Source organism: Tamandua tetradactyla, chromosome 15, assembly GCF_023851605.1.
Source record: "Tamandua tetradactyla isolate mTamTet1 chromosome 15, mTamTet1.pri, whole genome shotgun sequence".
Classification (NCBI taxonomy): domain Eukaryota; kingdom Metazoa; phylum Chordata; class Mammalia; order Pilosa; family Myrmecophagidae; genus Tamandua; species Tamandua tetradactyla.
The window spans coordinates 40,392,331-40,452,963 of NC_135341.1; the positions used below are offsets into that span (position 1 = coordinate 40,392,331).

A 60,633-nucleotide genomic window follows, 5' to 3' on the forward strand; every position below is an offset into this window, starting at 1 on the left:
GGCTCACGAGGCCCCTCGTGGCACTTCCAGGACGATCAAAGGCCTATGTGGGGAAGAGAATAGACTACGCTTGGTCCTCAGAAGGGGTTCAGTACTTGCTGGTTTTCTTTCTCTCTGAAAGTCACAAGAGCAGAGTAATTCTTCAGCCTCCATCTCTACGTTGTAAACTCTCAGAGAGTTCCCAGATATTGTGGGAGAGGGAGTACCCATGGGACTAATGGGAGACTTGGGGTTAAGAGGGTGGCCTCTGCATCTCACTCATGTGGGACAACATGCAATCCTTAGCTTACCTGGTTTTAGAATGGGAACAGTGACTTTAACTCACAGACCTGTTAGAGATGCATGAAACAAGGTGACAGCTCTGTTTGGAGTTAAAAGTGCCAAAGGATGCTTATCTTCTCCTAGGGATGGCATAGCCTCCCCCCACCCCAAGACACCCACATTAATGCAGGCACTCCATGCCATCAAACAATGATAAACACAAGTGGGGGTGTGTTGGTAGACCAGCTCTCTGGGGAGAGGGGGAGCCTGATTATAGGTTTGCTGATTTCCATGGTGTAAATACTTCCAACATGACCGAATTCAAGGTGTAAATGGTTTAATAACCTAGCCTAGCAAAACACCTAAACATTTAACAACTAGCTCATTACCATGCCAGGAGCCTCACACCACTGACATGGTAAGAAGCAAGGCCTGGGGTCTCCTGTCAACTAGGCGAGAGCAAGAGCATCCAAATGTGAGTGAATGTCGTAAAAAAGCCTTTCCCCCTTTATCTCGTCTGAGTTGTCTCTGCCTAGATCTATAAGTTAATAAACCACTTCCATCCCAAGACTCCTCTTGGAGTTCGAAATGAGGGCTCCACAGAGGGCAGGGTATGGGGTTTACTGGTCTGTAGGGAGGGCTCAGCTTGGTCAGAGGCTATTATTCGGAGGAGGGGAGTTGGGCCAGGCCAGCCTACTGCTCTGCAAAGGCTCATTGAGTGAGGTTTTCTTGGGAAGGGAAGTGGGATTGGGGAAGAAAGGGGTCAGCTTTCCATATTTGCCTGTTAAACACCACCTCTTGCAAGGTACAGTGGTTTGCACAGCTGCCAACCTCTTTGTGCTCCTTATGTTCATGCTACTGTCTCAGCATTTGGAAACCTGCATCCTCCTCCCGGCAGGCTCTATGGGGTCTGGTCCAGTTCCTGACACATTGGAGATATGCCATACATAGGTGTTGAATTAATGGATAAATTATGAGTACAAGCATACGGGCTCTGGACAGCCCAGCCCAGCCAGCCCAGCCTTGCCCCACACTGTCCCTCTGACTTGACTCATTGCAAGCAGGATTCTTTGTCTTCCACTTAGCCTATCCCTCCTCCTCATTCATATTTTAGATGTGATGAGTTTAGGTGCCTATAGGATCTGCAAGAGGAGCTGTCCAGAGGCAGATGGGCCCATGGTGTGCAGTTCAGAATAGAGGAGGTGACTGTGTTAATCTTTCTTCTATCAAGAGTTCCTGGCTAGAAAGACAGGGTGACCTTTAGTTCAGGTAATTGGTCACTGGGCCCATGCTCCCAAACCTTTACTTGGCTGTTTCCTCTGTCTATAGAAATCCTATCCTTCTGTCAGGTGGCCAGGTCAAATGCATTTCCTCAAACCCTTCTGGAACACTCGTGATGGGAACTGGTAATTCCACCTCTGGGAGTCAGCCCCCCACCCTCACTTTTTTTACTGCCTTGCCTCTCCCTGGTGGCCTGGGATACAGTGTGTTAAGTGTGTGCCTCAGCTTGCCCTTTCTTCATTGCGTTGTGGGCTCCTGAGGGCAGGGATGAGACCCTCTTCTCCATGTCCCTGGAAACATAGGTACATGTTTCGTGTGTGGCATCCTAATGAATGAATGTTTGTAACAGATCAGTTATACCTGATTTGTCTTTCTGGGCAGAGCAATCCCTTATATCAGCTTCTTCTGCAGGTGCCTTGGAGGGCACTCGGCATGGATTCAGATGAGCAGTCCCTAGCCTGGGACTGGGTTGCTTCCAGCAAACAGTATGAAAACCATCTTGTCCTGTTACATGCACCACCCCAATCTGCCCTCAGGGCACTGCTTAACCTAAGCCTTTTGATTGTGGTCCCAGGTTCTTTGTGTTCCTGCCAACACCACAATAGACATAAAGGGGTCTAGGGACACCTGGCCTCCCAACCCATTCTTTTTCTAATTCGTCTAGCAGGGATAGTGACACGGGTTGTGATGTTTCTTAATTCTTCTTTAACCACGAAAATGCAAAGCGTAGTTGCTAATTTAGGTACAAAGATGCTTCAACACTCCTGACAATTAGTCAATTTTGTATTTCTTCATTATTTTTGAAATAGCTGATTGCAATTATTGTTGAAAACACCTTTTAATGTTGCAATATTGTGTTTCCAAACAATGAGAGACCCTGAATCTGTCACCTGAAAACCCAGCTGTTACAGCACTGAACCCCAGACCCTGGTCTTGTGCCAGGGAAGCAGATTCATGGTCAGCTGCTGCAGTTAGGGGGTGATAGGCAGTGCCAGGTGTGGAGGGAGGGGTTCCTCAGCCTCCTTGAGGGCCTCTTGGACAGGGCCCAGGTGTGTTTCTTCATGGCTGACTGCCCACTGCATGCCCTGGGTATAGTACCAACTGCTCCAAGAAATGCTTTGTAGTACCAAGTGATCCAAGCAAAGCCAAGTTTGGGTTTTCAGACCAATCTGATTTCAGAGGTCACCTGTCAGGAGGGGAGGTTGAGGTGACCTGTACTTTCTTTCACCTTTCACCTATTGAGCACCTCACTTCTTGAGTATCTTTGGGGGGCTAAGTTCACTCCAGTGCATACAGGGCTGCCTTTTTTTGGGGGGGTGGAGGGTGACTCCAGTCTGTCTCACTACATACACAGCACCATGCTTGATGCGACACCCCTTGGGATGGACATTTCGCTTGCTTCCAATCTGTCAATGACAGAAAGCCTTACCTCAGAGAACACTGCGCATAAGCTATTGAGCACTGTGGGAGTGTATTTATATTCCTTGAAGCAGAACTCCAGCTTTCAAGTTTAAAAATAGCTTCCCCAAATAGGGTCAACTTATGTGTTAATGACAAAATATGACAGTTATCCAAATGGGGTCCCCATCTCTCATCTTTTATGGCCCACATATAACAAGCACTGGAACATCTTTCTCATTGGCAAAGGAGGGGACATGGAACCAGCACTGGACACTGCTTGGTGGCCATTCCCCTCCAGGCTCCTCGGCTCTGTTTTGGGGAGCTGCGCTTGTGGTCTCAACAGGTCTGGGAGGGCTGACGTTGTAGGTAGCTGGGGTCAGACTCTGGGCAGCCTCTGTTATCCCTGCCAGGCGTCCTGCGCTGTTGCTGACCTCCAGCTGGGGTGGCTGGGTCTTCAGAACTGGCCGGCTCACTGCCAAGTTAAGGTGGAGGTGGATCCCCCTGGCCCTCCCTGGGCTGGCAGGCGCTGTTAGACACTGTTAAAGGAAAGGTCAGCCTCCTGGACCAAGGTGATCCGCAAATATTTACCCTAAAACTTTCTTCCCTTCCTTGCCCTCTGTGTCCTACGTGATTTTCCTAGGAATTTACAGACTAGATGGTGAGAAAGAACTTCTTCAAGTAACAAGGGCAGGACGACTTGCATGATCGGCGGGGTGGGGTGGGGCTGGGTTTCCTCTCCTGGCACCCGGCCCTGCTCAGGCATCGTCTTCCCAGGAGCCCCGGGCCTCAAGGAACAAGTTGACCTGACTGCGGCGGGTGGGGAGGGAAGGGGAAGCCTATTGGGCAACAGGGCGGGGCAAGCCCTGGATAAAGGGGCGCAGGGCTGCCGCAGGCAGTAGATCCCTCCTTCGCTGGAGTCCCTTCGCTGGAACGATGAGGGTCGTCTTCCCCTCTCTGCTGTGCCTGGGGGCCCTTGGTGAGTGCTGGGCGGGGGGAGCGCGATTCATCCGCAGGGCGCCGCGGTCCCTGCGCCCCGCCAGGTGCGCGCACTTGTCCCCGCGCCCTGCTGATTGGGCATCTCCGCATCTGTAGCCAGAAAGGTGGCCGGGTTGTGGGGCTGGGCAGGTGCCTGCAGGAAGAATTCTGCTGGGTCCGCCTGCCGGCTTGGGGAGGTGCGGGAGGAGAAGCCCCTCTTGCTGCGTCCGGATATACCTAGCGTTGCCCAATTTCCCAAAGGGGCTCAGGAGATATTGACCCGTTTTGTCCTATTTGGACCTTTGACATTCATTAGACTGTTATATGCATCTTACTTGTGAGGTGAGTAAGGTTCAGAGTGGGTGAGCAACTCGCCCAGTTTAGAATCCAGCTCCTGCAAGAACTGTGTGACTCGGGAAAGACAGAGCCTCTCTGGAAGCCTCAGTTTGTTCCTTTTAAGAATGGCTTGACCAATAGTTCCACTGGATGTTGTTCCTGCTCAATGCTCATGCACTTCCCGCGACAGACTGGGGGCTCAGAGTTGGGGTGCAGACTGTCCTGACAGGGCCCCTTTCTCAGAGGGTGTAAATGGAGAATAATTGGTTTCACATTTGAAATGTGCCCAAAACATGCCGGATAGAAGGAACTAAAGAACGGTTAGTTCAAGGGTCTGAAATAGGGCAGAGGGAGAAATTAAAATCAAAGCCCATGCCTCACACCCAGGGGTAGGAATGAGCACAGGTAGGAATAGGGAACCATTAACCTCCACTTCAGTCTTTATCATTTTCTTCTTTCTGTTCAGTTCGGTGTTAGTTTGCTCTTCTTTTTCTAGTTCTTCTAGGTGTGAGGTTTGATTACTTATTTGAGATCTTCCTTTTTAAACATTTACCACTATAAATTTCCCTCGGAGCACTGCCTTGCAGCGTCCTATAAATTTTGGTACTTTGTGTTGCTCAACATAAAAAAAAGATTTTTTTTTCTTCTTTGACTCATTGATTGTTTAAGAGTGTACTGTTTAATTTCACACATTTGTGAATTTTCCAGTTCTCCCTCTCTTATTGATTTCTAGTTTCATTCCTCTGTGGTCAGAGAAGATACTTTCCATGATTTCAATCTTTTTAAATTTAATGAGGCTTTGATTTCCGACTTAGCTTGTTTCATAAGAATAATACAGGTGCATCTACGAAGAACGTATATTCTACTGGTATTTTGTGAAGTGATCTATGTAGGTCTGTTAGGTCTAGTTGGTCTTTAGTATTGTTGAAGAACTTTATTTCTTTATTGACCTTATGTCTAAATGTTATTACCTTTATTGAAAGTGGTGTACTGAAGTATCCTCCTATTAATGTAGAACTGTCTATTTCTCCCCTCAAATCTGTCAATGCTTGCTTCGTATATTTTGGAGCTCTCTTTTTAGGTACCTATATTTATAATTGTTATATCTTCTTGATTGTGACCCTTTTATCACTATATAGTGCCTTTCTTTGTCCCTTGTAAGAGTTTTTGACTTAGTCTATTTTGTCGGATGATAGTATACCCACCCACACTCTCTTTTGGTTGCTATTTGGAATGTGTTTTTCCCCCCATCATTTTGCTTTCAACCTACTTGTGTCTCTGAATATAAGGCGAGTCTTTCGTAAAGTGCATAATGAGTTGGGTCATGCTTTTTAAATCCACTCTGCCAATCCCTGCCATTTGATTGGAGAGTCTACTCCATTTATATTTATGGTAACTATTGACAAGACAGAACTTTCTTCTGCCATTTTGCTATTTGCTTTTGAAAGTTTTATACTTTTTCATCCCTCTCCCTCATTTCTTTCACTTCTGTCTACTTTTGTATTAATTAATTAATTTTGTAGGGAGCCATTTAGAATCTTTTCTCATTTCCTTCTGTGCATATTTTTCCAATATTTTCTTTTTGGTTATGATTGTCTTTAATTTAGCATTCTAAACCTATACAATCTCATTTGATTTAATACCCACATAACTTCAATAGCATACACACTTGCTGTTCCTATACTTCTCTGTGTGTCTCAGTGTGGATCAATCTCTTTAGTTTATCTGGAATTTGTTGAGCTTCTTGGGGGTGTAGTCCCACCTTTCATTACATTTGGAAAGTTTTCAGCCATTAATTTTCAAATATTCTTTCAGTCCCTTTCTCTTTTTCTTCTCCTTCTGGGATTCCCAGAATGTGTAAATTGTTACACGTGAAAGTTTCCCACTGGTCTCTTAGGCTCTGTTTATTTTTCTTCATTCTTTTTCCTTTCTGCTCCTTAGAGTGTGTAATTTCAATACTCTTATTTTCAAGTTTACTTATTCTGCCAGCTCCAATCTGCTGTTGAACTCCTCTAGGGATTTTTTTTTCTCCATTATTGTGTTCTTCAGTTGTAGTATTTCTGTTTGGCTCCTTTCTATGGTTTTTGTATCTTTTTAAAATTATCATTTTGTTTATATATTATTTTCTTCATTTCTTTTAGTTTTGTTGTCTGTGTCTTCCTTGAGCTCTTTCAGCATATTTAAGACAGGTTTTTAAAGTCTTTGTTTATTGTATCTGAAGTCTGGGCTTCCTTGTTGATGCTTTTGAATGCGTTATTGTTTGCCTTTGAACAAGTGATTGTTTCCTATTTTATTGTATGTCTTGTATTTTTTGTTGCACACTAGACTTTTTAATATTTTATTGTGTTAATTCTGGAGTTTAGCCACTGAACTGACTGTTCTTTGAGCTTGTATTCAGCTAGTGTTATGACAGAGATTTCCTTAAATTCCAGTAGCTAACATCAAAAAAAAAAAAAAAAGTAAAAGAAGCAGAAAAATAGAAACACAAACGACAACCACAAAAGTAAAAGAAACCACCTCTCCCGGTATTTGCAGATTGGCTCTGACTGGTATGTGTCTTCAGAACTTAACCAGCCTTACAATGAGCATAAAGAAAAGCCTAAGGTGAAAGCATAGGGGTCCTCTCCAGTTTTTCTGTACATGCTTCTTGTCTTGAGCCTGTCTGACCAGCCTTATTAATTTTCCCATTTACGTGCATACTTTCCAACTGCTCCCTCTTTCCTCAGGAAATTCTCAGTCTTTTCTCCTTGTCTTGAGTACTCTATGTTATATCTTAAAGTAGTCATCCTTTTCCCCAGCTGCAATTTGATTGTTTTTACATTTTAGCTGCCTATGTTGAGGTTTCTACATCCAAGTAAGTTCTTGGACATTCCAGAAAAAAGGGTCCTGGTTCAGACTTTCAGGCTGCCACCAAATGGATAGGTTCAGGCATTCATTCACACTATTATCATATAAGTGTTACTTTCCTCCCTTTACAACTGCATCTAGGGACCTGCAGCATGAGGTTCAACCAAGGTGGCTGATGGGGAGGGCCAACAAATGTGCCACAAGGGTTTCCTACTATTTTTATTTATTTATTTGAGTAAGCAGGTAGCAAGTTTATTAGGAGCTCATGTGAGAGGACATGCAGGCACTCTCACAAGAAAAGAGAAGTGAGAGGTGAGCGGCCCTGACACTGGGACAATCTACGTTTATACATTTTTGTCCCTCTTGTGATTTTTATTAACTATTTTACTACCCTCCCCTATCCCTCATCTTTGGACGCTTGATGGTAGATGACTCACTCAGGTGGGGGCCGTCTGGCTCCCAAGTGCTGCTTATTGCTGTTCTCGGAGGTATCTTTCTCCTTGAGGCCTGACCACTTCTGCAAATTTGCCATTTGCCCTTTGCTCATCCAGCCAGCACCCTAATTCTAAACCTGCCTCATTTCCCCCTCAGAGCTTTCTAGCTCCTTTAATCTGAAAGGAATTTGGACTGAGGGACTATTTTCTGTAGCTGCTTGAAGCTGTCAGTGGGTTTGCAGACCTACTTGGGGGAGCATAGAAGTGTCTGGTTATGCTATTGAGTGTGACTGATGGAGTGTAGGAACAGGAACGTAGAGTCTAGTGAGGAACGGTTTGCTGTGAAAGGCTTTTAATCTGGAAGAAACAAACTGGGTGAGAAATTGTACACATAGTTTGAACAGAAGGAGGAGCAAGAGGGAGCTCAGGGTATTCTTTAGAGTGTTTTTTGGGGACTACTGTTAGTTGGGCTTGGCACAGTGTGGCCGTTTGCAATATCTGGCTGAAATTTGCATTAAAAACTTTTAGAATGACTTCTTGACTTTATTTGAAATTTCTTAGCCACCAAAATTTCATTTTCCTTTTTTTTTTAACCAATTTTACAATTCAAGGGCCAGGCTCATCCTTGGGAGTCATTTCTCACGTTGTCAGGGAGACTTACACCTTTGGAAGTCATGTCCCATGTAGGGGAGAAGATATTAATTATAAGTTGGCTTAGCTTTGCCATTACCAAGATATTTCATAAAGGCAAGCCTCAAGACTGAGGCGTTGACTTGTGAAATTGAGAGCCCCTATTGCTTAAGAGAATAGCAAGAAATCTCCAGGTGGAGAAGTTTAACAGCTACGTGGTTTTTCTAGTTCTTTAAGAGACTTTGCAAATATTTTCATTCTCTGATTAAGATTTTATTCTTCATTCCAGGTTCCATGTCAAATAAAGTTGAATTAGGTTGTCTAAATATGCTGACTAGACAGATTAAGTTTCATAGTGTGCTACAGAAAATTGAAATTTTGGAAGCTTTAGAGCCAAAATTAATTATATTGATAAAAATTATATAGATAAATTAATTAGCTGTAATTTTTCTAAGAATAACTAAAACCATGACTAACAATATCTGACCTTATACAGAATAGTATTAGGATGTAACATTGACAGCGAGAATATTGTCAAGATTTTAAGAATTTTATATAATTTCTAAATATATGAATAACATTTCATATATTGTTCAGTAAAGTTTCACGCATTCAAATTTAACTAATAGAAGGATAGAAAATCTCTTGTAAATATTGTAATACCTCTTAAGCACTTCTTATGTAATATGTTAAATATTTTAGCATCTCACTTTTACCAGGTGAAAGAATAAATCTTTTCTAACAGTTTTCCTTTAAGAGTGAGAAGACTTGTCTTTTGAAATAAAGGGTGATCAGGTCAGCATAAACATCAACAGCAATATTATTCTGATATGATATAACATTTTTATCTTTTAGGCAGAGTACTCAGATGGTTAAAAAAAAAAACTTCTTATAATCTTTCACTAAGAACAGACTAACAATCCATATTATTTTAGCAAAATTCACTTTCTCAAACTTTCCACAACTTTCTATATTCAAGTAGGGCTGCAGTCAGCAATGACAACGAACAAGAATCACTTTCATCCTGGGAATATGTTCACAAAATTAACTTATTGCAAGATGGTGCTCTGAGACAGCTGGATCAGGAAGGTCTGCTGCTAAGGTATTCTTAAAGATATGGGGACTATCTGGAAACCTTTGGGACAGCACTGTCTCAGTGAGCCAGGCGGAAATGTTATCGTTAAGTCCCTGCCATTTTAAAGCAAATGGGTATTGAGAGTGAGGGTGGAGATGCATACAAAGATGCCTTTTTAAGATCTGGGACTGAGAACTTGAATGCAGTCAGGAGCTACTTGGCTAGCCCTTGGATGCCTTCATCCCTTACAGATGGGTTTACTTGCTCAAGGATCTCCTTTGAGATACGTAGAGGCCTCAATTTAGTAGGGGCTTCAGGGCAAACAAGGGGTGAACACTAGCCAGGTCTCTTAGTCTTAAGGTGGCTTCCAGGGAGTGAAGAAGGTCCCTCCCTAGAAGAGGGCTGGGGCATACAGGGACAGTGAAAAATGATGGGACACTAGAATGTCTCCAAGCTCATAAGGGAGAGGGGTAGTAAAATTCTAGTTTCGGATTTACCATCAACTCCCATAACCAGTCAAGTCTGAGTAAGTCCAGAGTGGCAGTACAAAACAGAGTAAGTAGCTCTATTATTTAATTAAGAAATCAATACTCTTACCTGCCATGTTGAATGTCATCTGAGGCTCCTCTAGGTTGATGGGTCAGACGTGAAGTCAGTGGAAACTTACACAGCCTTGGGCCCCCTGGGTCTTCACATGCTGTGAGCAGGGCTCCAGGAGCTGTCCTGCCCTCCCACCCCCCTTGGAAAACAATGCATTCCCTGGGCCCAGTGCCCATGATGGTGGCACCTGGGGCAAGGTTCTGGCAGGTTCTGAGGTCAAAGGTTTTCTTGAGGTTTCTGGCACTTTCTTTGCCAGTGACTCTCTAGTCCACAATTGAAGTAAGGCCCTCGAGGCTTGAAGCCACAATTTGGGTGATCTCAAGAGGACAGGGTGTTTTTAACAGTGACTGCCATAAGCTGAGCCTGTTCTCTATTTTTTGCTTACCACTGTTTGCCTTCTCTTCCTCCTTGACCTCATAGCAATTGTTAAAGACAGAAAAGGCAGTTTCTAATAGCTCATTACTTAGAGTTTCTGAACCCATAGAGAGCTTTTGCAGCTTTCTCTGAATATCAGGGGGAGACTGGCTGATGAAATGAGTGCTCAGCAAAATCTGATCTTCCTGAGAATCTGGGCTTATATTAATATACTTTTTTGGGATTCCACTAACCTCTCCTGGAACAGGGCCATATTTTTCTCTTTCTCCTGAGTGATCCCTTTTAGCTTATTACAATTAACCAGCTTAATGGTACATTTTGTCATGCCTTTTAGCAAACAAGTTTTAAAAGAGGATCATTAAAAAGATCACCTCTTGTGGAAGATGAATCTGGCCCTAGCACTGTGGGATCAACAATTCTATCCTGACCTAAAGGGGGTAAAAGAAGTATAACTAATAAAGTTTCAGTGGCAGAGAGAGTTCAAATAAAGTCGAGAGGCTACTCTGGAGGTTGCTCTTATGCAAGCTTCAGTTAGACATTGCTATCTATCATAACTTGTCAACCCCCAACCAGGACCATTCCAACAATCCTAAAGAACACCTAGGGCAAAATAATAAGATTCCACAAGGATTCCATGCACTAGGGCAACTTTCTAGAAACCTCCAACCTCCAAATAGGTCCCTGGACCAGATATGTTCTGAAACCTAGAGGGTCCAGCCTCTCCAGAACATCAGCTAGTTCCATCTCCCTACCGCACAATAGTGACAGCCCCTTCCAACATGAAAAAGTTAGAATGGCCATAGCCCAAATGCCCCTAAAGAGAGGAATGGAAAGATCAAAGGTGATGGTAGAATTATAAGGAGAAGATAGGATTTAACAAATGAAAATGAATGCTGAATCATTAAATTGATATTTCTTTTAGTCTCCAGTATCTTAGAGCAGCTAGAAGTAAACACCTAAAACTGTGGAGTTGTAACCCATGTCAAACTCTGAAATATGTTCTACAAGTAATTGTGGTGGTGTGCTTTGAAATTTATTGCTTCTTTGTATATATGTTATTTTTTATAAGAAAAGAAAGATAAAAGGTCGATTTTGGTGATAAAAAACATTAAAGTCTTCCTATATTCTGGAGCAGCTAGAAGAAAAGATGTGAGAGGATCATACGGTAGCCCATGAGAAGCTCTGTGATCTGTCCTGTAACTACTTGTTGAAGAGGCTTTGAAAACTATTGCTTTTTTATTTCTTTGCTTTGTGTGTGTGTGTATATATATATATATCTATGATCTCCTCTAATGGAAATTGAGACATGGGCATAGCACAAGCATTAAGTCCTTCTCAGGCCCTTCCTTGTCTTGATAGAGAGCCATAAACATCTGGGCATAAGGAATTTTCTGACTATTTCCCCTTCCTTTACAGATTGGAGGATTGAATTGTAATTGAGAGTCCCACTGGAGGACTATGCTTCCCATCTTTTAGCTTATATTGACTGGTGGCGTTTACCAGTTTCTCTGGAAAAGGAAATAGAGGAGCCTCATAAGTGTCTGTGTGACTGTGTGGTGTCCTAATGAGCTCCAGAGCTAGGTGTTTCCCTCTCTGTTTGCCCAATCTCTTGGGGCCACCAGGAGAACAGTCACCAGGTATCCCAAGGTGACTTTCCTGAGAGACGTTTGGACTTATGCTTCTAGGGGTTTCCCTGGCCTTGCCCAGAAGAATTCCAGAACAGCATTCTTTAGGAGTCCTTCCTCTATGCTGGCCCAAATTCTTCGGGCCATGGGGAATAAACCTGTTGGGTGTCCCCAGGACAACTTTGCTGGGTGTCTCTGGGACGTTCTTCCCTGGGTTATACATAGTCAAATGCTCCTGAGGTGGGGTTGCTCACCCCACCCAAGAGAAGTCTAGGAAAATGTTCTCAGGAATACTTTTGCCCTCTAGTTTCTTCTACCCCTCTAGAAGAAGGGTAGCTTTATATTTGGATACAGTGGCTCTCAATAGAGACTAAATTATCAAGGCCTGCAGGAGAGACACTCTTATTGGAAAGTACTAAGTTCCCATGAGCCTAAACCAGAGGTGATTCCCCAGAATGTTAAAGAGAGCACTGTTTGGTACAAGAATCCTTAGCCCAGAATCCTGTGTTACAAAAGATGGAAGGTCTCAGGAGGCATTGAAAGCCAGACAGAGGAGAGAAGGAGACTCTCATGGAAGCAGGGGAGAGGATCTCTGCCAAAGAGACAAAAAGAGGAACAGATCCAGTGGGAAGAAGGGTCTGAGGGGCAATGAAATCTTCTTAGGTAGGTGAGGATCAAGAGATGCAAAAGGTGTTCCCTAGTGGAGAGGAAAGGAGAGAATGTGGGGAAGTTTCAGAGAATCGAGGAGTGGGGGTTGGGGTGGGGGCGGAAATGGGGGTACTTGAATTGGCTCTCCTTCGACTCCTGCTTAATGTGGGAAGAAGCCCCCAATCAGGTCACAAGGGCAGAATCACCCATTGCTCTGAGCCTGAATGTGGAGCTGGGCTCTTGCCACTCTGAAGAGGGGGACAGATACTTGGAGTAGACCAAGTTTATGTCCTGGGGAAGCAAGATTCCTAGAGACACAGAGTTGCATGAGGACATAAGAGAAGATAACAATGAGCCAAGTGAGAAGAAAAAGTGAAGCATGCTGCCAAGCCACCTGTCAATAGCGATGATTTAACAGTCCAAATGGTTAGAATGAAGTGTCTCCTGACTGGCTTGCCAAAATATGTTGCTGAATTGGGTTTCCTAGGTTCTTGGTTGTGCCTCAGGAAAGGATTCAAGGGCACAATACGGCATAGAGGAAGCAGGTAGAAAGTTTATTAGGAGCACATGTGAGAGGACATGCAGGCACTCTTCCAAGGAAAGAGAGCTGAGAGTGAGAGGCTTTCCTATTGTTTTTTTTTTTTTCTTTTTTGCATGGGCAGGCACTGGGAATTGAACCCGGATCTCCAGCATGGTAGGCAAAAATTCTGCTTGCTAAGCCACCGTCGCACCCTCTCTGCCCTATTGTTTTTAAGCAGCACTATTCTTGAGTTGGTGATCACCCAGTTGCCTTGCAATCCTGTAACTGTTTTCTAGAACTCTGAGAAAGGTGATTTTGCTTGTTGTTATAAAATTCTGTGAGGGGACAGAACCTAGAGTGTCTCACTCCATGATATTAGTGACATCCCACCTCTGATTCTTTTTTTTTTTAATTTTTTATTAATTAAAAAAAAATTGCAAGAAACACAGACATTCCCAACACATCCACTCAGCAATTCACAATATCATCACATAGTTGCAATTCATCATCATGATCATTTCCCAGAACATTAGCATCAATTCAGAAAAAGAAATAAAAAGACAACAGAAAAATATAACAAAGAAAAAAAATTTTACATGCCATACCCCTTACTGATCCCTTTCATTGATCACTAGCATTTCAAACTAAATCTATCTTAACATTTGTTCCCCCTACTATTTATTTTTTTTTTATTTTTTTTTTTATTTTTTTTTTTTTAAAGAGAGAGGAAGGGAAGGAAAGACAGAGAGAAGGAAGGAAGGAAGGGAGGAAGAAAGGGAAACATCTTTAAACATTTTCTTGTTTTATTGTATTTTGTTTGTTTGTTTGTTTTTTACATGGGCTGGGGCCGGGAATCGAACCGAGGTCCTCCGGCATGGCAGGCAAGCACTTTGCCCGCTGAGCCACCGCGGCCCGCCCATGTTCCCCCTACTATTTATTTTTATTCCATATGTTCTACTCATCTGTTGAGAAGGTAGATAAAAGGAGCATCAGACACAAGGTTTTTGCAATCACACAGTCACATTGTGAAAGCTATATCATTATACAATCATCATCAAGAAACATGGCTACTGGAACACAGCTCTACATCTTCAGGCAGTTCCCTCCAGCCTCTCCATTACATTTTGGATAACAAGGTGATATCTACTTAATGCATAAGAATAACCTCCAGGATAACCTCTCAGCCATTGACACTTTGTCTCATTTCACTCTTCCTCCTTTTGGTTGAGAAGGTTTTCTCAATCCCTTGATGCTGGGTCTCAGCTCATTCTAGAGTTTTTCTCAATCCCTTGATGCTGAATCTCAGCTCATTCTGGGATTTCTGTCCCATGCTGCCAGGAAGATCCACACCCCTGGTAGTCATGTCCCGCATAGACAGGGGGAGGGTGGTGAGTCTGCTTACTGTGTTGGCTGGAGAGAGAGGCCACATCTGAGCAACAAAAGAGGTTCTTGGGGTGACTCTTAGGCTTAATTTTAAGTAGGCTTGACCTATCCCCTGTGGGGTTAAGTTTCATATAAACAAACCCCAAGACTGGGGGCTCAGCCTATAGCTTTGGTTGTCCATACTGCTTGTGAGAATATCAAGAATTCAACTTGGGGAAGTTGAGTTTTCCCCCGTTCTCACCATTCCCTGAAGGGGACTTTGCAAATACTTTTCCACTCACTGATCAAATCACTCTGGGATTCATCAGGGCATCACCTGGACAAACCAACAAAATCTCTTGTCCTGTACAAAGATCCATGTACTTAAGGTGTTCAGTCAACTATCTACATAAATTATATTAGAAGATGCACTAGTCAAAGTATAGATTTGTACCAAATAAACATTTTTTGCTTTAGTCTCACACATTAGTTGAAATTTTAAACTATTAAGTACCATCTATTTTCAGCACATTGCAGTAATGACATTCTTTTGTTCTTCCTCATGCAAAAACACTTTTTAAATTTGTACATTTAGTCATTATCATTATACACTCTAGGCATTCCTAGATTACACCATCTCAATCTTTATCGTCTATTTTTCTTTGTGATTTCATTTGTGCCTCCAGCCCTCCTCCCTCTATCATTCTCATATGCAGCTTCATTCAGTGTTTTAACATAATTGTATTACAGTTAGGTAATATTGTGCTGTCCATTTCTGAGTTTTTATATTCAGTCCTGTTGCACAATCTGTATCCCTTCAGCTCCAATTACCCAATATCTTACCCTATTTCTATTTCCTGATGGTCTCTGTTACTAAGGAAATATTCCAAGTTTATTCACTAATGTCAGTTCATATCAGTGAGACCATACAGTATTTGTCCTTTCGTTTCTGGCTAATCACACTCAGCATAATGTCCTTAAGGTCCATTCATGTTGTTACATACATCATAACTTTATTCTGTCTTACAGCTGCATAATATTCCATCTTATGTAAATGTCACAGTTTGTTTAGCCAATTGTCTGTTGATGGCCATTTTGGCTGTTTCCATCTCTTGGTAATTGTTAATAATGCTGCTATAAACATTGGTGTGTAAATGTCCATTTATGTCCTTGGCCTTGTGTCCTTTGAGTAGAGACAGCATATAGATGGGTCCTGCTTTTTAATCCATTCTGCCAGACTATGTCTTTTGATTGGAGAGTTTAATCCATTAACATTCAGTGTTATTACTGCATGGGTAGTACTTTCTTCTACTATTTTGCCTTCTGGATTTTATATGTCATATCTAATTTTCCTTCTTTTTACCTTTACTCATAGTCTTCCTTTCTACACTCTTCTCCACACCTCTCTCTTCTGTCTTCGTACCTGTCTCTAGTGTTCCCTTTAGTATTTCTTGCAGAGCTGGTCTCTTGGTCACAAATTCACTCAGTGATTTTTTTTGTCTGAAAATGTTTCAATTTCTCCCTCATTTTTGAAGAACAATTTTGCTGGATATAGAATTCTTGCAGTTTTTCTCTTTTAATAATTTAAATATATTATCCCACTGTCTTCTCGCCTCCATGGTTTCTGCTGAGAGATCTGCGCATAGTCTTATTGGGCTTCCCTTGTATGTGATGGATTGCTTTTTCTCTTGCTGCTTTCAAGATCCTCTCTTTCTCTTTGACCTCTGACATTCTGATTATTAAATGTCTTGGAGTATGTCTATTTGGATCTATTCTCTTTAGGGTACGCTGCACTTCTTGGATCTGTAATTTTAAGTCTTTCATAAGAGTTGGGAAATTTTCAGTGATAATTTCCTCCATTAGTTTTTCTCCTCTTTGTCCCTTCTCTTCTCCTTCTGGGACACCCACAACATGTGTATTCGTGCACTTCATATTGTCTTTCAGTTCCCTGAGTCCCTGCTCATATTTTTCCATTTTTTTTCCTATAGCTTCTGTTTCTTGTCGGATTTCAGATGTTCCATCCTCCAGTTTAGAAATCCTATGTTCTGTCTCTCGAAATCTACCATTGTAGGTTTCCATTGCTTTTTTCATCTCTTCTACTGTGTCTTTCATTCCCATAAGTTCTGTGATTTGTGTTTTCAGACTTTCAGTTTCTTCTTTTCATTCTTTCCTTGCCTTCTTTATATCCTCCCTCAATTCATTGATTTGGTTTTTGATGAGGTTTTCCATGTCTGTTTGTATATTCTGAATTAATTGTTTCAGCTCCTGTATGTCATTTGAATTGTTGGTTTGTTCCTTTGACTGGGCCATATCTTCAATTTTCTTAGTGTGATTTGTTATTTTTTTGCTGGTGTCTAGGCATTTAATTACCTTAATTAGTTTATTCTGGAGATTGCTTTCACTTCTTTTATCTAGGGTTTTCTTGCTGGATGAATTTGTTGTCTATCTGTTCTTTGATATTCCGTTCAGCTTTATCTGGACCTTTAGCTTAAGTTTTGTTTAACAGAGGAGAATTTTTCAGTTCTTGTTTTCTTGTTTCTTGCCCTGGTTGGGTGGTGCCTTCCCCCCACACACACTTAGGAGGGTCTACTTAGATATTATAGACCCCAGCCAGATTTTCCCAGACCAAACTGGCCTCCTATCAGGAAGAAAGAGTCACCTGCATCGGTTTTCCCTGAGGGTGAGACCCAGTAGGTTGAAAGACTTTCCTGTGAAGTCTCTGGACTCTGTTTTTCTTATCCTGCCCAGTATATGACACTTGTCTGACTGCAGGTCCCACCAGCATAAGATGATGTGGTGCCTTTAACTTTGGCAGACTCTCCCTGCTGGGGGCATGGTGGAAACAGAGGAGAGGTTATAGGCTGGTTTTAATGGCTTCAAATTACCAAGCCCTGGTGTGTGAATTCCTTGAGGGAGGGATTCCACCTGGGTGGGGCTTCACCCCTCCCCTGGGGAAGGCACAAGCTCCAGATAAGCCCCCAAAAGAGCTCACTTCTACCTATGCCTGGGGCAGCTGCAGCCTGAAAAGTCCTGCCGCTGTATCCAGAGGCAGTCAAGCCTTTGTAGATACACAGCCACAAAAACCTCTGTTTCCTTCTTTTTTTTCCCCCCTTTTTCTGTCAGTCCTGCCCCCTTGGCGCTGGGGCAAAAATGAGCAACCTCTGCTTTGATCAGGTTCACCTAAGCTGGGGGCCTATTTCTAGTAGTCAGAATTTGTTAATTAGTTCCACAATTGGCGTTTGATTGTGCCCAGTCCCTGCTGCTGGTAAAGTCCTTTCCTTCCCCTCTGGGAAGCGGCCTGTGGGGGAGTGGCGCTGGCTGCCACAGCTTTGGGAACTCACGGTTCTGGGGGGTGCTCGCAGCCGGTCCAGCTGGTCCAGACTGGGGTATGCTGTGTGTCTGGTCACTGACATGGCCCCAGGAGCTGTTTTGTACTGTTTCTGGTTATTTAGTAGTTGTTCTGGAGGACAAGCTAAAATGCGCACGTTGTTAAGCCGCCATCTTGACCTGGAAGTCTCATCCCACCTCTGATTCTTAATGGTATCTTTTGAAATACAAACGTTTTACATTTTGCTGCAGTCCAAATTATGCAGTTTTTCATTCATGGGCTGTGTTCTGGGTGTCATCACAGCAAACTAATATTCATCTAATCCAAGGTCTCAAAGATTCTATCTTGTTTTCTATGATCCATTTTGAGTTAATTTTTGTATATGATGTGAGGTAGGGGTCTAAGTTTATCTTTTCGTATGTGAATACCCAATTATTCCAGCACCATTTGTTGAACAGATTATCCTTTCCTCCAGTGAATTGTCTTGGCATCTTCATCAAAAATCAATTGACTATAAATATAAGGACTTAATTTGGGCTTTCAATTCTGTGTCATTTTGATCTATTTGTCTATCCTTAAGGTAATTGCACATTATCTTGATAACTGTAGCTTTATAGTAAGTTTTGAATTTGGGAAATGAAAATACTCAAACTTTGTTCTTCTTTCAAAATTGTTTTGGCTCTTTTAGGTGTACTGTATTTACATATACCTTTTAGGGTTTGCATGTCAATTTCTATAAAAAAGCCTGCTGGAATTTTGGTAGTGATTGTGTTGAATTTATACATCAATTTGGGGAGAATTTTCATCTTAACAATATCGAGTCCTACAATCCATGAACATTTATTTAGATCTTCTTTAATTTCTTTCTGTAAAGTTTTATAATTTTCAGTGTACAAATCTTGCACTTCTTTTGTTAAATATATTCCTGAGCATTTTGTTCTTTTTAAGCTATTGTGAATGGAATTGTTTCTTAATTTCATTTTTAGATTGTTCAGTGCTTGTATGCAAAAACGCAATTCACTTTTGTACATTCATATTGTATCCTGTAACCTTGCTGTATTTGTTTTTTAGTTCTAATAGTATTTTTTTGGATTTTTTAGTATTTTATACATAGAAGATTATGTCATCGCAAATAAAGACAGTTTTACTTCTTTCTTTCCAATATTTCTTTGTCTTGCCTTATTGATATGGCTAGAAACTCCAATACAATGTTGAATAGAAGCTGTGAAAGTGGACATCCTTACCTTTTTCCTGATCTTAGGGGAAAAGCATCCAGTCTTTCATCATTAGGTGATGTTAGGTATGGGTTTTATATAAATGCCCTTTATCAGGCAACTGTGTGGTTTTTAAGAGCTATGAGTACATATGATTCAGGCTTCTCCTTAATTGCAAGATGCATAGATTTTAGCAACAAAGAAACTCAGCTGAAGCATAAGCAGTGGCCAGTCTTTCGAACCCAGAGTCAAGAGGTGTTGAATCAGGCATGCCGACCCATTTGGCACCACCATTGGCCCCGGTCATCTACTGTAGCTACTGACAAGGAGTCAGGTGTATTTTTCTTTTTCCCTTTGCGTCTTTGGGGAGATGTTTATAGACACAACAATCTAGAGAAACCTGGATTCTAGATTGGACTCTGTTACTCCTGAGCAACACATCACTCATTTTCCTCAAGAGCCACTTTTCACATCAGTGAAACAGGAGCAATAATCTCTTTCCTGTCAGTCCTCCTGGGATCAGATCAAGTGGGACAACACAGATAGAAAAACTCCATGAATTCGTGTAAGGGATAATCATCATTCTTTTTTTTCTTTCTTTCTTTCTTTCTTTTTAGGGTAGGAAAAGCATCAAAGTCATAGTAAAGAAAGGAATCCAGAGGCTGTGACTGTTTCCTCTAATTTATTTTGAATGAACTGAAATCACAGTGCTCTGGCCAGCGCAGATCCCCTTTCAGTCAGCAGGATGTTCTCCAGTTGAGAGAAGTGTCCTGAATTTGAGGGAGGGAAACAGAGAGGGAGTGGAGCAGAGTAGGGGGCCCTGGAAAATGCCATTGGAGGGCGAGGCTATCTCTCCCACCAGCAGTGAGTGAATCTTTATTCCTTGATCTTTCTTCCAGGGCTATGTCTGGCTGCCCCTAGGAAAACTGTTAGGTGGTGCACCATATCAGAAGATGAAGCAGCAAAATGCTCTGAATTCAGAAAGAATATGAAAAAAGTGCGTGCCCCCCCTCTCATGTGCATAAAGAGAACCTCTTACTCTGAATGTATCCAGGCCATTGCGGTAAGTCAATGCCATCTGCTGGGTGGGACCAAACTGGAATGTAACGAAAAGGAAGGGAAAGGAAAGGAATAAAATAAAAAACACAATCTCCCCTATTCTCCATGCTTCAAAGTAAGTAGGAAGCAATCCTCTCTCCAGAAAATGGGGATCCTTTGAAAACAGAAAGGAACAAACTAAAGAACTGGAAGTGGAGGGGCCATGTGTGGGGAACTGGGATCTCAACATAAAGTGTTAGTAAAAACTTTCCAAAACTGAAACAAAAGCACTCACATTTGATGAGTATTTAACGTTGGCAGAAGTCAACATTCCTCTGCAAGGCGAAATCTATAGAGGAATTATTTCTCTAAACCCAGAGAGAAATAAACCCTGCTAGCTTATGGTGGGTGGGGCTGGGAAGTGCCTGCTGGTGCCATGGGCACTGGAGAGAAATTTATCCAAGGTATTTTCAGAGAGAGAGAAAAGGACCCCATGACTTGTAGAGGATTTCTCATTCTTTTTGTCTAGATCTAAAGATCAACTGAAATAATTTTTGCTCACTTATTCAACAAATAAGCTGCGTGCTTACTGTGTGTGATATTCATGCATGCTGACTCTAGCAGACAGTAATATATGTTACGTTTCCATGACAACCTAGTAAGATTGTTTCATAGTTATATAATTGCATGATCAGAATAGTACTTAGAGGGAAAAAATCTAGTTTGATCAGTCTTTCAGATTACTATTTCACAAGTTTAGTCTGGAAAAGCTGCACCAGAATCTTGTTTGTTTGGAATTCAGATCTTTGCTCCCCATTCTAAATCTATGGAATCCAAATATTTGTGGATGAAGCCACAGAATCTGTATTCTAAATAAGGGTCCCATTTGCGATTAGTACCACATACTTTATATGAAAATAAAGTTGGGATAGATTAAATGGTTAAAAATATAACATTATTAAACAGCTAGGAAACAAGTTAACTAGCTGAACCGTGAAGGAAAGAGAAATTTCTTAGCTTCTAAGTGATGGGCTAAATAATGAAATGAGCTGGCAGATTTTTAAATAATATTTTTATTAGAGAAGTTATGGGTTTACAGAACAATCGTGCATAAAATACAGGATACCTCTATAACACCTCACCACCACACTTTGCATTGGTGGTATGAGAATTTGTTACAATTGATGATAGCACACCTTTCTAATTGTACCGTTAATAAGTTCATAGTTTAACTTCGGGTTCCCTGTTTGTGTAGTATAGTTCCGTGGATTTAAAAAAAAAAACACTTTTATTCTATTACCATATATACAGTCTAATATTTCCCCCTTTAATCATATTAGGTATATATTTCAATGCTGTTAATTGGGTTCACAGTGTTGTGCTACCATCTATTACCTAAACTTTTTCATCATTCCAAATAGGAACTCTGTGCATTAATTTCCTGTCCCTATTCCCTATCCCCACCCCATCCCCTGGTAACCTATATTCTAGATTCTGACTCAATGAGTTGATTTTTTCTAATCATTTCAAATCAGTGAGATAATACAATATCTGTCCTTTTCTGTCTGGCTTATTTCACTCAGCATAATGTCTTCAAGGCTCATCCATGTTGTCCCATGCATCTGAGGACTTCATTCCTTTTTATGGCTGAATAATCATCCGTTGTGTGTATACATCACATTTTGTTTATCCTTCATCGGTTGATGGACACTTGGGCTATTTCCATATTTTGGCGATTGCAAATTATGCTTATGTGAACTTCAGTGTGCAAATGTCCGTTCAAGTCCCTGCTTTCAATTTCTTCTACATATATATCTAGAAGAGAGATTGCTGGCTCATACATTCTACACTTAACTTTATGAGGAACCACCACACTGTCTTTCACAGTGGCTGTACCATTTTACATTGGCACGAGCAACGAATCAGCGTTCTTATTTCTACAAATCCTAACACTTGTTTTTTTCCATTTTTTAAAATAGCAGCACCACTGAAGCAAGCACTAGCTGACAGATTTTAAATATAAAAAACTGAATTCATAGCAATTAAAAACATTGAAACAAAAATTTTTAAAAGAATATGTGCAAGCTTTGGCAAAAGACAAATGCTTATTATTTGCACTTTATAAAGAACTAATTCAAATTAGTAAGAAATGCAGGGTCTTTTAAGAAGAATGATATGAACAGAGTATTAGTAAAAGGCAAATCATAATAAAAGGAGACTAAAATAATTTTCCTTTGTAATCAGAGGAATACAAATCTAAGCAATGTATTACCGTTTGCATTTTCTAAATAGTAATGCTTGATAAAACGACTGTCTATCCTGCTGGTGATTCTATAGTGAGACTTATCTTCATCACCAGTGTCATTCTAAGTTAGCATTAGGAATCTTCTGGAAAGCAGAATGGCAACCCACAGCTAGGGCCATAAAGATAAACACTCCCATCGTCGTGTTGATTCCACTCCCAGATGCCTATTTCAAGGAATCAGAAGGATAAAAGAAATAAACTATGAGGACAAAGATACTCATGAAAGCATAATTTTAATAATAAAAACTTAGAAATATCTTAACTGCTGAACAATTGGGGATTTATTTAATAAATTGTGGGAACTCCACACCATAATAAAATATTGTGCATTCAATAACGTCAATAAAGAAGTGAGAAAATGTACGAGATTTTAGATGAATAAACCAGTGAGCAAAATATGATGTATACCATGTTGTAAATATAAGAAATCTGTGAGCATGGGGAAATGGGATGAAGATGGTTTATTACCATAATTTTAAGATCTCGTAATAGCTATATTTTTCTATATATAAAAAATTAAAAAACATATACAGAGCAAAAAATAAGGGACAAAACAACTTGAAATATAAATGACCATGAAAGGTATGGACAGGGGAGCTGTATAGGCAAAAGGGCATGTGAGAAAAGGGAAGGTGCTGACCTCAGGAGTTAAGGCAGTCGGGCTGGTGCTCACTGCCCAAAATGTGGGACTCTTGGCTTGTGCCGTGTGTCATCAGCCTGGAGGTGACGTGATCGAAAGCTGGGGTATGGACAAAATGACCATTGTAGACGATCCTTCTGGCTCCGGAGTCTTAGGGATGTCCTGAAATCCCGCTTCCCCGGGTTTGGACAGGGTTTCTCCTGAAGCTGGTCTGGTCTCTTTTCTTTCAGGCCAAAAAGGCAGATGCCGTGACCCTGGACAGTGTCTTCGTGTTTGAAGCAGGCCTGGACCCCTACAAGCTGAAGCCTATTGTGGCAGAGGTCTATGGATCCGAAGCACGTGAGTTCTCTCTGGGGACCTGGAAGCTGGCGGAGGCCCCCACCCTGGCCCTGAACTCTGTGGGGTCTGGGTGGATGAGCCCCGCAGGCGCAGTCTCGTCAGCACCACTCCAACAGGGGTCCGAGTCGCTGTGCTCTTTGGGCCAGAAGGTCGTCACTCCTGACACTGAGCAGGGACAGAAGGAGCTGTGGGGCCTCCCTGGGGAAACAGAACAGGCCCTGGGCTACTCTGCACCTGAAAAACTGCAGAACTGGGTCCCCTTCCCGCCAGGGGCTTGGTCAGGGTGAGCTGCTTTTCGTCCCCTGGCACAAGCGAAGACCCTCCTGCTCTCTCCTGCTGTTTGCAGAGCCGCAGACCCACTATTACACCGTGGCCTTGGTGAAGAAGGGCAGCAACTTCCAGCTGAACCAACTACAGGGCAGGAAGTCCTGCCACGCGGGCCTCGGCAGGGTCGGCGGGTGGATCATCCCTATGGGGACGCTTCGTCCGTTCTTGGATTGGACGGGACCACCTGAGTCCCTTGAGAAAGGTAGGCTGCCTGGGGCCTGGTGGGTGGCCCCTGCTCCGGGCGCACACACAGGCCGCTCTGGGGATGCAGGTTAGCCGGCCTTAAACACGCACCGGCTGGGCCCACTGCCCCAGAAGACTGTGGGAGGTGGCCGCTGAGTCATCTGTCAGCAGAGGTGCATCTCTCTGAGCCCCTTAGCACCACCACACAGGCTGTCCTGCAGGGCCAGAGCAGGGACTCTCTGCCCACACGGGGGCCCGGGCTGGGACACACACTGGCTGTGGCTGGGGTTGGCTCACTCTGTGGCCCATTTCTCTGTGTCCGACAGCTGCGGCCAACTTCTTCTCGGGCAGCTGTGTTCCCGGCGCGGATCGAAACCAGTTCCCCGAGCTGTGTCAGTTGTGTGCGGGGATTGGGGCAAATAAATGTGCTGCCTCCTCTCAGGAACCGTACTTTGGCTACTGTGGCGCCTTCAGGTGAGTGAGGAGGTCCATTTCTCCACAGCAGCCCAAGTGTCAATTGTCCTCAGGCCAAGTGGCCCTTTTCAAATCGAGGACAGCCTCCTAGCAGGGACTGCAGAGGAGGCTCCGAATAGAGAAACTGAGTCCGAGAAGGCACTGACTTAGTTCACTGCGTCTCCCCTCTAGGCTTCTCACCTCCCACCTGTGGCCCCACCCACCTCCACCCCAGCCTGAGAAGCTTCACTTGGCTGTGGCCCCTGTGTTGTCCTTTCTGCCCCCTCCCTAACCACAGAGGGTCTGAAGACGTCTTGTCCTGAGACGACCAGTCCTGGGCTCCCAGCTGAGCAGGGAGCCGAAACGTCCAGGTGGATGTCATTTCGCAGCCCCAGGCTCTCCCCAGAGCCAGAGGACAGTGAGTTCCACCGGCTCCACCTCCTCCACTCTTCTCTGCCCCCGAGCAGAGGCTGACGCACCTGCTCCCTCTCGCCCATTCTGCCTCTTGGGATCAGGCATTTTGCAGAGAAGGAGGTCTTCTACTCCCTCACTTGCCTTAACACATTTGCACATTTCTGGGAGAAAGAGGCACATGTCCTTAAACCAGAGCCACATAGCCAGGGATTCCAAGCCTTCACCCTCCGAGGCTTTTTCTTCTCCTTTTTTTTTTTTTTTTTTTTTTTTACTTCTTAGCTCTTAAAGGGGAAGGTGGTGGAGACTTCTAGCCAGCCCTTGAGTCCCTCTTCTTCAGAATCCCCCTGGAGGTTGGCGCCGGCTCCCTTCCCTTTTGGGGGTGCACCAAAGCCTCCAGCCCTGTCCTCCAAGGGAGCAAAATACCACAGGAGATGGGCCTCAGGGTCACCACTCCCAGGGGCCTGAGAAGGAAGTTGAGGAGGGGCTGCTCTGTGCTGATCCTTCTGGTGCTTTCTCATTTCACAGGTGTCTGAAAAATGGAGCTGGAGATGTGGCTTTTACCAGGCAGAGTATAGTGCTTGGTAAGAGCTGGGAGAAGAGTCATGAATACTGCCCCCTTTTATTTTATCCATAATCCTGAATGTTGAACCTCAGTTCTAGGGCTAGAACAAGGGTTTGCAAAGAGATTGGCATAAATTACAAATGGAAGTTGATTTGCTTAAGAAAGCTTAAATTCCTGAACAAGGAGACGTTTTAGCACTGAAGATAACGGAAGTGGGGCAATGCAAATGTAATTCTCCTGATCAAAAGATGGGGAGGGTGGAAGCTGGACAGTTAAGTAGAGCCTCTTCAGGCACTCATTATATCCTCATATGTTTAGCTGCCTTAGTAAAATATAAAAATTGTCTGTACAAGTGTCACAGAACATAACAGATTCACTTCATTGAAAAAAATCCCCAGGAAGATAATGACAATTAGCTGCAAATAGTGCTCATTTCTGGGACATGTCTGGCTTACTTTCTGTACTTTTTTTCTGTTTTCCAAATAACCCCTGGCTCTGGGCTCATTCTCCCAGCCAATTAGCACAATGCTAATTCCTTTAGCCCATTTGGTTTCCAAGTGTGTCCTTGCATAACCTTGCTCTTTTTAATTAAACCTCCAAAAATCTTCTCTCCCAGATAAGTTTATGCCTTCTATTTCTCTTAGTTTTTAAGGTTTCAGCTGGATGACGACTACATCTCTTCAGCTTATGAGACTATGTATGTGTTTACTTTAAAACAACATACGTAAGACACTATGCACTTTAAAACAGTGTGAACAACATGTCCATAGAGAATTATATTGATTATCCTACATTGTCTCTGAAAAACATAGGGGCACACAGTTCTTATTTTATGTTATTTCATTTTTTAGATTATTAGTTTTCTTAATCTTCCATGCCCACTGTCCTTCTCTTCCCCTCAATGACACCCAGGCCAAGGGGCTTGACATGAGTCCTCTGAGGGTCACATTGTCTTGCAAGATGCGTAGTGCTCTTTTGCATTTCTGGGTTTTAAGTTCACAAAAGTTTTACTGAGCATTAGAAATGCTCCTATTTTTTTCTACTCACAATTTTCTTTTAAAGATGTATCCACGTTGTTGTATATAGTGGCTCAGTGGTTCTAACAGTTGGAACCTTGGACTGCCTTCACCGTATTTTACCAATCTGTCACCCTCGTGGGAGCCACCAGTTTGTCTTCTTCTTCCCTCTACTACAAGCAGCTCCGCGGCCCATAAGGTGCATCCTCTTACATCTTGCAGGAGGATGTCTCTAGGGGTCACACACTAAAGCACAGTTGCTGGGTGCATGCAAGCCGAACACATTCCACCCAGGACCACCAGAGAGAACCACCACCTTCCAGCCAGGACCAGCAGAGACAGACCCCCACATTCCACTCCACATCCCCCACAGCCACAGCCACAAATTCTAGCCGCGCCCATCCGAGACAGGCCGACCATATTCCGCTCCAGACCACCAGAGACGACCCCCCATTCCACCCAGGACCACCAGCTTGCTCTCAGGGATGGTAGCACCCCGTTACATGCCTACCGTACTCAATAAGTGGTCTCAATTCCCCACAACTTGAAAATTTTTTTGACTTTCATAATTTGTCAATGGCTGTAAATGGAGGTGTCTCACTGTTGGTTTAATTTGTGTTTCCTTGATGTCTGGTGTGTTTGATCATCTCAATGTGTTTGCTAATTTAGGCTTTCCTTTTTTATTTGATAAACTTTGAGTATTTTCTCTATTGCATTTCATGCCCTGTTTCTTCATGATTTTGAGTCCATGATAGGAGTTCTTTCTATCTAGATATCAAACCATTGTCAGTTTTCGACTTTAGGAAGATCTTTTCTAAGTTGAAAATCTATCAATAGCACCATTTGTTGAACAGAAGTCCTTAATAGTGAAACAGTCAGATCTACCTGTTCTCCCCTCTGGTTTGTATGTGTGTGTGTGTGTGCGTGTGTGTTTGAATCTTTTAAAGATATCCTTCACCTCAAAGTCATAAATTTCATCATAAATGGCTTTTATCAAGTTTAATAACTACATCAAGTTCTCTACTACTGCTAGTTTTCTGAGATGAAAAATAGATGTTGAACATAAAGGATGCTTTTTCTGCACCTACTAAGAGAAAGATGGTCTTATTTTTTCCCTCCTATAACCCATTAATGGATGGGTGACTTTAGATCTTTTGACACTCAGCCATTCTTTCAGTAACAGAATAAACCGATAAAACCTTAATCTGATTTTTTTAAAAATACTCTGTCAGGTTGAATTAGTTGATATGTTATTTAGGATTTTTGCATTTCTATTCATAAACAAATGGGCCTTTACATCTTTTCCCCTGTATTTCTTTCTCTAACTTTCCTTTTTTTATATTTTTTGTATGGGCAGGCTCCAGGAATTGAACCCGGGTCTGCAGCTCGGCAGGCGAGAATTCTTGCCACTGAGCCACCGTTGCACTGCCTTCTTTCTTTAACTTTGAGATTAAGTTGTACTAATCTCATAAAATAGTTTGGGCAGGTTTCTGTCCCGTTATATATTCTGAAGCAACTTATATAGGATGACCAGTTCCTTGAAAATTTGGCTGAACACACTCATAAAAATATCCTTTTCCCTTCTTCTGATCTACTCAGTGCTGGGAAGTGAACAAACTATTTCCCGCCTCAAAATTTTTGCCTTTTTGATTGTTCACAGAACTGTGCGTAAGTTAGCATCCCCTGGCTGCGCCCCAGGCTTGTCTCCAGGATGTGGCCCTCTTGTCCCCTTTCAGACCTTCAGTTTGGTCCACTGTGTAAGGAATCTCCTCCAGCTCAGAACTCTCTGGGGAGAAGGGGAATTACAGCTCAGGTCACTGCCTGGAACTGGCTCATCTGTCCCTCCTGTTCCCTTCCTCCCTTAGAAAACCTGCCTACCGTGGCTGACAGGGAGTCATATGAGCTGCTCTGCCTGGACAACACCCGGCAGCCTGTGGATGCATTCAAGACCTGCAACTTGGCTCGGGTCCCTTCTCACGCCGTTGTGGCCCGAAGTGTGGATGGCAAGGAGGACCTGATCTGGGAGCTTCTCCAGCAGGCACAGGTATCCCCACCCACAGCCCTCTCCATGTGTTTGGACTTGGAGTGGGGGTTCCTTCTTCCTTCCCTAACTTCTTACCACTCCAGAAACCCTTCTGTAGCCTCACTACAGAAGAGTCCATGAATACCATGGGTTGCTCGCCCTGGCTGTGATATGACAGCAGGAACACTGAATCGCCCTGTAGTATTGCCCACCTGCAGTGTCTCCTGGGTTGGAGCAGAAGCAGGGGAAAGAGGATGCAACATTTTCAGGACCCCACAGTACTTGGACCCCAGTATGCCGCCCCTGAGCTTGTGTCATGAGGCTCTGAGACTTGGAAAGATGTCAACTGGGGTTTCCCACGTCCGTTAGAATTGTCTCACAGTTCCAGATATCTCCTTTTCAACTCATTTTTTTTTGGTTTCCTTCCTATTTACCACTGACACTATAATTCTATTTTCCCTTAATCAGGAAAAGTTTGGAAAAAACAAGTCAACGGCGTTCCAGCTCTTTGGTTCTCCCAGTGGGAAGAAGGACCTCTTGTTCAAGGACTCTGTCTTCAAGCTTGTGAGGATCCCCTCGGAGATAGATGCTCAAATGTACCTTGGTGCCAACTACGTCAATGCCATGCAGAACCTGAGGGAAAGTGAGTGGGAACCAGGCAGGACCCTGGGGGCCACTGGTGTGGGCGGTGAGCCATGGGGGTAGCCTTCCGGGGACCACGTCATGTCCTGCTTGCAGGCAGCATGGCCCTGCTCTGCAGCCGTGGCTCCTCCATCTCCTGGCCAGTGCAGGAGCTTCTCAGGGCTAGGTTTGGTGCAGGTGTGTCTTCTGTCAATGGAGCCAGGGCATTTTAGCATGAGAGGCATCTCCAAACAAATGTCCCGACCCCTGGATCGATGCTGGCCTAGGTTACTGTGCACATCAGTCTACCTCCTATGAAGTAAGAAACATGTACATGAATCAAGGGTGCCAGGATCCCTCCTGGGTGAATCCAGATGCCTCACAGTATACCTGTCCATGCCAGGCTATGGGCTCTGCTGGGACTCCCAGGCTGAGCAAACCTTGCCTGGCTATTCTTCTACTGGAGGGGCTTGGAGTGGAGTCTAGATGAACCTGAGGACTGCACTGTAGTTTCCGGGGACACTGCCCTCCAGAGGGGCAGTTAGGCTCAAGATGCTCGATGCCATCTGTTGGGGCTGCCACTGGTCCCTGTTGGGTGGAGCTCTCCTTCTGTGAGACAGCCAGTAGGAAAAGTTATCACACTAAGGATGGAGGGATTCAGTCGGAGAAACTCTCCAAGGGAATGGAAATGAGAAACAAAGGGTGCTCTGCCCGCCTGAGGAAGAACCTGGGGTCTGAGACTTGAAGGAGGAGAGGGGCTAGCATCTTGACTCATCCATCAGAGGACTAGCTCCCTGGTCTGCGGGAGAGTCTGAGCAGGAGAGAGGCTCTCCAGTTCAGGGGTGACAGAGGGTGGTTCCTGCTGCCGGCGGGTGTCGGCGCCTCGGTGCCGCAGGGTTCCGCGCCCCTGCCCATCTGGCTCTCATCTCTCCACGTAGCACAGGCCGCGGCGGCCGCCCGGCGCCAGCAGGTGGTGTGGTGCGCCGTGGGCTCCGAAGAGCTGCGCAAGTGCGAACAGTGGAGCCGCCAGAGCAAACAGACCGTGTCCTGCGTCGTGGCGCAGACCGCGGAGGACTGCATCGCCCTGGTGGTGGTAGGTGCCAGCGCAGGGCAGGGGCGCCGCAGCAGGTTGCCCGGAGGTGGTCTGAGCCTCTGTCGCAGGGAGCAGAGAAGCGGCGCACTCCCAGCAGGCTGGAGGCAGCCTCCTGAGAGGAGGACCCCAGGTCAAGGGCATATGCTTACAAGTGAAGTGGAGGAGACCTCTGATGGTGGTTTGGCGGGAACTGCCCGGCAGGTTTTTAGCCGTCTGCTCAATAGTGCTATGCAGAATTTGTGCTACCCTGAGAGGGTCTCTCAGGGCCAAGGGTTTGTGCAAACAGGTTCAGTATTATGTTTTTAAAAACTGCTTATGGTGGCTTTTGCACTCCTTTGAGTCTAAGAACAACTCGATTATTGTAGGTAATTTGGGAAATATAGAAAGGTAAAATGTTAAAGAAATAAAACCGCTTGGGATCTCATTCAGAGAGATAGTCGTGGTTAAAGCTTAATAATTCCCACCCCACAGTTTCTCTTAGTTCTGAGCATGCACTCGACAATACTGGATCTTACCAGTTATGTACAAGTCCTTTTTCACTCACCACGGTATCATGGGCAGTTTCCCACATGCACACCTGTTCTCTGAAAACACTTTTTAAAAGAGTGATATCTATTATGGTGATGTGCCTCAGTTTAATCTTAGCCTTACACCTCTTTGTCCCTTTTATTTTGCTATTATCAATAACCCCGTGGTGAGCATCCTTAATAGAAGTCTTTGTCCAGATTGCCAATTATTTTCAATATAGTTATAAAAAAAAAATCATTACCGGATCAAAGAGCAACTTTGCAGTCTCGATGATTCCATGTCCTGATGTTGAAGTGTGCACACGTTCATTCTGATGGTGAGCAGATGTCATTATTTCTGCTCATTTGCTGAGCAACTTCTGTGTAGCACTGTGAGTCTATTGGTTAAAAAGCTGAGACTAGATAGGGCAGATGTTCCCAGCTGTCTCCTCAGTGAGTTGGAATGGTTTAGGAGGATGTCACAAGCATGCCATGGGTACAGAAAAGCTTTTGTGCAGAAGACAGAGGGTTAGTGCAACTTGTGTCTGATCTTTCCAATTGAATCGACAGCAGAAAATGTGTGTAGGGCTGGTAGAGAATTAATAGTGCACACGGTGCTTCCTTTGGGTGCTCTGCTTAAACAATTCTTATCTCTTTCTACTTCTTCATCAGGACACGACATAAAGCCTGGCTCTCAAGGAGCTATGATGACACGTGGGTCTGGAACCAGCCTCAAAGCGGTATTGGTTGTTTGCTTTGTCTTTGCAGAAAGGAGAAGCTGATTCCATGAGCTTGGATGGGGGATGGATCTACGTCGCGGGCAAGTGCGGTCTAGTGCCTGTCCTGGCAGAGAACCAGCGTAAGTGGAGGGAGCGTCTTCCCTGGTCCATTCCCTCCGGGCCACGGGGCTAGGGGTGGGGAGTAGCATGGCTTAGTGCATCAGGTGGAGACATTAAGATGGACAGATACATTGAAATGGCAGAATTGGGAGAAAGAATAAATGATAGGGGCTGTGTTGCTGTGGATTGTCTTACAATTCCACTCAACCAGGTGTTGTTTCCACGTTTAGGGGGTTGTGAGGTATAAAGAAGATGCTCCCCCACCCCTTTTTTTCTATGCCCCAAGAATGTATTTCACCACTAGATGATACTAAAAAATTAGATCCATGTCATGTATCTGAGAATGAATGTGACCAAACTGTGTGACCTTTGGGCCTTTAAATATAAAGTCAGTAGCCTTTTCTCCAGCTTTTAAAATATTCTCCAGCATATTATAAAAATGGCTTTTGCTATATTCTGACTAATTCAGAAGAAAATATGTATTGCTGTGAACCTGTTGCATTGAGAACTGACAATTGCAGATAAGTTTCCTCTTCCTTCTTATTGTAAAAACGATTTTAGTGACATGTAATATACATACAGAAGAGTGTACAACTCAGTGACATCTCACAAACTGTACACCCCATGCAGCTGGCACCGGATTGGAAGTCCTCTTGTGTCCTCTCATCATTGGCCCCTCATGCCTTCTTTTGCTTTCAGTTTCTTTTCCTCAGCATTCTGTGTTTGACAGTTATCCACATGAGCATGTAGCTGTGGGACATTTACTCTCATTGGTGGATGGTATTCTATTGTGTAACTCTACCACAGTTATTTATCTGTTCTACTGTTGGTAGGCATTTGGGTCATTTTCAGTTGTGGGCTATTTTAGTTTTCCTGGCTGTCAAAGCAAATACCATGTAGTGGTTTGGCTCAAAAAATGGAAATGTATCGGCTCACGATTTTGAGGCTGGGAGAAGTCCTCATCAGGGCATCACCAAGGCGATAGTGTCTTCCCGAAGACTGGCATTCTGGGGCTGGCTGCCAGTGATCCTCAGTCCTGGGGTCCCCTGTCACATGGGTGTGCACATGGTGGCCCGTCCTGCCCTCTCCTTTCCCTTTTGAGTCCCGTTGACCCTCAGCTTTTTATTTCCTGTGGCTTTTTCTCTCTCTCTGCCTGAATTTCATTCTGCTTATAACGGACTCCAGTAATAGAATTAAGTCTCATCCTGGTTGAGGTGGGACACACCTTAACTGAAGTACCCTCATCAAAAGATCCTCCTTACAATGTGCTCACACTACAGGACAGATTAAGTTTAAGAACACGTTTTTCTGGGGTACATAGCTCCAAACTGCCACAGGGACTGTTATGAGTAGTGCTGCTGTGAGCATCCGTGTCTTATCTCTGGGTGAGCTCATATAAGCATTTCTGTTGCATGGAGCTGCTGGCACAGAGTCTCTTCAAGATCTAAGTCTGCATTATTGATATTTAAAAGTTTGTGACTTCTCAGTAAATCTAAATGTTTAATGACATTTTACTTGTCTTTATTCTTCCAGAATCCCAAGAAAGTGGTAAATCTGATTGTGTGAATAGACCAATGGAAGGTGAGTTGGAATCAGACCCTTCAGGGTCAAGGGTAAGTAAGCTCTCATAGCCAGAGGAAGTGGTGGTGAGAAGAAAGAAAGAAAAAGAGAGCTCACACTGAGAGATACAGCCATGGAAATCATGCATTGCATTTGAGGATGCCCACTGCTCATAGAGGAATAAATATAATTAATGTTTCTTTTGACTGTCACCCTTAGCAGAGGACTTTCACACAGTTTTCTCATTTTGTCCTGGCCACATGGAAGGAGGGGCGTTTTCATCCCCCTCTTACATGGAAGAGGAGAGAGTGGCTAGAGAGTCCCCTGAAGTACCCAGAGCTTACTCACAGCCTGGACATAGTACTGGGCAGATCTGGGCCTTGAACTGGAGTCTCCTGTGCCAAGTCTAGTGCACTGTGCACCTCCCTGGCCCACCCGCCTGCTGTGGGCCTTGCTGGGCTTTGGACGAGGTCCCGCCTTTGCCCTGCGAAGGAGTCTGTCAAATGCACTGTATCAGTAGAAAGATGACAATTACATTAACCCACTTACACTGCAAAGCTGGCTCAGACTCAGCACATGGATGGTCCTTGGAGAGACCCCCTGCATCTGCACAGCAGTTAGTCTGGTGGGTGTCATGGTTCTTGCCCAAAGCACATATACTTGGTGATTCCTGCATACTGGGGTCACTCTTGTTGATTAGTGTTTATTGCTGCGGTAGCCCACATCTGCAGTTGAATTGCTGGTTTATAACTCAGAATATAACATGGCTGGTCAAGTAACGTGCCCAGCCATCACTTAAAGGGTCAGATATTCTCACTATTTTATTTCCTAGCTAAGATCAATCTCCCCTAAACACAAGGCAACAGCTTAAGCTTTTTTGGTCCACCTAACAGTGGCCAGTTATCTGGGGGGATACTTATCTGGGGTGATGCTTTTCGACCTGTCTTGGCTTGGTGTGGAGGTTGCCTCACTGGAGTCAATGTGCCAGCCCCGCGGGAGGGTAAAGACTTGTTCTTCTGTGTCTGTTTTCAAGGGTACCTTGCTGTGGCAGTCGTTAGGAAATCAGATGCCAGCTTCACCTGGAACTCTGTAAGAGGCAGAAAGTCCTGCCATACTGCTGTGGGCAGGACGGCAGGCTGGAACATCCCCATGGGCCTGCTCTCCAACCAGACCGGCTCCTGCAAATTCGGTAAGGAGGCCTGGAGGGTGGTAGCGGCGGGAGGGGATGGAGCTTGGCACCTTTGGGTGCTCAGGGTGGACGTGCAGTTGTGGAACCTTAGGGAGGGGAGAGACAGGGCAGGAAATTGGCAGGCTGCTTGCAGCCCACAGGTCTCTTGTGTTTCTCCCTGGGCTGCCTCCTGGAGTCACGGCTTCACTCCTACAACACTTCTCCTGCCCCATCCATTCCACCCCAAGATAAAGATTTGAAGTAGCCTGTTTGTCTGCACCCTAAGAATGGATGCAGATGCTGAGAAATAGAAATGGTTTTTACCTTTTGGAGCTGCAGGTCTAAATTCCTCTTAGGTCTTGGCTTCCAAATTTGGGAAAAGGCATCTGCCTGCCTCAAAAAAGGTGACTTCTGTTTCTAAGTAGAACTGACTGCTTACCCCACACTGTGCAGGGACCCCAGTAAGACCTCGGGGTTCTGGCTCAACCTACTTCTGGGCCCTCTTCTCCTCCCCATTAAACCCCACACCCATCTTGGTCAGCATAAGCCCCACCCTCCTGCTATGAGGTATGGGGTGCATTCTCAACGTGGCTCATCCCTTGGGCAGGATGCTCCTTGATTAGGACCCGGCAGCATTTGCATGGGTTTGCAGTCCTGCTTGAGGCAGATTTGCCTGTAGCTGTGCTCATTAGCAGTGCGTGCTTCTCTCTCAGCCCCCACGGCTGCCCCTGGGCTGTTGGGAAGCAGCTGAGATGGCAGTGGGAAGCTCACAGCCCTTTCCTGAGGTTGGCACTAGGGCTCTCCCAGGGCAGGGCCTGCAGGTGTCTGATAATGGATTGCACTTGCTTAGAGCGCGGGGCTTTCTCACCACCTTTAGTCCCTTTTTCCTTGAGTTAGATCACTGGATGGGTTAGTTCAGCTGAGGTTCAGCTGCAAGGGACAGACAACCTCAAACAATAGAGGTTTAAACAAGACCCAAGTAGATTCTCCTCTCATGTAAGTGAAGTCCCAAGGTGGGTGGCTCAGACCTGGTAGGACAACAGCATGGTGCCAGGGACCTGGGCCCATTCCCTTCAGCTCTTGGCTGCACGTGGCTTCCATTCTCAAGGTCATCTCATGATCCACATGGCAACAGGAGTCCAGACCTTGCTCCTGCATTCTATGTGCAGGATGAAAGAAGGGAAGGAGAAGGGGCAAAAGGCATGTGCCAACTGTCTTTTAAAGATGTTTCTAAGAAGTTGGCACCCAACACTCCCGCTCATATTTCACTGGCCGGTACTGAGCCACAAGACTGTCTTAGCCACAGGGGGTCTGCTAAGGGCAGTCTTTATTCTGAGGGGCCAGGTGTTGTTTTATGGGTGGTCAAATCCAGTTCATCAGCTGAGTCCCTCCGCCAGGCGTGCCGCCACTGTCTATAGCTTGCAGCGTTTCTGATTTCCGGCAGATCCTGAGTTGGTGGCAACATGCCAATATTTGTGACAATGAGTATGTTCTAACCCCCCTGGACAATACAGTGAACTGAAATCAAGCTGCATCGCCTGCTTAGAAAAGGCTGATCATGTTGACTCAGGAAGGAAGAGCTGACTTCCCGCACTCCTCTGCACAGGTGAATTCTTTAGTCAAAGCTGTGCGCCTGGGGCTGAGCCGGGATCCAATCTCTGTGCTCTGTGTATTGGCGATGAGAACGGTGAGAACAAGTGCGTGGCCAATAGCAAGGAGAGATACTTCGGCTACACGGGGGCTTTCAGGTGAGTGCCGAGTCCCATCTTCACCAGGATAACACCTTGTGCCCAGACCTGCACCCTGGTGCTGTGTTGCTAAGAGGCCGAGGGGGTGGGGGCTTGAGGGGGAGAGGCCCAGGCGTCTGTTAATGAGCGGCACCAGGGAATTACCAGGACACCTGCAGGGAGCTGCAGGCCTGCGGGGCCAGGGCTGTCTGACCTCCCACCCTGCTGCATTCTTCACTGTGGCCTTGAGCCAGAGCAACTTCAGTGGGCCTCGATGTCTTCATCCTCGAAAAATCTAGAGGGTACAGTGTGCATGGTTTCTCCAAGTCCGTTCTACAGCTGTATAGGGGAGCATTGTCTTTCCCCTAGCCACCTTCCACCGCTTCCATTTTACTTTTCTCTTTGATCTTGGTTGTGGAAACAGCAAAGAGAAAGCAGAAAGCAGTAAGTGAAAAATAAGCCAAGAAAAGAAGAAGAAAATTCATCGATTATGACCTCTTAGCCATCCGTGGTAACGACCCACAATCCACAATCCACTTCTTACAATTCCCACGGGTGTTATTTCCCACGGTTAGGGGTTTGTGAGGTACAAAGAAGATGCTCCCCCACCCCTTTTTCTCTATGCCCCAAGAACGTATTTCACCACCAGATGATACTAAAAAATCAGATCCATGTCATGTATCTGAGAATGATTGTGGCCAAACTGTGCGACCTTTGAGCCTTTAAATATGAAGTCAGCAGCCTTTTCTCCAGCTTTTTAAATATTCTCCAGCATATTATAAAAATAGCTTTTGCTATATTCTGACTAATTCAGAAGAAAAACACATGAACAAAAATGTTTGGTGAATGTACAAAAGTAGTTTTGAAGGACTAAGGATTTGCAAATGGAAAAGTTGTGATTCCTTTCAGACATATTGAACAGACACATGTCTAATAAGAATCTAAGGGAATCATGTGGTTCTTTTTTTCCCCAAACCTTACTGCAGTGAGAATTTTCTCACTGGCAACACCAATACTTTAATATATCTATCTATACTGAGGAAACAATCCTGCCTTTTGTTCAGATTAGGTCCGGAATCTAAATTGGGAAATTTGAAACAAAATAATTTGAAAGCTGGAACCAGAAATCCAACTTACCTCTGTATTTCTAACTAATATCTATATACTGTTGGTTCTTGATTTTTAACTTTCAGTTATCATCTGCTGGCTTCTTACTATGGAAGAAAAAGATTTAACTTTCTCATAGCCAGTGTCTCTCCTATCCCTTTAGCACAAACTTCACTTCCCTTTAGCATCAAACTTCACTTCCTTTTAGCATCCAATAACACGATATCATATTTAGTGCTTACATTATTATGACCATGAAAATATTACTCTCATGTTAAATATGTGGTATAACAAGATTATATTTCTCTTAATGTATACAGTTTTGTTTTTGTTTTCTGTTTTTTCACTCTGGAGCTAATAGGTGTCTTTTTTTTTTCATTTTCTTAATTTTCTGTTTTCTGCTTTCAAATCACTAATTCATCTCAAAACTCTCTGCCAATAGTGTAAATCTCCTAAAAATACATATACGCACACACTGGGTACTGTCTCAGTTTTATCATCTCCTTAGAAAAGCTGTCTCCATCCTGTCTCCATAGGCTGGTCTCTGTGCCACCTGCTCTTCTGTGGTCTTGGTAACCCTTGACCATCATTTTGGAATTTTCCTTTGACTAACTTCACTTTCCTGGATCCCATTTCTCTGGCTTTCTTGATTTGGGTGGAACAGAACAGATCTTCCAGCAGCTTCTTGAGAAACGGGAATAGAAACTGTTATTTTTTGATTATTTACATATCTGAAAACATCTTTATTCTACCCTTGAAATGATTTATAGTTTAGCTGTCTAGGTCTAGGTTAATTCCCTAGGAATTTTTTTAACTTTTTTTATTGTATAGTGTAACGTATATACAAAGCAAAGAAATAAAAAAGCAATAGTTTTCAAAGCACTCTTCAACAAGTAGTTACAGGACAGATCCCATAGTTTGTCATGAGCTGCCATGTGATCCTCTCAGATTTTTCCTTCTAGCTGCTCCAGAATATAGGAGGTTAGAGGGCTTAAATACTTTTTTATCATTACTTACAATCGACTCTTTTTTTCCTTCTTTTTTTGTGAACAATAGCATATATACAAAAGCTATAAATTTCAAAGCACAGCACCACAGTTAGTTGTAGAATATATTTCAGACTTTGACATGGGTTACAATTTCAGGTTTTTACTTCTAGCTGCTCTAAAATACTGGAGATTAAAAGAGATATCAATTTCATGATTCAGCGTTCATATTAATTTGTTAAGTCCTATCTTCTATATATAATTCCACCATCAGCTTTGCTCTTTACATACCTCTCTTTGGGGTTGTTTGGGCTATGGCAATTCTAAATTTTTGCTATTGGAAGGGTCTGTCACTAATAAGGGGTAGGGAGTTGGAACTATCTGATGTTCTGGAGAGGCTGGGCTGGGTTTCAGGACTTCTCTGGACCAGGGACCCACCTGGAGGTGCCTGGAACCCTTGTGGAATCTTATATATTGCCTTAGGTGTTCTTTAGGATTGACTGGAATGGTCCTGGCTGGGGTTTGACAGGTTATGATAGGCTCCCTAGGAATTTTGAGAGGACCTCCATATCTGGGAAATGACCAGCTCTACCACTGAAAGCAAATAAAAATTGCTGGATTAAATACAAACACATGCTCTTAAAAGCATCGTGTAACTGACAGAATAACAAGGATTTATCAGAAATCCTGAGGGCTAAATGAAGCCACTTTGTCCTGAGGACATTTACCTGTTCTGACCAACTTGACCCCTGAGGCTACGAACCCCCTTAGGGGAAGAGTGAGGCAGAAGTGACTGCCCAGGCCCACCTCCAGGGTGCCAAGTTGCCTGGGCGCTGAGGAAGACCGGAAGGAAGCTGAGCACCCTTACTGAGAAGCCGTGACCGGGGACCAGCTCTTGCAGGGATTTACAGCTCAAGGGTCCGCCTGCCGGGACGGCCCAGAGATTCTCAGCCTATACATTTTGTGCAAAGTGGTCCCAGCCTAATGGTGCCTTTAGGAATCTGTTTGGGAGACATGACCCTCGAAAATCTCAGTGACAATGAGCAGCTCACAGTAAAAAGTAATTATAATATTAACCAACCACGCAAGGAAAAAAGGGTACCAGAAGCAAAATCCAGCAGGCAAAACTAGCTAGTATTTTTAAAAAATGGAATGAATAAAACTTTGAGAAAGGGGGAAGAAAAAAGATTGATTGAAATTGATAGCACAATTGAGCAGTTTAACAGATTGAACATGGCTAAAAAGGGAGTTAAACTGAAAATATGTGATAAAATATTTAGAATGCAGCATAAAAGGACGAAAAGATGGAAAAGACAGAAAATTCAAATTTTTAAAAGCACTACTCCATTTTCATGTTCTAATTTCTAGAGTTGCTATTGAGAAATCTGATACTGTTACTGATCCTTTGTATATCACTATTTTTGAGAATTTTCTGTTTTTTTTTTTTTTTTTTAAATCTCCAGTGTTCTGAAATTTTACAATTAAGCTTCTTTCTGTGGACCATCATCTAATTCGTGACTTTGGGAACTTTGTGGACCTTTTACCTTTGGAAACCCAAGTTGCTGAGTTCTGGGAAATTTTACTTAATTGTTTCTTTCATATTTTCCAATCCTCAATTTTCTCCAATTTCTTTTCAAGCTTTAATTTATAGGATTTCCCAGATTATCACTGAATTTTCCTATTATAGCTTTTTTTTTTATTATATGTGCTTCTTTGTCTTCTAGTTTCTTCTACATTTATTCAGTTTCATCTTCTAATCGTTATATACATTTTAGTAATTTTTAGAATTGCTATTATATTTTTCTCTCCAAAAACTCTTCTTTCATTCAGGCTTTTTGTTTTTCATATGCTTATGGCGGGGGTCACATTTCATTCTTTTGTCCATGTAAGTATCCTATTACTGCAGCAGCATTTGTTGAATTTGTTCTGTTTGTTTGTTTTGGGGGGAAGTGCATGGACCCGGAATCGAACCCGGGTCTCCTGCATGGCAGGCCCAAATTGTACCACTGAACTACCCTTGCACCACCCCCACCCCACAGACTGTTTCTTTTTAGAGCTTCCTGTTATTGTTTCATGAATGCCATACTTTCTTTCATCTCATGAACACCATACTTTCTTTCTTTCATCTCATGAACCCCATACTTTCTTTCATCTCATGAGCCCCATACTTTCTTTCATCTCTTTAACAATATTAATTGCAGTTTTAAGAAAGAAAGATTTGTTCTCCCCCCTATTTTGTGCCCATATCCTCTGAGTGTAGTTGCTTTAGTGTCCGACTCTTACGGCCTTTTCATAATTGTCTGATGGTGCCAGGCTGCTTGTTCATATTTGAGAGGGAGGTGCTGGAGGCTCAGTGGTGCACCCTTGCTCTCAGCTGTACCTGGTTATCTAGTCCCAAGTGCCCCCCAGGTTCCCCCTCCCCAGGAAATCTTCAGTCTTCTGCCAGTGTGCAGGAGGAGCAGTCTCCCAGCAGCACGGGGTATGAGGAGGCCTGAAGTGCAGCTTGCACAGGCTTTACCCAATCCCCCTGTTCCCAGTCACGTTTCAAATTACCGAGTACCTCTGACGCCGAGCCCTTCTGGGGTCCTGCAGTGCACATCAGCTTCCTTCCGGGATCCCCCATTTCTTAGGTTTTCTTTGCTCTGCTCAGTCAACTATTGATCATCCATTTTCTCCCTCACCTCCAAATGCTGTAATTTTTATCATCTCTCCATTCTTTCCCGTTTTAAATTATAGGTTTATGGCTGCCATTTTATTGGGTTTTTAGAAGGAAAGATGGTATACATATGTGGTCAGTGTGCTCTAGAAATATTTGTCTTTATCTTTTACATGTGTACTTTCCTTTTTCAAGTTTTGGAATATATAGGACAACTATTTATGAAAACGCTAACACTCTTCTCTGTCTTAGTGTGTTTGTTTTCTGGATCATTTTAGGTGTCTGGCTGAGAAGGCTGGAGATGTTGCATTTGTGAAGGACAGCACTGCCTTGCTGAACACTGATGGTGTGTAAAGATCTTCTCCTTTCCCTTTCAAAGAAAAGTTTTTGGCATCACAATATATCCTACGATTAAGATTTGCAGTTGAGAAGATATCACATTTTCCAGACTTTTGATTAGGTTAATCCTTAAATTCTTTACTTCGGTAGGCAAATTGGTAATGTCTGTAGATACCATATTGATTTAGAAACCAAATTCTCTGTTTCTATCTTCCTTTTATACATATACACACACACTGGAGATTTGCAGTAGCAAATATCTCCCTGGCTTTGTCTAGTCAACTACAGAATCCCACCTTCTGCTTATGCGTGTATAGGAAACTGAGTGTGGATGATACTTAAAAATTGAACATATGTAAATGAATGCTCCTTTATATAAAAGTAACTAGGGGCCTTCATTGAGTCCCATGTGAACCCCTAGTCTGGAAATGCCTTGGGGGTTGGTGGGACCAAAATCAAGGGTGGATGCAGATGATGGAAGATTATCTACTAGCCAGAGATTGAACCATCACTCCATCTTCTGCTCTCCAGAAGAAAAAAATAATTATCAAGACTCCTCAGGCATTTGTAACCTTCTAATTGTACTTTTATTCTCAGCCCCCATGCCTGGCAGATGACTTGTCATTTTGTTCCCTGAGGAAGAACTGCCTCAGTTTTCTGCCTCCCTCTTTCAAAGATATCTGCAGCCATGGCCACTCACCATACCTCCTCTTGCTCACAAACTCTTAGGAGAGGGATGAAGTCTACATAGTTAGATTAGGAATCATCTCAATGTTAAGTGCTTGAAGCCAATTCAATAAATGAAGTGGAATTTTTTTTTTAATGAGAGAAGGCCGAAAGACATGTTTACAATTACATTTAGAATTTATGAACCATTAAATCTTAGATTTAGAGCCCCAGCCCAGCTTTCGCAAGTAATCTCCAGGAATCAGACTGATGTCATATTTAAGACAAGGTTCTCGGGTATTTTCCAACTCTATTTTATTGAAATGGAATTAATATATTTAATGAACCCAGAGAAATTTCTATACTTTCTCTGGTTACATTAGGACTATTTGAATATGAAAGCTGGGCAAAAACAATTTCTCCTTTAGCACAAACCAGCTGTTCTTTTTTTTTTCTTAAATTGAATAGCTTTTCAAGGTACAATTCACATACTGTAACTTCATCCATTCAAAGTGTACAATTCAGTGGTCTCCATTACATTCACGGGGTTGTACAACTGGCAATATAATCCAACTCTAGAACAGTCTCATAATGCCAAAAAAGAAATCCCTTACCTATTAGCAGTCACCCCCAGCCCCCAGCCCCTAGAAACCATCAATCTACTTTCTGTCTCCATAAATTTGCCTGTTCTGGACATTTCATTTCAATGGAACTGTTGCAATATGTGGTCTTTTGTGATTGGCTTCTTCCCTTCATCATGATGTTCTCAGCGTCCATCCATGTGGTGGCGCTCCTTTTATTGCTCAACAGTGTTCCGTTGGATGGATATATCACTCAGTTTTTGATGTTTGCAGATTGTATAGCTCGTGCAGGACAAAGCCGCATTCTCTCTCCCTCATATCGCTGTGATGATGTGCCTATAATTCAACAGGCCAGTGGGCTGGTCACATCCATCCAGAAGGGATCCTTCGACCTAGCCAAGCCCTGGTGTCTGATGCCATCTTCCCTCCCTTCCCAGGAAAGAACCCAGAAGCATGGGCTAAGGATTTGAAGCTGGAGCAGTTTGGGCTGCTGTGCCTTGATGGCACCCAGAAGCCTGTGACTGAGGCTCAGAGCTGTCACCTGGCCAAGGCCCCAAATCATGCGGTGGTATCCCGGTCGGATAAGGCACGATACCTCGAGGAGGTGCTGCTCCTCCAGCAGGTACGGCCCACTTTCTTGCCTGCATGGGCTCCCGTTAGGTGGGGAAATCCCAGAGCTAGGTGAACCTGTGCATCTCAGGCCTTTCTTTCTAATCGCCCAGCTTGTCGCTGGTGGTGAGAGGACTTGCTCCCTGCAATGGGACCTCCTAGAGTCTCAACCAAGATGCAGAAGCTTCTGATGCTGGGTGATATGGGACTGATCGGACTTCTGCCAAGAGACCCTTTGTCCCTGGACTTGGGCTCCTTGCCTGGCTCCTTTTTCCTCCTTTGTTCTTCAAGTCATTGAAAAACACGTCTAGGTAGACATGTTCTAGGTAGAGAGTGGTTTACTCCGGTGATGTTTCCTGAACTTCAGCTGAGTGAGCAATGTTCTGATGATGTTAAAAAAACAAGGTCATTGTACTTGTAGTGTCTAAAAGCAACGCCCCACCCGCAGAATTTGTATCGATTCAGGGCTATGTATATGAATGGGATTTAAAGTTTCCCAACTCAAAGTCATCTCAGTGTCTGTGATTCTCTCTTAGAAGCTTTATTTTTATATTACAACATCATGTCTCCAGGTTGCTTTTTACCCTGGAATGGTGATTATAGCAGTCACCATGCCTCCTCTTGCTCACAGACTCTTAGGAAAGGGATTAAGGCTGATGTTTATTGAGCCCCTACCATTGCACACTCAGCCAGTCCACAGTCTGTCATCTTGAAGTGTTTGGTTCTCACAGCACAACCGAACAGAAGCAGCCACACCATCCTAGGTAGAGAGGAGGAACTGTGGCTAAGGGGACCAAGTGACCTGCCCTAGGCCATGGCCTGGTTAGTGGCAGAGACTGCCTGTCTGGAAGAGCTGGAGTACTGATCAACTTCTGGGGTCAAATCTCAAAACTCCCCAGCCACCACCTAGTCACCCATAAGAGGTTCTAAGGAAAGAGACCACAGATTAAAGAAGGAAGGAAAACGGGTGGGAGGTAGGATCGGAAACAGTGCGTGGCCCAGGCCCTGCTCAGAGTAGGTGGATCCACGATGGGTGGGGCAGCTGGGATGGGAGCAGCGGCAGCATGTGGGCAGGGGAAGAGCCAGCCACCGAGGCAGCGAGAGGCCAGAGCTCAGCTCCTTCTGCCCCAGGGTTTTCCCAGGGCTGGTCTTGCATGGGAGAAATGGCTCCCCTAAGTCACCAACTCTCCCATTTTCCTCAGCTGCACACGTCACTCTCTGTCCTTTTGACACAGGCTAAGTTTGGAAGAAATGGAAGCGACTGCCCGGGCAAGTTTTGCTTGTTCCAGTCTGAAACCAAAAACCTTCTCTTCAACGATAACACTGAATGTCTGGCTAAACTTCACGGCAAAACAACATATGAAAAATATTTAGGGCCAGCATATGTCACTGCCATTTCTAACCTGAGAAAATGCTCAAGCTCTCGTAAGTGATCCTAGATTGAATGTCGGAGAAACCAGCCTGGGTGAAAGTCGAATTTTCAGGTCTAAACAGCAAGCTAGGGATGGAGGTGGCTAGAAAAATTGTTAAGGCAATCTAGAAGGCAGTGTCTCTGTAGTCTGGGAAATTACAATCTCATTCACAAGATGAAAGAATTAGAGGATAAAATAAAGCGGTAGGTAACATGCCACAATTTGATGATGCTGATAGTGGCTGTCATGGAGGTTTTGGAAAGAGTTAATTTTATTTGGTAAAATGAAACATGTATGCATACATATGTATTGAGAAATTACAAATACTGATTTCTGGACAATAAATATCAACTATAGGGAATGCAAATAGTAAAAAATTAAAATGTAGGGAAATATGTCTTAGCCAGGAAAATGCATTGAAGATAGTTTAATCATTTAAAAATATTTAGGTGACATTGCAGTGTGTGGTGAGGTTGCAGGCGATGAGTCTCACTCCTCAGTGTGTATTTCCCCTTTGCACTGTCAACATCCCGTTTCCTGGTCCCTCACTCAGAGAGTTAGAGGGTGAGGAGGGAGTCGAGGGATGGGACAGGGCCAGGAATCTCTGTTTTAGGCAGTTTTGCCCCCTGGGGGACATTTGGTGATGTCTGGAGACATTTTTGATTGTCCCAACTTAGGGGGTCTTATTGTCATGCAGTAAGGCCAGGGATGTTTTTAAACAATGCACAAGACAGACCCCCAAACAAGGAATTATCTGGTCCAAAATATCAATAGTGCTGAGTTTGGAATCCTGCTCTATGTTAACAGACATTTCAGGCAGCTGTGATGCAGGTGGTCCTGGGACCTCACTTTGAGGAATCCCACCTGTGGCATTTCTTCTTGTGAGCAGCCAGCTCATGACTGCCTGGCTCATAGGCTCTTGAGGACAGGGCAGCCCTGCCCATGTGCATCCCCGCACAAAGCAGGTGCTTAGCAAGTATTTGTGAAAGAATGAATGAATGAGTAGATAAACGCTATTGCAAACATATGTGCATACAGTAATTCATTGCTCTAATTCCAAATGAAGTCTGGTGACGGTCAGGATCTTATGAACTTGAGGAGGTGATAGTTGATTCAATCGGAAACAAAAGGGGGAGGAGTGACTGTGTCAATCAGGCCAGAGCAGGGAAACACCCAGGCTGGTGTGGGCCAGAGTTTGCCTGGCCCTGCCTTGGGCACCGCAGCTGTTAGGAATTGGAGCAGTGGGCAAAATTGTGTGTTATGGATTTGAAAAAAGGAGAGCAAGAAATCCATCTCCACTCAGCAGGCAGCAGGCAGTTTCTGAATCTCTGCTCTTTTGTGTCCCACAGCGCTCCTGGAAGCCTGCGCTTTTCTCAGCAAGTAAATCCCAAGAGGATGGTCCGGCCTCCCCGAAGGAGCATCAGCCAAATACTATTCTCAGCTCTTGACCCCTTGCCCTTCCTTTTCAGAGGGTGGGGTTTGCCAACCTCATCTGTTTTCACAATTCCCTGCTGTCATTTTAGCAAGAAATAAAGAGAGAAGTGCTGGTGATTTTCCCTCCTTATAAACCTCCATTCATCTTTTCAAGAATTTTATACTGTAATCATGTGTTTGATCAAACACCTGCTCATTTGGACCTTCCCTTCCAAGGTTTTCAGATCCAGTTTCTCATCTTTCCTGTGATTTGGGGTATGACGGCCACTAGTCTGGAATCGAAAGACAGACCAAGGAACTATTTTCCGCCAAGGGGATCTGGTTGACCCTTTACACAGTTATTTGTGTTTGTGCCTGAGTGTGTGCACGTGTGTGTGTGTGTCTCACAGTGTGTGCATGTGAATGTGTGCTTGAGTGTTTTCTCCAGCATGTGTGCATGCACACTCATGTAATATGCATGTGGGAGTGCGTGTACGTGTGTGTGTGAGTGTCTCCAGGGCGGGGGCTGAGGTGGGGGCAAGGAGCAGAGCGCTGGAATCAGAGTCAGTGAAAGAAAGTGGATACTGGGAAGGTTTGTGGATATTTGGTATTTTAGGCAAATCATTAGGTATAGTAAATGTACAAATTTGGAAAAAAGTAGAAAAATCATGAAATGCATCTATTTTTTTTTTTTTTTGCCTTATTGGCATTTCAAGCTCCAGTCAACTTCTAGTCCCTAGTGTTTTACCCACGCTTCTTAGCCAAGCTTGTCAAAGCACAGTCCAAGCTCACTGGCTTCACTTCCTTCCTTTTCATTCTTTCCTTATCCCACTGCAATTTGCTGCTATCGCATTCACGCTCCTGAAGTGGATCTGGAAAAGGACACTCATGCCTTCCCCACCACCAAGCTTCACGGGGTTTCAGATGTCTTCCTGTGGGCCCTTGCTGCTTTTGCTTCTGTTGACCGTATACTCCTTGAAACCCTTTTCCATCGGCTTCTGCAACACTCTTCCCCCATTCCTTACCTTCCTTTCTCTGCCTTTTAGAGGGCTCCCATCTTTGTGTTTGATGGTGTCCTCCACAGTTTTCTTCCCCAGAGTTTTGTTTCTGAACCGCTGGCTGCTTTGATACAAGAGAAGGGACCTAAGGGAGAACGGAGGGACTGGGTTTTAGCTGTCAGGGCACAGACTCCCGCACCAGGAAAAGTGTGCCATCATATTCCAGTATCTGCTTTCTCAGATGAGTAACCCTTCCTGGGAGGGGATCATTTTCCTGCTTTTAGTTTTCCCTGTGGGCTCATTGGCCCAAATAGCCAAGCCTGGGTGGTGGAGCAGGGTGAAACTTTTCCTTCAAGAGCAGAGAACCTGGAACCCTGCCCCCAGCAGGGGGCTACTCGCTCAGCATCCACCCCTGCCAATCAGAGAGGATGGTGTGCTGCAGACCCTCCCTGACGTTTGTCGGGAAAGGATATTTGTTGAGGTCATGTAATCCTAGGATGAAAATTCACTTTTTTCCTATATGCTACTTCGAATTATGGCCAGATATGCCGTCTGTCCTGACTAACCTGAGAAGGATATTCAGTGAACAACTTTTGATGGTGTAGCCACATTAACTGTAATGCCAGTGCTACAAAGCATCCAATTGAAACTTTTCACGTAAATTAAGATTCTAAAGTGAAATTAAAGGCTCACCAATTGTTTTCATTTGCTAACGTCGCCGGCTTTCGATATACCAGAAATGGGTTGGCCATTACCATGGGGATTTATTAACTTACACATTTAAGGTCCAAATTAAGGCATTAATGGGATGATAACCTTCTCTGAAGAAAGGTTGCTGGAATCTGGGACATTTATGTCACATGGAAAGGCACATGGCTGGCATCTGCTGGTCATTCTGTCCTGGATTTCATTGCTTTTCAGCTTCTGGCTTTAGTGACTTCCTCTCTCAGCTTCGGTGGCTGTGCCCTTGTCTCTTAGCCTCTCTTGTACTTCTCTGAGCTCTCTGGGCCATTTCTGTGTGCCCTTTATCCTCTTATAAAGGACTCCAGTAAGAGGATTAAGACCCACCTTGAGTGGGGTGGGTTCATTTCAATTGAAATAACCTAATCAAAAAGGTCTCACCTACAGTAGGGCTACACTGATAGGAATCGATTAAAAGAATACAGCTCTCTTTCTGGGATACATAACAGCTTCAAACTAACATACCAATGAAATCTTATATCCCTGGCTGAAATTAAATTTCAAAATATAATATTACCTGTGTCCATCACCTTTGCTAAATTATCTCATTGCAGCAAATGACACTCAAATTAAAATCTTAGTTGTTTCTACTCAGAGGTTTGTTTCTCTCTCATATCCACCTCCATCATGGGTCTGAAGCGGGGGTTCTACTGCGCGTCTCTTTATACTGAGGCCCAGACTAAGCCAGAAACCCCTGTCTGAGGCATGCTGGTCTGAAGAAAGAGGGAGAAATAAAAAAGAGAGGGAAACACCACATAACACCGTTAAAGTTTCTGTGTGGGAAAGGCCACATCATTTCTGCCCATTTCATTGGCCAAAGCAAAAGTCATGTGACTGGCATCAAAGAGATGGGGGCACAATGCCTCACAGGGAGGGACCAGTAGGGAAGGTTAGTGACTATTTTGGCAAAACGACACACTCTACTTATTCTTTGCTTCTGGATCTTAGGCAGTGACACCAGTTACATGTACTCTTGTAGGGTCCTCTTTCTTAAAATTTAGTGAGGTCAAAAGAATTCATGAGTGTCTGTCTATCCCCACACTCTTGCGATGCAGAGAGCATAGACAAATTGCCAGCCACTCCAGCCATGTGGGTGACAACACCAACCTGTTTCTTCTGTCAGTAGTGACCGTCTTGCCAGGCTATGGAAACCTTGTGTTAAGGTTGATTTTTTAGTATTTGAGCAGGAAAGAAAAAAAATACCTGAAGCTTTGTTAGAATTTTAGGGTAGACCAGAAAGTCCACCTTAGAGTAGAAGTCTGTTTGTTAGAAGGTATCTTGTTAAAGCGCTTTGGTTAAGTAAGGCCCCTCAAGTCCCCCCAAGAGCTGGATTGCTCTACTAAATGAATAAAGGAGCATACGGCTTACTGCAGATGGGGGTAGGTATTGCAATGCCAGAGAAACCTGCTTGGAGAACATGAGGAGCCCCGAGGCACAAGCAGCTCAGAATCTAAAGAAAAACGTAGTCATGGAGACAATCCCTGGGCATGACAGTAGGGAGTTTTAAACTATCCGTGCCTTGAAAATATCAATGAATAATCTTTCTTTTCTATCATGTCCCTTTCTTTTGAGAACAAAGGCTTTGATAAGGGGGTCCCAGAGTAGCTGCAGCCAAGCTCCATGCATGTCTGGGTTGGTTCTACATTGGTTTCCTCCCTAGCTCTTAATGCGGTTCCACACATGTTAAGACCAATGGAAATTGGGGTGTGCAATATGTTGACCCTCACCAACACATAGCGTTAATTGTATACATAGAATTTCCATAAAATGTGATGAGTGCAAAACATCCCATCAGAAGAAAAGTTACTCAACTCACTAGTAATCAGGAAATCGTATTTTTTTCATTGATCAGATTAGCACAATTTAAAATGAAAATTATTGGTAATATTTAGTATTGTAAGGATGTGATGAAACAAGTCCTCGGAGTCATATTGATAGGGCTGTATATTCATATATATCTTTAAGAGGGTAGTTTAAAAGCATCAACATTTTAATAAGAAACTCTTCTACCCAACATTTCCATTTCTGTAATGGAATAACTTACACATGTGAACAAAGAAGCATGTACAAGAAAGTTCATTTCATTGTTTGCCACAACGAAAAATTGTAAATATCTTACATTTAATTAACTTCAACGTATCTGTACTAAGGAACTTGACATAGCAGTTTAAAAACATGAACTAGGTCTAAATGTAATAATATGGCTAGATCTTTAAGAGTTATATTCATAATCAAAATACAATTTGAAGTGTAATGTGTTCAAAGAAAAAAGGTGAAAGAAGGAAAGAAGGAAAAATAAATGAAATGAACAAATAAACAAACAAAGGAACGGCCCTTATAGTGAAATTCGGACTGATAAATTTGGGAAAATCACCACGCTACCACCATTAGACTAAAGTCTGGTTGGGGTAATAATCGTCATCAAATGCTAAATCTGGGGGAATTTTTGATGATATGTACAAGGTCTCAAATTCTCTTCCTGTGTTGTTTATTAGCTCCAAGGGACAAATACTACCTGTAACAGTAGAGAAAGTGGACACACTGATCAAATCATCAAAACCAGCATCTCCAGTGAGGAAATGACAGACACTGTGACCCTCCGGATGTGTTGCCCTTAGACGTTCAGAGCCTCACATGCAGGATTTCAAGCATGGTATTTTAAACCAAAATCTAATCATCAAAAAACATCAGACAAACCCACACTGAGGGATGTTCTATAAAATACTGGCCTGTGACTTTCCAATGATTATGTGGATACTTTATTTAAGTATGCCTATGGTTAAGCTAGCTAAGTCATCCATTGTTGGTGGTTCTAAGTATATTGTTTGTTTTCTTAAATTAAAAAAAAAAATACTGGCCTGTTTTCTTACAAATGTCCGTGTTGTGAAAGACAAAGGAAGGTTGTGTCAATTAAAGGAGACTAAAGACCCTTGACCTTAAGCGCAATGTGTGATCCTAAACTGGGTCCTCTACTGAAGAGAAAAGATGTTGTAAGTGCATTATACAATGCTATGATACTAATTTGGGACAATTGACATAATTGGAATATGTCTTGTAAATTAGATTGAAGTGTTGCATCCGTGCTAAATTTCCTGACTTTGATAACTTTGCTATGGTGTGTAAGAGAATGTCCTTGTTCATAAGAATTACATGCTGAAGTGTTGAGGTAAATGCATGTGATATGAAACCTACAATTAAATGCATACATATTAAGAAGATGTAAGCACACGTGTCAAAATGTAAAAAATTGGTGAATCTGGGCCTAGGGAGTTCTATGTATTATTTTTTGTAACTTTTTTTGGCAACTTTGAAATTATTTCAACTTAAACAGTTTAAAAAAAGAAAAAAAAATACAAGCAGTTTAATCTCCAAAATCGTGCGTAAGTGTCGCATTTGGCCACCATCTGGCCCACGGTGAAGTCTCCAGATGAGGTCACACGGAAAAGTTCACAGGCATAAGTAACCAAACCCAGTATTCCAGAGCCTTCAGTTTTCTCCTTTCCCTGCTCTTTAACATTCATCAAAAATAGAGATGGATAAACTTCATTTTGTTAAGTGCCAGATAGTAAAATATTTTAGGCTTTGTAGGGCAAGAGGCAAAAATAAAATATGTTTTTCCACACTTTTTTTTTTGTTTGTTTCTAATCATTTACCTTGGGTTTACTTTTATATCGCAACCAGAATGTTCATTTGAAAATCTAAGTCAAATTATGCCCCTTCACTGCTTAAAAACTATCCAATGGCTTCCAATCCCAGGTAGAGACACAGAAGTTCCTACATTATCAGACCCAGGACTACCTCTACGCCCTCATCTTCCTCTTCCTTGTAGCCACATTTTTTTCCTTGCTATACCCGGAGCTTGTGAAGAATGCCCTTGCCTCAGGGCTTTTGCACTGATTCTTTCCCTTGCCTCAGGGCTTTTGCACTGATTCTTTCCCTTGCCTCAGGGCTCTTGCAATGATTCTTTCCCTTGCCTCAGGGCTTTTGCACTGATTCTTTCCCTTGCCTCAGGGCTTTTGCACTAATTCTTTCCCTACCTAGAATGTCTTCCATTATATATTCTTTCATCTTCCACCTCTTTCAGATCTCTACTCAAATGTCAAATTATCAGTGAGATATTCCCCATTTTGGGGAGCCATTTGGAAGCCTAATAAATATGAGTATGTGTACACCTTGTCACCCAACCATCTTACTCTTTGATATACAGTAGAGAGCAGCAGTTCTCCAGGTGTGACCTTTTCAGTGAGTCCCTGAGGTCAAACTATTTTTATAATGATACTATGAGGTCATTTGCATTTCTCTCATTATCTATTGAATGGAGTTTTCCAGAGGCTGTTTCACAATTGATAGTCCAACAGATGTTTGCAGAAGCACATAATCACCTTCTTCTATTAATTCAAACACTAAGGAACTTGTGGTAGTTAGAGTCAGTTGTCAACTTGGCCAGGTGAAGGCACCTAGTTTTGTTGCTGTGGACATGAGCCAGTGGTACGTGAACCTCATCTGTTACTGATTACATCTGCAGTCGGCTAGGAGGCATGTCTGCTGTAATGAATGATCTTTGAGTTAATTGGCTGGTGCTTAAATGAGAAAGCGCAATGAAACACAGCCCAAGCAGCTCAGCATACCTCATCTCAGCACTTGCAGCTCAGCCCAGGCCTTTGGAGATGCAGAAAGAAGTCACCCCGGGGAAAGTTATTGGTACCCAGAGGCCTGGAGAAAAGGCCACCAGAGACCATCCGGTGCCTTCACATGTAAGAAAGAACCTTAGCTGAAAGTTAGCTGCCTTTCCTCTGAAGAACTAACAAAGTAAATCCCCTTTTATTAAAAGCCAATCCGTCTCTGGTGTGTTGCATTCTGGCAGCTAGCAAACTAGAACAGAACTTTTCAAAGGTGAAAAACAATGCCTCTCTCATCATTAAATTTTTTTCTCTAGGAAAATGCAGATTTTTTCATAAACTGTTATTTATTCTAACATATAATGAGTTTATTCTTGTTTTAAAAATAAACTATATAAATATCTATAATTTCTGTGTTTAAATTTTCTAATCCAGTAAATAGCAATCGATTTAGCTCACATTAAAAAAAAAAAACCTCTTTGGGATTCACAATAATTTTTAAGTGTGTAAAAAGATTCTGATGTCAAAAAGTTTGAGCTGCTACCCTAGCAAAACTCTCCATGAATGCACAAGGAGACATACAAAAGTATGTCCGACTGGAACATTACAGGAAACCAGAAAGAATGGAAATCTCAATGCCTGTCATCAAGAGAAAGGATGAGTGAATTGTTGTCTATTACTATAGCTGACAATATGTGCTCGTTTGAAACTGTTCTGTATTTCAGAAAAGCCATGTTCTTTTTTTTCTGTATGCTGCATGGTAGGGGTCAAATTTCATTCTTTTTCCATGTGAGTATCTTGCTATTGCAGCACCATTTGTTGAATTTTTGTTTGTTTTGTTTCTTGGGGAAGTGCATGGGCTGGAAATCAAACCCGGGTCTCCTGGATGGCGGGCGAGAATGCTACCATTGAACAACCCTTGCACTGCCAGCCGTGTTCTTTTAATCCAATCTCATGGGGGTGGACCTATTGTTGGATGGGTTGTTGATTAGGTTGTTTCCATGGAGATGTGACCCCCCCCATTCAAGGTGGGTCTTAAGAGCAAGACATTTTAGAGAAAAAGACAGACATTTGAAGAAAGAAAACACCCTAGCAAAAGCGAGAAGAACCCACAGGAGCTGAGAGAACCATTTTAAAAATCAACCCAGGAGAGAGGGGGCAGCGGACATTGCCATGTGCCTTCTCATGTGACACAATCACCTGGACACAATCGGCCTTTCTTCAGTGAAGGTATCTTCTTGCTGATGCCTTACTTTGGACATTTCCATGGACTTGGAGCTAGAACTTATAACTTAATAAATCCCCTTTGTAAAAGCCAATCCATTTCTAGTATATTGCACTCTGGGCAGCTTTAGCAAACTGAGACACCGCACACCATCAAACACGAATGAATGGATCAACACCATCATTGTGGATGCTGCAAAACGAGCTAGTAGCAGAAGTACTTTATGAGTCTATATATGTAATATTTAAAAGCATGGATAACAATACTATATTTTGATTATGGGCACCTGTGGTTAAAACATAAAAATGTGGCTGACAGGGTGTGAGTGGGTCTAGGAGGCACTGGGCAGGGGATTTACAGCCCAGGGTGCAAAATGTGTGGGTCTTGCCCTGGAGCAAGTCCTGGGTTGGGCCTTGGCCATGGGCAGTGAGGGGCCGGCTTGGCAGGACGGCGTTGCCCCCCCCCCACCCCGTGCCAGAGAACCCCCGTCCCACTCCAGGCACAGAGAGGACCTGCAGACGAGGTTGCTGCTCCCTTGGGGTATATTGTGGGCTTCACAGCTGAAAACAACATTTCTGATGGTCTTTACTAACAATATTAGAGAAAAAAGTATTTATTTGCTGCACAGCAGGTGTCAGAGGAAATGCTGATTTGCCGCAGTAATGAAACCACATTTGAAACAGCAGCTGCAATTTGTATCACCATCTGGGTAAGTTTATGATAATTCACAGTCATTCTCAAAGAACCATCCGTTTTTTGCACAGGCTAAATTGAATGAGAGTGTGGTGGGGATCACCATCCTTGCATCAGGTTCTTGCTGCAGCCCCTCTGGACAAGCAGTATTGCTTTTGGTTTACTATTTTCATAGGAAGAGGCAGTTCTAGTGGCTTCCATTGGCATTTCCTACTGTAATGGAAACCTCACTTCACAGGTCAGGGAACCAGTGTGGGGATTCTGTCAGTTGCTGGGTATGTCTCTTCCAACTCTACATTCTGAGGCTGGAGAAATGACCAGAGCATACATTCAGGATTGACTGGACCCACTGTGAGATGGGCCTGAGTTAAAACTCTATTGCCCATCTGACCTCTATAAATCCCTGCTCTGGCTAATGGGCCACAGCGATATTTTGGGTCTTCTGGAATTAGTGTCCCTTCAAAGCCAGTGTCCAATAATCCCAGAAAAGCCTGATTATTTCCCTTTCCCCATTGTACAGCCATGCTGATAAATGGCATGATAGGTTCCTTTGGGGAAAGTGGGAGGAATATTAAAGGTATAAATTGTTTGCAGTATAGTGGCACCCCCTTCACGGGGATCCAACTTCCTCTTTGGTAAAGGGGTTCTTGGCCTGTAAACTGGCTTTTTCAAGGTATCAGTGACTTTCTGTTTGGGAATTGACTGAGGGACCACAACTCCCTGTTTGGATGATTCAAGTTAGACTTTTGTTCGCTTGATCTAGAACTCTTCTGCTTACCCCGATTAAGTAAGAATTTCATAGACTGCCCATCTATTTCAGTTCTAGCAATAGCATAATCAGCCAGCCAGCGATCTCAGTGGGTCAGACTCTTCTGCTTACTGCTTTGGCACCACTGCCCTTTACGGTAACCAGGCCCACCTTATCTTTGGCAATTGCCACTATATGGTCCCTGCTTCCTCAGAATCCCATCATTCCCATTGTATTTAGGGATCCCCGTTCAATGGTAGCAGGTCCCACTGTAATTGCTGACTTGCAGAGATAAGCCACCAAGGAGTTCTTTAAGATGTTGGAGCTCATTTAACCCTCACAGTGTGATGAAGTGTATGTGCTCTGGCTCCTTCCAGGGTGGATGAACAGGTTTCACATGATAAATCTACCCCAGCACTCCAATATCCATAAACATTCAGATACCTTCCTCTACATGATGACAAGAAAATCCTGGCATTTCACCTCCATTTAGTGCAGGACACCTTTGGGTCAATGTTTCAGTCAACCAACAGGGAAATTATTAGAGCCGTTCCTGGCTCCTTGAGTTCAAGTTCTGCTTAGGGAGCACATATCAATGAATTCAGCCTGACCCAACTTTGTTTTTCTTCCAATATGATCACACAAATTTTAATATCCATTCCTACCCAAATCACTAAGGTTTCTGCTAATAAAAATTAGGAAAATCATGCAATTTTCTCTGGTCACACTTTGTATCTCATCTTTGTACCTTTGGGGTTGGCTGGGACATGAGTCTTATGATATATCTAGAAGCAAGAAGGTTGCTTCCCTTGAGCCAGGTAGGTTCTCAGAAGGATCACTAGCACTTAAAAAAGCAACCACTTCAGGGAAGCCCATGATAGGTTCTTCAGGCAAAGGGAGCAAACATCCTCAAGCAGTGGAAGGGCATATTCTACTGGCAAAGAAGGCTTGGTGGAATTCAGAGGCTTGAGGTACCCAGTTTAATTGGAATCTGCCCACATGCCCCCATCCCTATTTTCAAGATCTCATTCCTTCCCTATCAATGGCCTCACTTTAGCAAAACACTCCCTGTGACGTTGGGAATTCATTCGTATTATAATTCAATCACTTGCAGGATTAGACTTTAGTTTGATTTTCAGAAATCTCATCCATGACACAGGAGACAGGCAGTAAAAGCTTTCGGGCGACTTTTCCTTATACCTTGTGCCCCTAAAATCCCATCCTCGCTAAAGCAACTGCCATCACTAAGCTCTTGAAGGTACAAGGTGGGGAAAAGGTATTTTTCTATGAAGTTGTTCATTATATTGATTCTTGCAACTTAACTCTAATATTGCAAAATCATTTTAATTTTTTCCCTAACAATGTTTAATTTAGTTTTTCTATGATATTCTAACCAAAATGTTAATCATTCACAAGAAGCTCTCCCTATATTCATTGCCATGTGGTTGCAACTGAGAAATTAGGATTTAAGGGATTAAATTAATCCCTTAAATTAATTGTTTGCTGAATCCATTATATAGATATTGCTTTTTGCTTCCTAGTATATTGGAGTAGACAGAGGGAAACACCTGAAATCCTTGAACTGTAATCCAGCTGCCTTGATGTCTAATAATGATTACATAGCCTTTATCGTGTGCCCTATGATTAACTCATTTGTACCCATTTATCCAATTTTTCGACTTTAGAGTCTTATGATCACTGAAGACAGCCCCTAATGTTTATTAGTGAAGGGGGTTGGGTCAGCACAGAACTAACCCACCCCATTTCTGAAGTTATTTTGATAACTGAAGCTGTATCTAACCAAAATGGGCCCATCTGACATGCACAGTAGCTTAGACTTTAACCGATAAATCACCTATACCTCATTATATTAAAAATAATGCCCATTATCATGTCAAGGCTGCCATTTCTTTACATATGTTGTGTAACTAAGCATGTAATCAATCTGAACATACTCAATAATTAAATTACTTCTAGTTACATCATCTGGGCTACTGTGCTCATTATCCTAAAACCTGTCCATCTTTTAAAACTAGGAAGCTATCAGAATTACTGTAGTTGAGAGACAGATTTTTAAGCTGATAGGCCACCGGATCTCTTGATTCATGCCTAGCAATAAACTTCTTCGCTTTTTGAACCCCGATATCTCAGGAATTGGGAATTTGAGTGCATCGGGCAGAAAATCCACCACCTTTTTCCAGTAGCATGATCCCCAGCTCCTGGTTTCCCTCAGGGGTAGGTGCACTGGCATGAGTGCCATCTCCTTCCGGAGGAATAACCGTGACTGTGTTGGTGGCAGTCTTTCTTACTCTCCCCCCTCATTACCACGTCCCATCTCCTCCAGGTCATGAGTGTAGGAGACACAGTGAGTATACGTACAAACTACCACCACGTGGAATCTGCACATCCTTGAGACGTGGAACATGAGCTCTCGAGAGGATGAAGGGTCTGAAAGCATGGGGCCACTGGGGAGCAAGCTGTGTGCACACCAAGGAAATGCGGCGGTTTGCCAGGGACGGAAGCAGGTGCCATTTCCCTCAGGGGCACTACAACAGACTTTGGGGAACTTGTGGGCAGATGCTCCTGTAGATAAGGAGTGGCTTTGGACCACTCAGCTGGAGCTGAATTGCAAGGAATCCTTTGCTTTCTTGGAGGCTCAGGGAGTCCTGCAACTGGCCCTTTGATGGCAGGCCTGGGGTGGGAGACTCCTGTGGCCTGGTGCTGACTCCACATCTACTGCCTGAGGGCGTGCTAATTGCCTGGCATGCTTCAGCTATAGCTGACTGTCCCCGTTGGAGCAGGAATCCGGTACTGTAGAGAGGGTGGTTGCCTTCTATATTAGTTTGTTAAGCTGCTAGAATTAAATATACCATAAATGAAATGGCTTTTAAAAAAAGAATTGAATAAGTTACAAGTTTAAAGTTCTAAGGAAGTAAAAGTGTCCAAATTGGGCCGTGCGATGGTGGCTCAGTGGCAGAATTCTCGCCTGCCATGCCGGAGACCTGGGTTCGATTCCTGGTACCTGCCCATGCATTAAAAAAAAAGTGTCCATATTAAGGCACCAATAAGAGGTTACCTTCACTTAAAGAAAGGCCATGGGGGTACATGGGGGATGGTGGTAAAGTGGCAGAGTTCTCACCTGCCATGCCAAAGACTTGGGTTGGTTTCCCAGTGTCTGCCCATGGAAAAAATAAATAAATAAAAGGCTGATGGCTTTTCTGAATACTTCCGTCAGCTGGAAAGGCTTGTGGCTGGCATCTGCTGGTCCCTTGCTCCTGGGTTCCATTGCTTTAAGCTTCTGTCTCTGTGGGGTTTCCTCACTTTGCTTCTCTGGGGCTAGCCTTCATCTCTTGACTTCCGTCGACTCTCTCCAGGTTCTGGTTTGCTTAACATCTTATGGGAAGGCACATGGTAACATGTGCTGGGCTCCAAGCATCTCCAAACATCCTTGTCTCTGTTCTCCAAGTGTTTGCATCTCTGTCAGCTCTCAGCTCTCTCCAAAAAGTTCCCCCCTTTAAAGGACTTCAGTAAACTAATCAAGAACCACCTTTAATAGGTAGAGTCACATCTCCATCTACTCTAAAGGTCACACCCGTGATTGGACACCCCACATCTCTGTGGAGTTAATCTAACCAAAGCTTTCTGTGCCAGCCATGTTGGATCAGGATTAAAAGAAACGGCTGCTCTCACAAGATTGGATCACTGCAAGCCACCACAGCTTCAGGGACCTTCACTCTCAGGTTCTCAGACATGGTCTTTTCCTGCTCCTCATCTGGTTTTAGATTTTTTTTTCTCTAGCTCTCGATGTCAGCCTCTCTTCTTCACTGCTGATTTATATGATTTTCTTATCCTTTGAAAAGAAAAATTTTGGAAAAGATAAATCATCAGATTTATTCCTTGGCTCTCATGGAAAGGACCTGCAGCCCAGGGAATCCACCCAGGGTGTTGGAAGGCCCTACCCAAGATGGCGGCCAAGCTTTACCTGGCACCTGAGTCCTTCACGACCATGAAGCACTTAAGGAGGGGTCTGGAGAGGCAGCAGAGCAGTGGGATGAGCTGGCCTTCAAGGCTTTCCAGGGCTTTGGATGTCAGGAACTTGAACTAATGATGGTGCTGGCTCCTTTGTTTTGACCAGGGTGGTGCCACCCAACAGGGGGTCTCTTGACTTGTGTGGAGAAAGTGAACTAACTCGTCCATCTTAAGCTGAAGCTGTCGGCATGGCCACCACCACTGCTGGAGCAGGTCTACAATCCGCAGCTTCAAAATCCAGCTTCTGCTTTCCATTGGATCCCTAAGCCTCCTATCTTTCTCCCTCCCTACCTTCTTCTCTATTTCCTTTTCTTTTCTTTTCTCATTTTGTCAGTGTCTTGACTGCCCACTCAAAGAGTGCCAGCCACTATTGGATGTAGGCATGCAATGGCCAGCAAAGATGGGCAGAGCGTTTAGTGGGGTGAGGGGACGAGAACAAGTAGGTAGAGCTGCCCAGAACAGAACAAGATCACACACTGGGGTTCGATCCACACCTGAGTGAGAGAAGTCTTTCCTGTGAGAGGAGACCCCAGAGGGTCCAGGTGGCAGGGCTGAGGTTCGGCTGCCTGCTACTGGGTCAACAAGGTCCAGTTTGTGATGGCTTGGTGTGTTTAGTGTACAAGTGAGAAGACATCTTCTTTTCTAAATACATTGTGTTTATGTGGCAGAAGCTTGGGATGGGCTACGATGTGGGTAATCATGAGGACATGCCACCTGAAACGAAGGAGAAGGAGATCTGTGGGTGGGCAGGCCAGGCAACAGCCTCACTGAGGCACCGGTGATTCATTTCTTTACTTCAAAAAGGAGAAGCTGAAGACAAGAGCTTGGATGGAGGGTTTGTCTACATTTCAGCCAACTGTGATTTGATGCTGGTCCTAGCAGAGAACTTCAAGAAGTGAAGTGTCCCCTCTGGTTTAGTCTCTTTAGGCCAAAGCATCAAAAGATGAGGAAATAATTTAACTTACTGGTTGAGAGTTAATATACCATTGAGATAAAAATAACTATTTGGGGGCTTAGGGAGCTGTTTTAGTTTCCTGGCTAATAAAGCAGATACTAGACAAGGGGTTGGGTTACACAATGGGAATTTATTGGCTCAGGGCTTTAAGGCTAGGAGAAGTCCAAACCTAGGCATCAGCAATGGGATACTTTCTCCCTAAAGATTGTGGCAGCCTGGTGCTAGCTGCTGGTGATCCTTGGTACTTGGTCCTTGGATTTCCATCACATGACAATACACCTGTTGGCATCTTCTCCTTTCTCTCCCAGGTTCCCTTGACTTCCAGCTTCTGGCTGCAATCCTGGCTTCTCTCTGTAATCATACCTATAAGGCCTCTAGCAAATTGGATTAAGAACTATCCTGATTCAGTTGGCCTTAACTAAAAATAACCTCATCAAAAAGCATCTTTACAATAAGTTCACACCTACAGGAATGGATTAAAATTAAGACCATGTTTTTCTGGGATGCATAATTCAATCCCCAATAGGGGTTCTCCCCACCCCTACCACCAGTTAAGAACCAATTAAGATATAGTACTGGTAAAGTGATATTGCAGGGCATAGTTTAGAGCCAGAGGGCTTGCACCTCACTCTTGAATTAAAGTTGTCCACAGATTCAGTAGAAAAAACCTGTTGACATATCCATACGCGGGTATCATAATGAGATACCTCATTTGGTTGTAGTGAGAAGATCTTTGTCCTGGGAAAGACCCCCTGAGAGACTTCTTTTGGCCATACCTGTTACCTGTACACTCACTCCAGCTCACCTTGAGGCCAGAACCACAGCTCCAACACACCCTCAAAAGAGCAGATCTAGCCACAGTAAGTACAAGGTGTCAGAGATGAGTTTTTCCATTGCAGGCTCAACAAAGTGTTTATCATGGGCGTAAGTCATTTTGTTCCCCCAAATTCCTCTAGCACTGACAGCTGCCTCCTAGATCCTCTCTCCTTCCTGCACCACACACCTCTCTCCCCCCAAATCCTTTCTACTTTCCTGAACAATTTAGCCTTGGTTCTAAATTCCACACTATATCCAGCACAAAATAAAACCTCTTGGTCAGCTGAGTGCCTTCTCCCTAGAACAGCATGGTT

At 43.6% G+C, this 60,633-nt stretch overlaps 1 protein-coding gene and 1 long non-coding RNA gene across 3 annotated transcripts; one reads left to right on the top strand and one right to left on the bottom strand.

Annotated features, from left to right (window-relative positions):
* Positions 1 to 3,567: 3,567 nt before the first annotated feature.
* Positions 3,568 to 45,672, top strand: LTF (lactotransferrin). The gene is made up of 17 exons (XM_077129549.1): positions 3,568 to 3,919; positions 19,812 to 19,975; positions 23,126 to 23,234; positions 23,581 to 23,763; positions 24,071 to 24,218; positions 25,137 to 25,192; positions 28,055 to 28,233; positions 28,681 to 28,855; positions 29,772 to 29,926; positions 31,201 to 31,291; positions 32,805 to 32,852; positions 33,865 to 34,020; positions 35,606 to 35,747; positions 40,754 to 40,821; positions 42,499 to 42,683; positions 43,906 to 44,095; positions 45,432 to 45,672. Exons 1-17 carry the CDS (start codon positions 3,877 to 3,879, stop codon positions 45,464 to 45,466), a joined length of 2,127 nt encoding a protein of 708 aa, XP_076985664.1. The 5' UTR covers positions 3,568 to 3,876; the 3' UTR covers positions 45,467 to 45,672.
* On the bottom strand, positions 35,383 to 48,651 carry LOC143657298 (uncharacterized). Of its 2 annotated transcripts, none has more exons than XR_013162796.1 (4): positions 48,342 to 48,651; positions 47,752 to 47,947; positions 37,306 to 37,514; positions 35,383 to 36,133 (listed from the first exon to the last, which is right to left on the bottom strand). It is a non-coding gene; the product is annotated as an uncharacterized LOC143657298 (long non-coding RNA). The 2 variants fall into 2 exon arrangements; XR_013162795.1 differs by having other exon boundaries at positions 37,306 to 37,517.
* Positions 48,652 to 60,633: the final 11,982 nt, after the last annotated feature.

Bases quoted from the DNA above. Each gene is read 5' to 3' on its own strand.
- LTF (XM_077129549.1), top strand. From the start codon at position 3,877: ATGAGGGTCGTCTTCCCCTCTCTGCTGTGCCTGGGGGCCCTTG. The intron at 34,021-35,605 runs GTAAGGAGGCCT...TCCTCTGCACAG, and splicing joins GACCGGCTCCTGCAAATTCG to GTGAATTCTTTAGTCAAAGC. The intron at 44,096-45,431 runs GTAAGTGATCCT...TGTGTCCCACAG, and splicing joins GAGAAAATGCTCAAGCTCTC to CGCTCCTGGAAGCCTGCGCT.